The 72,089-nt window shown below is 48.0% G+C and overlaps 1 protein-coding gene across 1 annotated transcript; it reads right to left on the reverse strand.

Annotated features, from left to right (window-relative positions):
- Positions 1–9,246: 9,246 nt before the first annotated feature.
- ZAP70 (zeta chain of T cell receptor associated protein kinase 70) lies at positions 9,247–29,602 on the reverse strand. Its single transcript, XM_065891620.1, has 12 exons — positions 29,201–29,602; positions 28,316–28,476; positions 15,860–15,998; positions 15,679–15,760; positions 15,554–15,600; positions 15,265–15,316; positions 14,058–14,250; positions 13,340–13,546; positions 11,114–11,306; positions 10,882–11,022; positions 10,668–10,780; positions 9,247–9,355 (listed from the first exon to the last, which is right to left on the reverse strand). Exons 1-12 carry the CDS (start codon positions 29,600–29,602, stop codon positions 9,247–9,249), a joined length of 1,839 nt encoding a protein of 612 aa, XP_065747692.1.
- Between the last annotated feature and the right edge of the window lie 42,487 nt (positions 29,603–72,089).

The raw sequence follows: 72,089 nt of genomic DNA on the forward strand, positions 1-72,089 counted from the left end.
CAGCAAAAGTAGTTCTAAGAGGGAAGTTTATAGCTATACAAGCCTACCTCAAGAAACAAGAAAAATCTCAAATAAACAATCTAACCTTACACCTAAAGGAATTAGAGAAAGAAGAACAAACAAAACCCAAAGTTAGCAGAAGGAAAGAATTCATAATGACCAGAGCAGAAATAAATGAAATAGAAACAAAGAAAACAATAGCAAAGATCAATAAAGCTAAAAGCTGGTTCTTTGAGAAGATAAACAAAATTGATAAACCATTAGCCAGATTCATCAAGAAAAAGAGGGAGAGGACTCAAATCAATAAAATTAGAAATGAAAAAGGAGAAGTTATAACAGACACCACAGAAATACCAAGCATCCTAAGAGACAAGCAACTCTATGCCAATAAAATCGACAACCTGGAAGAAATGCACAAATTCTCAGAAAGGTATAACCTTCCAAGACTGAAGCAGGAAGAAATAGAAAATATGAACAGACCAATCAAGTAATGAAATTCAAACTGTGATTAAAAATCTTCCAACAAACAAAAGTCCAGGACCAGATGGCTTCACAGGTGAACTCTATCAAACATTTACAGAAGAGCTAACACAAATCCTTCTCAAACTCTTCCAAAAATTGCAGAGGAAGGAACACTCCCAGACTCATTCTATGAGGCCACCGTCACCCTGATACCAAAACCAGACAAAGATACTACAAGAAAAGAAAATTACAGACCAATATCCCTGATGAATATAGATGCAAAAATCCTCAACAAAATACTAGCAAACAGAATCCAACAACACATTAAAAGGATCATACACCATGATCAAGTGGGATTTATCCCAGGGATGCAAGGATTCTTCAATATACACAAATCAATCAATGTGATACACCATATTAACAAATTGAAGAATAAAAACCATATGATCATCTCAATAGTTGTAGAAAAAGCTCTTGACAAAATTCAACACCATTTGTGATAAAAACTCTCCAGAATGTGGGCACAGAGGGAACCTACCTCAACATAATAAAGGCTGTATACAACAAACCCACAGCAAACATCATTCTCAATGGTGAAAAACTGAAAACGTTTCCACTAAGGTCAGGAACAAGACAAGGATGTCCACTCTCACCACTCTCATTTAACATAGTTTTGGAAGTCCTAGCCACGGCAATCAGAAAATAAAAAGAAATAAGAGGAATATAAATTGGAAAAGAAGAAGTAAAACTGTCACTGTTTGCAGATGACATGATACTATACGTAGAAAACCCTAAAGATGCCACCAGAAAACTACTAGAGCTAATCAATGAATTTGGTAAAGTTGCAGGATACAAAATTAATGCACAGAAAACTTTTCCATTCCTACACACTAATGATGAAAAATCTGAAAGAGAAATGAAGGAAACACTCCCATTTACCATGGCAATAAAAGAATAAAATACCTAGGAATAAATCTACCTAGGGAGACAAAAGACCTGTATGCAGAAAACTATAAGACACTGATGAAAGAAATTAAAGATGATACCAACAGATGGAGAGATATACCATGTTCTTGGACTGGAAGAATCAATATTGTGAAAATGACTATACTACCCAAAGCAATCTACAGATTTAATGCAATTCCTATCAAATTACCAATGGCATTTTTTATGGAGCTAGAACAAAAAATCTTAATATTTGTATGGAGACACAAAAGACCCTGAATAGCCAAAGCAGTCTTGAGGGGAAAAAACGGAGATGGAGGAATCACACTCCCTGACGTCAGACTATACTACAAAGCTACAGTAATCAAAACAATATGGTACTGGCACAAAAACAGAAATATAGACCAATGGAACAGGATATAAAGCCCAGAGATAAACCCACGCAGCTATGGTCAACTAATCTATGACAAAGGAGGCAAGGATATACAATGGCGAAAAGACAGTCTCTTCAATAAGTGGTGCTGCGGAAACTGGACAGCTACATGGAGAAGAATGAAATCAGAACACTCCCTAACACCATACACAAAAATAAACTCAAAATGGATTAGAGACCTAAATGTAAAACCGGACACTATAAAACTCTTAGAGGAAAACATAGGAAGAACACTCTTTGACATAAATCACAGCAAGATTTTTTTGATCCACCTCCTAGAGTAATGGAAATTAAACCAAAAAAAACAAATGGGACCTAATGAAACTTAAAAGCTTTTGCACAGCAAAGGAAACCATAAACAAGACGAAAAGATAACCCTCAAAATGGGAGAAAATATTTGCAAATCAATCAATGGCAAAGGATTAATCTCCAAAATATACAAACAGCTCATGCAGCTCAATATTAAAAAAAACCAAACAACCCAATCCAAAAATGGGCAGATGACCTAAATAGACAGTTCTCCAAAGAAGACATACAGATGGCCAAGAGGCGCGTGAAAAGCTGCCCGACATCTCTAATTATTAGAGAAATGCAAATGAAAACTACAATGAAGTATCACCTCACAGTAGTTAGAATGGGCATCATCAGAAAATCTACAAACAACAAATGCTGGAGAGGGTGAGGAGAAAAGGGAACCCTCTTGCACTGTTGGTGGGAATGTAAATTGATACAGCCACTATGGAGAACAGTCTGGAGGTTCCTTAAGAAATTAAAAATAGAATTACCATATGACCCAGCAATCCCACTGCTGGGCATATACCCAGAGAAAACCATAATTCAAAGAAGACACACGCACTCCTGTGTTCATTGCAGCACTATTTACAATAGCCAGGTCATGGAAGCAACCTAAATGCCCATTGACAGACCAATGGATAAAGAATATGTGGTACATATATACAATGGAATATTACTCAGCCATAAAAAGGAAAGAAATTGGGTCATTTGTTGAGACGTGGATGAATGTAGAGACTTTTATACAGAGTGAAGTCATTCAGAAAGAGAAAAACAAATATTGTATGTTAACGCATATACGTGGAACCTAAAGAAACGGTACAGATGAACCGGTTTGCAGGGCAGAAATAGAGACACAGATGTAGAGGACAAACGTATGGACACCAAGCGGGGAAAGTGGTGGTGTGTGTGTGTGATGAATTGGGCGATTGGGATGGACATGGATACACTGATGTGTATAAAATTGATGACTAATAAGAACCTGCTGTATAAAAAAATATAAAATAAAATTCAAAAAAAAAGCTACAGTGATATATTGTACAATGCAGGGAATATAGCCACTATTTTATAAATGGAGGATAACCTTTAAAAGTTGTGAATCACTATGTTGTACACCTGTAACTTATAAACGATTGTACAGCAACTACACTTCAATTTTAAAGAAGAGGAAAAAGTTATAAAACCCACGTTAGGAAGGCTGCAGCCATGGGAGGGTGGGGGAATAAGTTGCTTCCTTGTAGAGCAACCAGGAAATACAAAAGAAAAGGCCACTTGTCTCCCACAGGGTCACTGCTCCGGGGTTCCTGTTATCCCTCTGCTGGCCTCAGCAGCACCCCGCAAACACAGCGCTCCAGCCACTCAAAACCTCTTGGTTTCCAAAAGGATGTTCTCCCTCCTCCATATGTTGCTGCTTGTGCCTGGAATACTCTCCTCAGCGCTTCCATGGCCAAATCTCACTCATCCTACAGGGGACTCAGCTTAGACGTTACTTCCGACAGGAAGTCCACCAGATTGACCCCCTCTCAGGTCAGGAGCCACTTCTGGACCACCGGGGCCCCATGGCCTTCCACCATCACCGCAGCAATTACTCGGGGTCTGTGTACCCAGGACACACATCTCCAGAACAGGCACATGATAAATATTGGAGGAGTGAAATACGTGGAGAAAGAGGTGAGTTCTGGGTGGCCTCGGGACCATGAAGAGAGGGGTGGAGGTCCAGGTTGTGGTCAGCATTTGAAAGAACATTCTAAGAATTCTAGTTCACGAACCAGCCTGGGCTGCCTTGGTAGGTAATGAGCTGCTCATCACAGGAAGTTATGCGAGAAGATGTCAGAAACTGCTTCCCTCAGCCCCTGTGCTTCATACCTAGGGAGCCTAGGCCAAAGCCAGTCCTCCTTCCAGGCCTTTGTCCAGTGCCCTCTGCCCCAAGCTACTCCTTGTGCCTTGTATTCTCTCCTCTTGCTCGGAAGGCTGCCCAGGGGAGATTGGCGGCGGGGGGTGGGGGGCGGCGGGGGTGCACAGGGGCTGTTCCCACAGCTTTGGGTAGCCCAGTCCATTCCTCAGAAGCCCTCGGGGGCCGTGACTCTCACTCTGAGAAGGCTCCTGGTACATGAAAGCCTTAGAATGAGTCCCACCTGGGCTCAACCAACACTACATCCACCATGACATTAGGCATCACGCAGGGACCATGTGTGGAGCCTGGGCTAGTCTGTGCTCAGAGCCTTGTGTGTGCCCAGCCCCAGAGGTTCACACCTCACTTGGACTGAAGCCAAAACCCTGCACACTCTGCCCCCACCCCTCCCGCCTGACCCTTGCTCAGCCTGCCCAGCTTCACTGGCCTCCTCGTCGTGCCTCAGGGCCTTTGCACAAGCTCTTCCTGCCGCCTGGAACACTCTCCCCACCAGGTATCAGCATGGCTGTTTTCTCTCCTGATGCCCACAACTCTTCCGTCCCTAGGGGAAAGTCCCTGCACCTGCCCAAAGTCTGTGGCTGAGACCCCCCTGACCCCACAAATCCAAGGCCTGTCCAAGCCCCCTCAGACTGGGGCTTACAGTTCAAGGGAAAGAGCCTGATCAAGGGGCCTCTGACACAGCATCCAGCCCTTTTGCCCCACTTGAACCAACGATTCCAGCCCCAGGGCCAGTCTTCAGGGGAGGGGGTCCCACCTCTTCCTCGGGAGCAGGGCCCAGAGCCCCCAGAGACCTGCTACAACTGATACACACATACAGTAAGTGCTCAACACGTGTGAGTGGAAGTGAGAAGTGCAGATGGAGAGAACAGAGAGATGTGGACAGAGAACAAAAAACACAGGAAGAAGGAAAGATGCGGGGAGCCGATCTCCACTAACTACACCCCCAAGACACGCCCCACACAACACCCAGACTCCAGCAGACAACTGCCCGAGGTCTGTCAGCACTGACCACCTGCAACACATACTCACCACTAAGTCAGCAGCTGGAACTCCCCAGCAGCCGGCCCAGACCTCAGCTGTCAACTGTGCGGAACAAGGCACCCCAGCAGCCAGCCTCCCCAAGCCAAGGACAACCACTGACCCCCAACAGCCCAGCTCAGGAACAACACATGGCACCAGGGCATGGAACACCCCACACAGACCCAGCAGCCTGAGCCTTGTACCAGCGCAGCTACCCCAGATCTTTACAACAACTGCTTACCCACGACAGTCAGACCCCCACGGCAAAGCAGGACTCCCCGGTAATAAGCCTCATTCACCTCTACCGCCAAGCCCAAGAACACCTACCCCTAGAGCCACACAGTGGCTGGACACTCCCTGGCCCCCGAAGCGCTGTCTTCCGAGTCCCCAAGCGCACCCCCTGCCCAGCCAACAATAATATAAGGACCAAAGATAACAGAGCCTTTGCGGAGGTGCACGTGGCCTAGGACTGGCACTCAGTCAGCATCAAGTAGGCCGTGGCTGGTGAACAACAGGCAGCCCCAGCCCCAGCATGTAGGCAAGCCGGGCCATGGGCCAGAGGACTGGCGGGGGGGGCGGTGACACCCACAGAAGAAACAAAGAAACAGGAAGGAGGTCAGAGTCTGGTGATGAGAAAGGGCAAGAAGGGAAGAGGTGGCCCATGGGGAGAAGGTGGCCAGGAGGACCAGATGGTTGTGAGAAAGACCCTTCCAAAATGGAGCTCAGCACTGGGGTCTGATGCTCCATGGGGCAGCTGTGCTGGGCACCTGGCCCTGGCCTGTCCCCTGTCCCTTCCCTGGGCAGCAGCCTCCTTCTCCCTCTCGGGGCACCGGGGTCAGAAGCAGCAGAACCTAGGGAGGAGGAGAGGGGAGGGACCCTCAGGGTTGAGAAGCCCAAGGATGGGGTCAAAAGGGGCAACAGAGACAACAGTGGATAGAGAGATAGGGGCAGAGACAAGGAGACAGAGACACAGAAAGAGGCAGAGGGGAGAAGGCTCTTTCTTCTTAAGGGACTTAAGACTATCACAGAGAAATAGAGATAGAGCAGAGAGGGAGACAGAGTGGGGAGGACAGAGCTGGGAAGAGAGGCTGAAACGGGGTGGGGGGGGATGTAATGCTGGACGCCACCCCAAGGAGCCCCGCAGCCCCCTGAAGGCCAGTGGGCTGAGCCAGGTCCCTACCTGCACACAAGGCTTCCCTCCTGGCTGTGTCGCAGTGAGTCCCGTGAGCCTCATGCAGCCTCCAAGCTCCTCAGTGTGGGAGGGAGTCACCAGCACTTCCATAAAGGTGACACCCAGGCCCCACCTGCAGCTCATAGCTTGCCGGTGGGAACTGACCCCCCGACACACACACCTGGTGTCTTCTCAGGGACCAGAGGCTGGCTCAGGGGGTCAGCAGGGTGCAAACAGCCCCACCAGGGAGGGCACGGAGAGCAGAAGACCCTCTCGTCCAGCCACTGGGGACCCATCAAGGAGGCTTGGGTTGGCCAAAGCCAGAGCCCCCTACCCCTGGAGGGCAGGAGGAAGGGGAGGCCTTTCTCTCCTTACATCCCAGGACACTCCGCTGCAGGTTTTCTAACTCCTTGACCTGGATTTACCTTCTCTTTCTGGCCAAACCACCCAAAGAAACTGAGGCACAGAGGGATTAAGAAACTTCCCCCGGTAACTTACTCATACTTTAAGGATAAGTTTTCCTTGTGGACATTAGTAAAGTGGGGATGAAAATAATTCCAGGCAGAGGGGACAGTAGATGCAAAAGCCCAGAGGTGAGGGTCAGCATGAATGTTTCGGGAACCCTGGAAGAGGATGGAGGGAATTGGTCAGAGCTGCTAGCAGAAAAGACCCTTCAAGCGGTTCTGGGGTGAACGGATTGCAGGGGACGGGACTAGGGGCCTGTGAGACCAGGGAGGAGCCTGGAGTCCTGCTCCAGGAAGAAGAAGATGACCAAAGTGGGGCCGGAGGCGAGAGCCGGGTTTGAGCAGCTGAGCGGTCTTGGCTTGGGGAACACTGCCACCTGGTGGTATATACGTGGAACTACACCCTCTTTCTTTGGTTCGTTCAACAGTCATTTATTGCGAGCACAGAGCGTTCTCAATGTATTTGACCCCCAGAACGGATCCCTTTTAACACCTCCTCCCCATAAAATAATGTTATCTTCAGCAATAATCATAACACGAAACAAATAATGATGACCACAAAAGAAATGCAGACAACGAAAATGTATTTCCCTTCTGACACAATACTTGATGTAACAACGTAAATAATTATCCAGTAACTAACACGTGGATTTAATAAAACTGAAATATCTGCAAACAGTACCATTTCAGAAGCCACGAAATTGTACCATTGATGTAATTTTTCTTTATTTGTTCATTAGTTTTAAAACAATTAGTTAAAAAACAATTTTTGCATTTTAATAGTGCTATTCAAAATCAGTAATACAGTTAGCTTATGAACTAATATGTGCATTTACCAACTAAAAATATATCGCATGGCTTGCAAACTTCACTGTTTTACATTTTAAACACAAAACCTTCAAGCGGCTGCAGAGAATGACAAAATGGAAGGAACTGAGCTTGTGTCTCAATCTTTACAATCTCTGTGCTCTGCTCATCTGTTTCGAATCTAAATGCAGGAAGATATCGTCCGGCAGGGCTTGGAGACCCTCAAACAATTGCAAACCATTACAGATTTAGTCTCCAAACAAACACAGAGCTGAGAGTCTTCGTGTGTCTGGAGTTGACTCTATAACTGGGGGCTCTCTGAGCTACTTTCCAGGTAGAATACAAAGTTCATTAAAGGATACGCTAACATGAAGCTTACCCATGAATTAGTAAAACTCCGTGAGCGGTAAAATCAGAGCAAGGTCCGTACCTAAGTTAATAACCCCAACGTCAATTTCCTGGTTTCGACAACGCACTCACATCACCAAGGTTCTGGGGTCTCCTCTCGGGCGTCACCAGCCTGGGCCTCAAGCCCCAGTCCCCACACCCCACCCCACAGTGCCACAAAACAGCCCCAGGCTTTCTAGAGCTCCACAAACAAAAAGAAAGACAATCTACCTTCTCAGAAGCCGCAGAAAATCTCCTTGCCTCTCTCCCTGGCGCTGAGTGGGTTGCATGGCCGCCCTGGAGCCCGTGGCTCTTTGGGGCCAGGCCAAGAGGAGGAGGTATTGCAGGGCATGGGGGCCAACTGCTGCCGAGCAAGTCCGGAAAAGAAATGCAGGGGCCTGGCTCCACTTCACCCGACCTGTCGGGTTCTGTGCTCCAACACCCCAGTTCATGTGGGGACACTGAAGCAGCACTTGGAGCCGGGTCTTCTCCTGAGCGGGACTGAGCCGGCCCTCAGGGCATCAGGTGATAAGGATCCCCAGCTGTGACTGTCCGGGCCCAGGGAGGAATGGGAGGCAGCTGAGAAGGGGCTGAATGATAGAATCATCTGAAGAGACGTTAAAATGCACGGGCTGGGGCGGGATCAGCGTGTGTTAAACTCTCTCCAGGTGATGATAACACGCCGCGAACACCGGCAGCACCTGTCTCACGCCGTCCGTGAGGCTCGGGGAGCTGAGTGGCCGGCAGGCACGCGGCCCCTAAGTCCCCACGCTCACCTGCTGCAGCCCCTCACGCTGGTAAAGATGTCCCCGGGGCACAAGGGCGGGAAAGCCAGCCCCCAGGCCCACACGAGAAAAGCTGTATCAAATATTGGAATGCCCGTACGTTGCACCATCAGGCACTTCTCATGGACCCCTTCCGATGACCCAGCCCCTTTCCTGGTCCCCCCGCCCTCACCCCAGAAAGATGAGGGATCTCAGACAAGAGAGAAGCTGCGTTTATTCCAATGATTGGGGTCTTGCCACCTGAGAACTCCAGGAGTCTGCCCTTCTGGGCCCAGAGGAAGGAGGGTCCTTGCTGTAAGCAACGCCCCCTCAGCTCAGGGCCTCCCAGTAGATTCCAGCCCAGGACCACCTTGCCTGGGTCTCGGCCTCCTACCCCAGCCAGAGGGGCCAGGTGACCAGGCAGGGAATACTAGACCAGTGTGGGCCGGAGGCCTGAGCTGTCCCCCTTCTCACAGCCCAGCTGGTGCAGGGGAGAGAAACTGAGCTGGGCTCAGCCAGACTGGAGGTCCTGGGAGGGAGCTGAGGACACAGGAGGAAAAGCTGGGGCGTAGGGGCCGGCAGGCAGGAGCTCAGACACACGCAGCCTCGGCCGCAGGGTCCGCGGCCTTGCTTGCCAAGCTGTAGTAGTAGGTGCGCATGCGCTGCTCCACGGTCAGGAAGTCCGGACGGTCCTCCCACCTGTGAGGGGTCGGGGAGATCCAGACTGCTGACCACACCCCCAGAACCCAACTTCAGCTGGTGGGTGGACATGCACGGGGCTCAGGAAGCAGTGGGCCTGGGGTGGGGGGCGGGTATCGGGTAATGGAGGCGTCTCCTGGGTGTGAGAGGACCGCAGTTCCGGGGTTGCCATATCGCCTAGTTGAAGAGCTGACATCCAGGATGCAGGGGAACCATATACTGAGTGTTGACTGGCGAAGACTTAGGGAAGGGAGCTCCCTGAGTGTAGGGGTGACAACTGTTGACCACGGGGAGCTGGGATGTTGAATGTTGATGTACTGAGCATGTGTATTTGGCCAGGGTATTTGGGTGCTGGGTATGGGCTCACACGGATGCAAGTATGCTGCCCGCAAAGGAGAGGAACATTGGCGTATGGAGGATGGGTTCAGCTAGTGGAGAGTCAGGGTATTAATGGTATGCGTGTGGAATATCCGTGTATTGCGTTGGGGTGTTAGATGCTAGCCTCTTTGGGTACTGGGGTGTTGCCGTATTGTTTCTTGATAGAGGCTGAGTTAATACTTGGGGGAGAAGGGATGGGCTGATCATTTCTTATTCATTTATCATAAGTAGGGTGTGTATTTAGTGGAGTGCTTGGGTGTTTGGGTATCAGTGTGGAAGGTGTTGGCCGGTGGAATAATGGATGCTGGGGCAGGAAAGGTATCAAATATTGGAATGCCCGTGCATTGCAGGATTAGTGTAGGGTAATAGCTTGTTTGGGTGCATGTTGCCTGTTGTGTGATGGGAAGGGGAAGTATTGATGGTGTTAGGAGTTGGCGTGTTCAAGCACCGGGCTTCGAGCAGACAGAGGTGGGAGGGCACTGAGTATCTGGGTGCTTTGGTGTTGGCCTGAATGGGTAATTAGGTGGTGAATGTTGGCTGATGGGAAACAGGAATTATATAATGGAGTATCATCCCATGCCCTGAGTATTAGTATCATAGTTTGGGTAACAGTACTGACTTGTCTGAGTGTTGCAGGATCATTTGAGCATTGGCTGGTGGGAGACTGAGGTTTTAGATGCTGGAGCAGTGGGTGTCCGCAGGTAGGGTGCTGGGGTGCTGGGCCAGTGGAGCATTGTAGGGTCAGTCTGTTGGAGAGCTGAGCATACATGCAGGGGGAATAAAGGTACCGAGGGTTGGAAAGGCCATGAATTGGGTGAGTCTCTGGGTGGGATGAGTTAGTCGGACTATTGGTCACCACGACCTCCTGCCCCAGGCCTGGGTGTCAGTTCAGCCAGGTACCCAACCAGGTACCCTCCTGCCCGCTGGCACTCACTTGTAGGTCCAGCAGTCGCTCATGAGCTTGTACATTTCGGGCGGACACTCTGGGGGGCACTCCATCCGCTTGCCCTGCTCGATGAAGGCCATGACCTCGGGGCCCTTCATCTTCTGCTCAAGCCAGAGCCAAGTACGCATGTGAGTAACCAGGGCCCCTCCCCCCCGGCCCCTCTCCCCACCCAGCTGTCCGCCCGCCTCTGCCCCACACCTGCCTTGTAGGGCTTCTGGCCATAGGAGAAGGCTTCCCACATGGTGACCCCGTAGCCCCAGACGTCACTGCGGCTGGAGAACTTGCGGAAGTTGATGCACTCAGGCGCGTACCACTTGAGCGGCCACTTCCCCGCCGAGCGAGCCTGGAGGGTGGGAGATGCTGCCGGGACAGGGCTCGGGGACCCTCCACACCACCGCCTCCTCCACCTGGGCACCCCAGGGCCGGGGGCTCACGGTGTAGTAGCTGTCATCAGCACCCAGTGCCTTGGAGAGACCAAAGTCGCTGATCTTGGCGTAGTGCCGGTTGACCAGAAGGACGTTGCGGGCCGCCAGGTCACGGTGCACAAAGTTCTTCTCCTCCAGGTACTTCATGCCCATGGACACCTGGTGCAGCAGCTCCGCCACATTGCTGACGGGGATCTCCTCCCTGGGGTGCAGGGGAAGGCAGGGGCAAAGCCCACTTCTCTGACCCAGCTGAGCCTCTGTTCAACAGGTGCTTATTGGGCACCTGCTGTGTGCCAGGCATGGGGCGGGGGGACACAGCGTGAGCACAACAGGCACAAACCTCTACCCTCATCCAGGCTCGAGGCCTTAAATTTCATCCACATACTGGGATTCCCAGACTTCACTCATTTACCTGCGTCCTCTGTGTGCCCTCAGGGGTCTCACGGGCATCTCAAAGATAATAAAGACAAAGCCAAGTTCCTGATTGTACAAACACATGCATGCACGCACACACACACTCCTCTCTCTCCATCTTTTCATTTACTCAGAAGCACTGGCCTTGCCCTCAGCTCCTTTTCCTCACACCCAATATCCAATCCATCAGCAAACCCTGGCAGCCCTGACTTCAAAATCCCTCCAGAATCCCCCTACTCCTCTCCACGTCTGCTTCTGCCACCCTGACCCAGCCATCATCATGGCCAGCCTGGACCAGAACAGCCACCTCTGCCCTCACCCGGCACGGTCTGTCCTTCCCACACTGGAGTCAGGTCCTGCCCCTCCTTGGCTCACGGCGTCCAGGGCTCCTACCTCACTCAGGGTAAATGTCCAAGTCCTCCCCACGGCCCACGAGGCCCTGCACCATCTGCCTCATCACCTCCCTGCCCACGTCAGCTCCCCACCCCCCTGCACTCACTCTGCTTCAGCCTCGGGGCCCTACTCACAGTTCCTCTACCACACCAGGCACCTCAGGACCTTTGCACCGGCTGTGCCCTCTGTCTGGACCACTCTTCCCCCAGAGCTGCACTTGGCTGCCTCACCTTCTCACTTCTCACCTCCTACCCTGACACTCCCAACCCCCCTTTCCATAGTACTTACCTTCCAACATACTCTATACTTTATGGTACTATAAAATACAGGGCAAAATACAGGGCAGAGAACTTTGTCTCTTTGTTCGCTGATAATCCCAAGTGCTGGTAATGGTCCCTGTCACAGAGAAATTGCCCAATGAACACCCATGGGATAACTGAGTACATGAACTGGGACCCGTGAAGGCACGCACTCCAGCAAGAGCTCAGGTTCAAGGTCATGTGCCTCGTGTCGTGAGGGTAAGAGTTTGAGGCACGAGGGAACACAAACGAAACCAATTTCTTTGGGTTAGAGATGGGCCAGTTTTTTCTCTACAGGGCCTGAGAGTAAATACTTCAGCCTTTGCTGGACACATATGGTCTCTGCCACATAGTCCTCTTTGTTTTTTCCATAGACCTTTAAAAATGCGAAAGCAGGGCTTCCCTGGTGGCGCAGTGGTTGGGAGTCCGCCTGCCGATGCAGGGGACGCGGGTTCGTGCCCCGGTCCGGGAGGATCCCACGTGCCGCGGAGCGGCTGGGCCCGTGAGCCATGGCCGCTGGGCCTGCGCGTCCGGAGCCTGTGCTCCGCAGCGGGAGAGGCCACAGCAGTGAGAAGCCCGCGTACCGCAAAAAAAAAAAAAAAAAAAAAAAAAAAGTATAAAAAAAAAAAAAAAATGCGAAAGCAGGCTGTACAAGACAAGCCTGGCTGCAGTTTCCCAACCCTGCTTCAGGTTGAAGACCATCAACCGTCGGCAACTTCCCGTGCGTCATGAACTGGCCGACAGAACAGAGGTGGCAGTTGTGACAGAGCTGATACTTACAAAGCTCCTATAAGCAACGCCAGGCACCGTTCTGAGCACTTTCTATGGATAGACATCAACTCATTTGACCCTCACAAGAGCCCCTGGACGTAAATACTGTGCATCCCCGTGGTACAAATGAGGAGACTGAGGCACAGATGAATTAAGAAACCCACCTGGGGTCACACCAGTTAGTGGCAGAGCCGAAAGTCAAACCTGGGGTCAGATCTGTCATGGGCGTGAGTGTGGGCAGCAGCTGTAAGTGTGTCTATAAACGTGGGGAAATGAGTGTGGAACACACCCGTGGGTGGACAGGATCATTCCCGCCCACGCCCCCAGCCCCAAACACCTGGCCGGCCCAGAGGCTCACTTCTTCCCAAGCAGGAACTTGTGCAGTGGCCCGCCGCCCGCCATCTCCATCACCAGCATGAGGGCCTCGGCCTGGCAGACGCCGATGAGCCGCACGATGTAGGGGTTGTCCAGCTGGTGCATGATCTGTGCCTCCCGCATCATCTCATCCTTGTCCGCCTTCTCTGTGTTCTGTTTCAACACCTTGATGGCCACGTCGATCTGCTTCCTGCCGTGACGCACAGAGGGACACGTGTGAGCTGGCCCGGGCTTGACCTGGCCCCCTCATCCCAACCCGACCTGCCTCTCCTCTCCCTGGACTTGTGTAGTAGATGCTGTGGTTTGCCGCCCAGTCCTCCCTGCAGCTCACAGCTCACAGCTCACAGCCAAGCCCCTCCCAGGAACTGCCCCTTGCTGAAAAGAACCGGCTCAAAGTGTCACCCTCCCCAGGGGCAGCCTGTACCAAGTGACCAGCCTATATCGAATGACCAGCCGGTGGAGTGGACGAGGGGGACTCTGTTGCATCTGCAGCTCTGCCCCAGACCTGCCCCTCCCACTCCCTCTCGGGTGCTGCCCTGGGCTCCCCCAGGTAACCCCGCCTAGCAGGCAATTTCCTGTCCCAGCGTCTGTTTCCCAGGCAACCTGAAGTCACATCCTGGCTCCAACCCCCACGGCCTTGGGAGGCAGCGCCCCCTCTGCCCCTCCCACAGCGGTTCCCCAGCCAAGGCTGGGCAGCCTACTTGCGCATGCGGTAGACGCCCTGGCGAACAGAGCCAAAGTTGCCGCAGCCAAGTTCTATGTCAGCCATGAGGAGGTTCTCGCGCTTCAGGAAGAGCTTCTTGTTTTTGAGCTCCTCGGGGTCGCTGTAGGGGCTCTCGTACACGCTGGTGTCCATGGGCATTGGTCGCGGCTTCTCTGAGGACGCTAGGCATGCTGGGCACACACACAGGCGTGTGCTCCCAAGTCAGGAGCAGGGAGAGGGATGGGGACTGAGCAGGCAGGGCAGCCTCGGTGCCCACCAGGCACATGCGCCGCAAGGCACAGGGTGCACCGTCCAGAGCATGCACGGGCACACGTGTGTGTTCATGTGCGTGTGTGCATTTGTGTGCACTCCTGGTCCCATCTGTGGGTGAGCTGGGAAGCCACGTCCAAGAGGACTCGAGTGTGCACACACACGCGTCCTCACGCACGACACCCACGTACACTCTCACCCATGTCTCGGTGTGTGATGGGGGTCCAAAGGCGTGTCTGCACAAGTAACCAATATAGTGCCAGCTGAAGCGTGCACACCTATGGGTGTGCGTGCACTGACACGTGAGCACCCGTGTCACGCCTGCCCAGGTCTGCGTAGGCACCACGCAGCCATGTGTACAAGGGCTGCAGCTGAGCCTCTCTGTGCACAGGCAGCCGTGTATGTTCTCTGCACACACGTGCACAGGCTTACATCCACACACGAGACACACGAGCATCTGCCACAGTGCCTTTTAGGGACCTGGGCTCTGGAGCCTGACTCCACCACCGCCTAGCTGCGGGACATGACTGTTCCCGGCCCTCCTTTCTCTTCTGTAAAATGAGAATAATTACCATGACCGCCTCATGTGGCTTGTCGGGAGGATTCAGCAAAGCTCATACACTCAGTGAGCTTGGGGCACGACTGGCAGATAGTAGGTGCTAAACAGATGTGTGTCTGTACCCGGGCTGGCCCAGGCACGGCCAGGTCTACTCCCCTGCATGTCAGCATGCCCCCCGGGTACATGCTCACAGGCGGGCATGATGCATGTGCCCACGTGGACACCTGCAGGCACAGTGCATGCACAGGGCAACCAGGCCCACCGCCCCAGGTCAGGGCTGGCACATGTCCCTCCCCTGACACACCCCAGGGCCCAGCCAGGACCCTGCTCTTGGTCTGACACGAACCCCTACACGCCTCCATCTCTGCCGACTCACCTGGTTCAGGGGTGTATCCATCTGAGTTGAGCGTGTCGATCCGTCTCTGAGGCTAAAGGTCATGGGGTCAGCAAGGGTCAGCAGGGCCAGAGCTGGGGGCATCCAGCCCCTCTCATGAGACCCACATCGTCTGAGGACTCCCAGAGATGGTGCTGGGGGTACCCTCTTCTGTTCCACGGCAGCCCCACTCTCCCCCCATCTCCTGCCCGGAGCCCCACCCTGGGAACAGGACCCATTGCCCACCCAGCTCCATCCCCAAGGCCCCAAGTCTACGGGGCTGCTGACTCACCTGGGTGAATGTGGATGGGTGGGCGGGGAGTGTGGGAGCAGCGGCCTCTGGGGGAGCAGAAGGGACAGTGAGGGGGTGGGGGCCGGGGTCTCCCGCTCACCCCTGTGCCCCGCTGCCCCGCTCACCTGAGCTGGCGCTGTTGTTGGGACAGGCCTCCTTTAGGCAGTAGATGAGCCCGTCAGCCTTCAGCTTCAGGTACTCCACCAGCTGCAGGAAGGAGCGTCAGGGCCGGGGCTCCCCTCCTCCCCAGGAGCCTGATCACCCCGCCACAGCCTCTCCCCACAACAGGGTGTGTGGGCGGCCTACCTGCCAGAGCGTGTCAAACTTGGTCCCCTCGGGAATACAGTATTTGCCCGCCTTGTCCTGGCTGATGAGGTAGTGGTACACAGTCTTCCCATAGATCAGAGACAGTGCATAGGTGCCCTGCTCCTTCCGGGGTCTCAGCCTGGCGGGGGATGGAGGGGGTGTCACCCCTACAACCACACGGGCCCCCTCCCCCGTGGTGCCCTCCTACTTAGGCCCCAGTTCCCACACACACGCCCTATGGGCTCTGCACCCCAGAGCCTCATGGAGAAGTGGCAGGGGCTGCGGGAGCTGAGGTCAGGCCCCACTCAACCTCCAGACCTACTGGTAACAGGCCGTGCGTGGGGCTGGCGGAGGGGGTGCCGGGGTGAGCAGAGAGGTGAATGGCCATGTTCACAGTCATCCAAGGGCAGGTATGTGGCCATCCACAGGGGAATACTGGGCCACCCATGGTGGACATTCAGCCCTGCAGGGCCTGATACTCAGGCACCCACAGCTGCACACTTGGCCATTCAGGGGGGAACACTTAGCCATACGCTGGGCGGCACCTGGTCCTCCATGGCTGAATACCAGACCACCCATGGTTGGACACTTGGCCACAGGTGTGGGGCGGGGAGGCACTTGGTGATTCCTGGAGGGATATTTTTTCATCTATGGTGGACACAGAGCCACTCACGGGGGACACACAGACTTAAGACCATTCTCTTGGGGAGACAAAGCTGTTTCTATACATAGAATGATAAAGGCAAGTGCAAGTCCATGGCTAGATCACAGGGCACCTTCGTACACATCAGGACAAGTCACCTTGCCATCACAGGAGACCCACCAGTTATCATAACAGATGACCTTTAACAGAATGAAACCCTTGATTGTCCTCTTCTGGAAATTTGCCAAAACAAATAAATCTTCCATGTCTATCGATCAGAATTAAGCCCCTAAAAGATGGTGCCTTCATGCAGTAAGAACCTGTCCAACCACACACACACATGCACACACACACACACACACACAGACCAATTTAGGGCCACCTGCACCCTCCCATCCTATTGTAAAACTAGTCAGCATCTCCCACAAAATAGTTTTGTCTTGAGTTCCCAGCACAAGTTTCTATTCCAGGGTTAAGTGTAGATTTCTAATGGACGAGGGAGGGGCAGCTATTTCTGGAGGTGGTCTCAGGCTCTGTGGACACTGTAGACAACAGACCAATAATCTAGGGGATTGAACTAAGTTACACAAGAGCTGGCTGGGAGCGCACAGCAGGAAATAGCCATGGGATGACCCACAGGTGGGCACCATCAGAGTGTAAACTCTCAGGGCTTGGGCCCTGCCCATGGATATTAATTCACTGGACAAATATTTACTAAGTGTTGACCACATGCCAGGCATTATTCTAAAGGCAGGAGTACAGTGGTGAACAAGACAGACACGAGCCCACCTTGCAACCCTTCCTTAGGCCAAAGAGACAGAGAAATGTCCCTTAAATCTCCATGGCAAAACATGAGTGAGGGATGGAGGGGTGGCTGTGAATATCCCATTCACTGCCGGACAGCAAGTTCCCCAAAGAACAATGCAGTGAAGGCTGACATAGTGACCAGGGCAGCCTACCTGGACATGTGGAGAGATAGGAAACAGGGTGGGGAGCAATGGGGGAGCACCAAAGGCAAGGAAGAGAATCCCACAACAAACTAAGAAATGCAAATGTCCCACAGAAAGGAAGGAGCTTCCATAACTAGACTGGTGGGCTGGTCTGGAGGTGATTGTCTCTAACTACTAGTTCTCTTCTTTTGAGAAGTGAAAATACTTCATAAGGTCAAAACCTTAAGTTTTGAACTGACAACAAAAACTCAATGCCCAGAGGGCAGAGAGCAGAAGCAAGAAGAACTACAATTCTGCGGCCTGTGGAATGAAAACCACATTCAAAGAAAGACAGACAAGATGAAAAGGCAGAGGACTATGTACCAGATGAAGGAACAAGATAAAACCCCAAAAAACAACTAAATGAAGTGGAGAAGACAGGCAACCTTCCAGAAAAAGAATTCAGAATAATGATAGTGAAGATGATCCAGAACCTCAAAAAAAGAATGGAGGCAAAGATCGCGAAGATGCAAGAAATGTTTAACAAAGATCTAGAAGAATTAAAGAACAAACAAACAGAGATGAACAATACAATAACTGAAATGAAAAATACACTAGACGGAATCAATAGCAGAATAACTGAGACAGAAGAATGGATAAGTGACCTGGAAGACAGAATGGTGGAATTCACTGCCACAAAACAGAATAAAGAAAAAAGAATGAAAAGAAATAAAGATAGCCTAAGAGACCTCTGGGACAACATTAAATGCAACAACATTTGCATTATAGGGGTCCCACAAGGAGAAGAGAGAGAGAAAGGACCCGAGAAAATATTTGAAGAGATTATAGTCGAAAACTTCCCTAACGTGGGAAACGAAATAGCCACCTAAGTCCAGGAAGCGCAGAGAGTCCCAGGCAGGATAAACCCAAGGAGAAACATGCTGAGACAGATAGCAATCAAACTGACAAAAATTAAAGACAAAGAAAAATTATTGAAAGCAGCAAGGGAAAAATGACAAATAACATACAAGGGAACTCCCATAAGGTTAACAGCTGATTTCTCAGCAGAAACTCTACAAGCCAGAAGGGAGTGGCATTATATATTTAAAGTGATGAAAGGCAAGAACCTGTTACAGCCAAGATTACTCTACCCAGCAAGGATCTCATTCAGATTCGACAGAGAAATCAAAAGCTTTACAGGCAAGCAAAAACTAAGAGAATTAGGCACCACCAAACCAGCTCCACAACAAATTCTAAAGGAACTTCTCTAAGTGGGAAACACAAGAGAAGAAAAGGACCTACAAAAACAAACCCGAAACAATTAAGAAAATGGTAACAGGAACATACATATCAATAATTACCTTAAAGGTGAATGGATTAAATGCTTCAACCAAAAGACACAGGCTCACTGAATGGATACAAAAGACAAGACCCATATATATGCTGTCTACAAGTGACCCACTTCAGACCCAGGAACACATACAGACTGAAAGTGAGGGGATGGAAAAAGATATTCCATGCAAACAGAAATCAAAAGAAAGCTGGAGTACCAATCCTCATATCAGATAAAATAACCTTTAACATAAAGAATGTTATAAGAGACAAGGCAAGACACTACATAATGAAGGCATCAATCCAAGAAGAAGATATAACAATTATAAATACATACGCACCCAACATAGGAGCACCTCAATACATAAGGCAATTGCTAACAGCTATAAAAGAGGAAATCAACAGTAACATAATAATAGTGGGGGACTTTAACACCTCACTTACACCAATGGACAGATCATCCAGACAGAAAATTAATAAGGAAACACAAGCTTTAAATGACACAATAGACCAGATAGATTTAATTGATATTTATAGGACACTCCATCCAAAAACAGCTGATTACACTTTCTTCCTAAGTGCACATAGAACATTCTCCAGGATAGATCACATCTTGGGTCACAAACCAAGCCTCAGTAAATTTAAGAAAATTGAAATCACATCAAGCATCTTTTCTGACCACAACACTATGAGATTAGAAATCAATTACAGGGGAAAAAACGTAAAAAATACAAACACATAGAGGCTAAACAATACGTTACTAAATAACCAGAGATCACTGAAGAAATCAAAGAGGAAATAAAAAAATACCTAGAGACAAATGACAATGAAAACACGATGATCCAACACCTATGGGATGCAGCAAAAGCAATTCTAAGAGGGAAGTTTATAGCAATACAAGCCTACCTCAAGAAACAAGAACAATCTCAAATAAACAATCTAACCTTACACCTAAAGGAACTAGAGAAAGAAGAACAAACAAAACCCAAAGTTAGCAGAAGGAAAGAAATCATAAGGATCAGAGCTGAAATAAGTGAAATAGAATCAAAAAAACAATAGCAAAGATCAATAAAACTAAAAGCTGGTTCTTTGAGAAGATAAACAAAATTGATAAACCTTTAGCCAGACTCATCAAGAAAAAGAGGGAGGGCCTCCCTGGTGGCGCAGTGGTTGAGTCCGCCTGCCGATGCGGGGGACACGGGTTTGTGCCCCAGTCCGGGAGGATCCCACATGCCGGGGAGCGGCTGGGCCCGTGGGCCATGGCCACTGGGCCTGCGTGTTCGGGGCCTGTGCTCCGCAACGGGAGAGGCTGCAGCAGTGGGAGGCCCATGTACCGCAAAAAAAAAAAGAAAAAAGAAAAAGAGGGAGAGGACTCAAATCAATAAAGTTAGAAATGAAAAAGGAGAAGTTACAACAGACACTGCAGAAATACAAAGCATCCTAAGAGACTACTACAAGCAACTCTATGCCAATAAAATGGACAACCTGGAAGAAATGGACAAATTCTTAGAAAGGTATAACCTTCCAAGACTGAAGCAGGAAGAAATAGAAAATATGAACAGACCAATCAAGTAATGAAATTCAAACTGTGATTAAAAATCTTCCAACAAACGAAAGTCCAGGACCAGATGGCTTCACAGGTGAACTCTATCAAACATTTACAGAAGAGCTAACACAAATCCTTCTCAAACTCTTCCAAAAACTGCAGAGGAAGGAACACTCCCAGACTCATTCTATGAGGTCACCATCACCCTGATACCAAAACCAGACGAAGATAGTACAAAAAAAGAAAATTAAAGACCAATATCACTGATGAATACAGATACAAAAATCCTGAACAAAATACTAGCAAACAGAATGCAAAAACACATTAAAAGAATCATATACCATGATCAAGTGGGATTTATCCCAGGGACTCAAGGATTCTTCAATATATGCAAATCAATCAATGTGATAGACCATATTAACCAACTGAAGGATAAAAACCATATGATCATCTCAATAGATGCAGAAAAAGCTTTTGACAAAATTCAACTCCCATTTATGATAAAAACTCTCCAGAAAGTGGGCACAGAGGTAACCTACCTCAACATAATGAAGGCCATATATGACAAACCCACAGCAAACATCATTCTCAATGGTGAAAAACTGAAAGCATTTCCTCTAAGATCAGGAACAAGGCAAGGATGTCCACTCTCACCGCTATTATTCAACATAGTTTTGGAAGTCCTAGCCACAGTAATCAGAGAAGAAAAAGAAATAAAAGGAATACAAATTGGAAACGAAGAAGTAAAACTGTCACTGTTTGCAGATGACATGATACTATACATAGAGAATCCTAAAGGTGCCACCAGCAAACTACTAGAGCTAAACAATGAATTTGCTAAGGCTGCAGGATACAAAATTAATGCACAGAAATCATTTGCATTCCTATACACTAACAACGAAAGATCAGAAAGAGAAATTAAGGGAACAATCGCATTCATCATTGCAACAAAAAGAATAAAATACCTAGGAATAAACCTACCTAAGGAGGTTAAAGACCTGTACTCAGAAAACTATAAGACACTGATGAAAGAAATCAAAGATGACACAAACAGATGGAGAGATATACCATGTTCTTGGATTGGAAGAATCAATATTGTGAAAATGACTATACTACCCAAAGCAATCTACAGATTCAATGCAATCCCTATCAAATTCCCAGTGGCATTTTTTACAGAACTAGAATAAAAAATATTAAAATTTGTATGGAGACACAAAAGACCCTGAATAGCCAAAGCAGCCTTGAGGGGAAAAAAATGGGGCTGGAGGAATCAGACTCCCTGACTTCCGACTATATTACAAAGCTACAGTAATCAAGACAATATGGTACTGGCACAAAACTGGAAATATAGATCAATGGAACAGGATAGAAAGCCCAGAGATAAACCCACGCACCTATTGTCAACTAGTCTATGACAAAGGAGGCAAGGATATACAATGGCAAAAAGACAGTCTCTTCAATAAGTGGTGCTGGGAAAACTGGACAGCTACATGGAAAAGAATGAAATTAGAACACTCCCTAACACCATACACAAAAATAAACTCAAAATGGATTGGAGACCCAAATGTAAGACTGGACACTATAAAACTCTTAGAGGAAAACATAGGAAGAACGCTCTTTGACATAAATCACAGCAAGATTTTTTTTGATCCACCTCCTAGAGTAATAGAAATAAAAACAAAAATAAACAAATGGGACCTAATGAAGCTTAAAAGCTTTTTCAAGTCAAAGGAAACTACAAACAAGATGAAAAGACAACCTTCAGAATGGGAGAAAATATTTGCAAACGAATCAATAGCAAAGGATTAATCTCCAAAATATATAAACAGCTCATGCAGCTCAATATTAAAAAACAAACAACCCAATCAAAAAATGGTCAGAAGACCTAAATAGACACTTCTCCAAAGAAGATATACAGATGGCCAAAAAGCACATGAAAAGCTGCTCAACATCACTAATTATTAGAGAAATGCAAATCAAACTACAATGAGGTAACACCTCACACCAGTTAGAATGGGCATCATCAGAAAAGTTACAAACAACAAATGCTGGAGAGGGTGTGGAGAAAAGGGAACCCTCTTGCACTGTTGGTGGGAATGTAAACTGATACAGTCACTATGGAGAACAGTATGGAGGTTCCTTAAAACACTAAAAATAGAATTACCGTATGACCCAGCAATCCCACTACTGGGCATATACCCAGAGAAAACCATAATTCAAAAAGACACATACTCCCTAATGTTCATTGCAGCACTATTTACAATAGCCAGGTCACGGAAGCAACCTAAATGCCTATCGACAGAAGAATGGATAAGGAAGATGTGGTACATATATACAATGGAATATTACTCAGCCATAAAAAGGAACAAAAGTGGGCCATTTGTAGAGACGTGGATGGACCCAGAGACTGTCATACAGAGTGAAGTAAGTCAGAAAGAGAAGAACAAATATCGTATATTAACACATATACGTGGAACCTAGAAAAATAGTACAGATGAACCGGTTTGCAAGGCAGAAATAGAGACACAGATGTAGAGAACAAACGTATGGACACCAAGGGGGGAAAGTGGGGGAGGGGGTGGGATGAACTGGGAGATTGGGATTGACATGTATACACTAATATGTATAAAATAGATAACTAATAAGAACCTGCTGTATAAAAAATAAATAAAATAAAATTCAAAAAAATAAAAAAACTCAATGCTCAGCCACTCATCAGCAAACGTGTGTGGAATATCGAAAAAAAACAGCACAATATTAGACCTTCCTTCCCATCAATAAGTGGAATCTAGTTCTGTATCTCCTGAGTCAGGGATTGAACATGTGACTTGCTTTGGTCAATAAGACATTAGCAAACAGGACACAAGGAGAGGCTGGAAAAGTGGTTGACACTGGGGTTTGCCTGCCCTTTCTCGCTTCTCCTGGCAGCCCTGCAACGACCATGGAAGTGAGTCCACACTAGCCTGCTGGAGAAGCCGTATGAAGGAGAATCAAGGCATCCCAGGCTGCCATCTGCCAGACATGTGAGTGAGGCCATCCCAGACCATCAAGGCCCAGTCAATCCTTCAGCTGACTGCGGCCACACAACTGAGCTCAAAAGAAACCAGCTGAATAACCACCCAGCTGAACTAAGCCCAAATAGCCAACCCATTGAATCAAGGCTGAATAAATGAATGTTATTTTAAGCTACAACAGTTTAGGGTGGTTTGTTACAGCAAAGGCTAACTGATACACTGTCTTTGGAAAGAGACATGTGAGTTCACAAAAGAGCAGCCACCAATCCCACGTAGGCAAAGACTACTATACTGGTGTGGTCACCATATATATTTCAGTGTCACAAATTCTAATTTATTTACCAAAAAAACCACCAGGTCGTGGCAGTTCTTCATCCTTGTAGTTCAAGCCTGAACTTAAACTAGAGGTACAGGCTAAGAAATCAACTTGTATCTCCACTTTTTTTTTTTTTTTTTTGGCTATGCCATGAGACTTGTGGGATCTTAATTCCCCAACCAGGGATTAAACCTGCGACCCCTGCAATGGAAGCATGCAGTCCTAACCACTGGACTGCCAGGGAATTCCCTCCACTTTAAAAATAATATATAGAACCTGACAACAGTGAAAAAAATAAGAGCTACCATTTATTAAGATGCTCGTTCTAAATTCTTCACACATTTGTCATTTAATCTTCGCAGCATCCTCCACAAGATACCTACCTTGTCCTATTATTATCCACATTTTGCAGAGGAGGAAGCTGAGGCTCAAGAACACTACACCTCTTGCTTAAACTGCATAGTTGATTAGGGGTAGAGCCAGGATGCCAATCCATTTCTGACTCTCCAATTAATTGCTACATGGGACTGACACCCAGCCCAGCCACAGCAAGTTGCTTCTTCTCCGTGTGCCTCAGTTTCCTCACATGTAAAATGAAAACACAGAACTAACCCAGACTTTAGGGCTCCAAAGATGAGGTTCAGTATCAACCATGATCTCATATAACTGTAGGCATAATCTTTGGGGTAAATATGTTTTGGGGATTGTGAGAAGGGTTCAGCTTCACTAAAATTCCCAAAGGGGTCAGTGATCCATTAGGAAACAATTAACAATATGTTCTTGAAGGCCCTTTCCAGGGTTCAAGTGTCTTTTCAAGTTGAATCAACCAGTCCCACAGATGCTGCAATTATGCAGAAAGGAAGCGAGCTTTGACAGCAAACAGCATTAGGTATAATTCCAACCATTCATCAGCAGCTCTGAACGGTGGTCACTGGTAAGCATTCCAGGCCACAGTGGTGTGTCTTTCTATCACACCCACACCCTTGCCACAGAACCAGACCAGTCCTGGGCTTGTCCCAAGCATCGTGATGCATCAGGGATGTTCCTTCACCCCTGCCTCATGAGAGGTTCTGCGCCTACAGCTTTGACCTTCAGCCCCTAGCTACCCACATACAGAGAAAGCAGTTATTGACAACAGGAACCACAAGAAAAATCTACAGTGCTTCTGTCAGAAGCATGCCCTGCCTAATTTTCCAGGAGTCTGGTTCATGGTGGTGGCTTCTGGTCTCTTGACACTTCCCTGCATGAGCCACTGTCCCTCATAATGTCACTGCTCCAACTGCTTCTGAACCCCAGCATCAGCCCCAGTCTCTATACTGTACCCAGATCCTAGCTCCCTCAGTCTCAGCCTGCTGTGGCCAATGCTGGTCCTACCCACCTCTGAGACTTCAAGCCACCTCGATATCCAAAGCACCTACAGCCGCTGGCCCTGGTTCTCCAGAGACTCCTCTTATCCCAACAGACTGGTTAACTCCAAGCCTGTTATAAACTCTGCTGTGTTAATGGAGAAAGTTTGCAAACTTTTCCTTTGGGCAGTGGAATTGTTTGTCAAGCAACATCTTCCATAGAAACTTAAGATATGAAACACGTCAAAGCTGAGCTGGGGGGACTTCCCTGGTGGCGCAGTGATTAAGAATCCTCTTGCCAACGCAGGGGACACAGGTTCGAGCCCTGGTCCAGGAAGATCCCACATGCCGCAGAGCAACTAAGCCCGTGCTCCACAACTCCTGAGCCTGCGCTATAGAGCCCCCAAGCCACAACTACTGGAGCCTGCGTGCCACAACTACTGAAGCCCACGCACCTAGAGCCCATGCTCCACAACCAGAGAAGCCACCACAATGAGAAGCCCGTGCACCACAAGGAAGAGTAGCCCCTGCTCACCACCACTAGAGAAAGCCCGCACGCAGCAATGAAGACCCAGCACAGCCAAAAATTAATTAATTTTTTAAAAAGAAGCTGAGTTGGGATGGGGCTCAGAATCCCCCCCTACTCCACCCTCTACTCACTTCTTCCACCCCTTCCCCCCAGAATCTTTTGATATTGTCGGGGGCCTTAGGGAATCTGGGAGAAAGTTTTAAACCATTGGAATGGTGGAATCATTATCTCTATGAGTACGTGTGTTTGTGTGAGGTAGGAAGGAGAGATGGGGAAGGGAGGGGTGGGGAGGAAAGAAAAAGAAAGAAAAACCGAGACAAAAGAGAGGCAAAGACTGTGAGGTGATGAAAGGCTGAACTGGGGACATGAGATGAAACCAGAGAAGGGAACCTAGATTGTAAAAAGAAAGAAAAATGAAATTACATGTTACAAAGGAGAAAGCAGCTACAAGGAGAAAGAATTGGCTGCACCAACAGGAAAGGTGGAGAACCCCCCTTCGTTGTGTCCGGCTTGGAGAGAGCCCCTGGACACTCAGGTACCTGGGGTAACTTGTGCAAGAGCAAGTGAGATGTGAACGTGGGGAGATGTGTGACCAATGGCCGAGAAGGTCTTAGTGAGCATCATGCTTGAGGGGGGGAGCGTGTAGCATCCTGATGAAGCAGGTGACAAGCATCTGGACAAGTACCGGCCATCACTAGGTACTAGAAGGTGGAGCCCTCTAGAAGGACCAGATGCAGGCTCTGCCTTCCAGTTCATAGTCCAAAAGGAAAGATGCCCCAAATGCCCACGTTTGAGACGCCCATCACCCTCATTATGGCCTCCTTGTTCTAATCCTCTGATAGACTGTTTGCAAAACTGGCTGCCTTAATTATTCTCCCTTGGGTAGTCCCTTCCCCACAGTGACTCTGGTCTGAGCCAAGTGGCTTGCTTTGGCCAAGAGGACATCAGTTACATTACACAAGCAGAGGCTTGAAAAGTGCTTGTGTATTGTAACTTGCCTTCTCTGACTGTTCTTGGGAACCCTGCAACCACCACCATGTGAACAAGTCCAGGCTAGCCTGCTCGATGATGACAGCACTGCAGCCTACTCATCCCTATCGCCCAGGTGACACTGAGCCAATAGCCAGAGCCATGGTCATCCCAACCTATTCAGTCCCAGCCCAGCTGACCTAAAGCAGAAGGACTACTCAGCTGACTCACAGAATCATGAGAAGTAATAAACTGTTGTTTTGAGTCAGTAAGTCTTGGGACAGCTTGTTACACAGCAAAAGCTAACTGATACAAATGCAAAGTTGAGTTTCCCTCTTAGAGAAAACAGACCTATCTTAATTTGTTCACAAGCCATCCTTGCAGCTGAGTATTATCTGTAACATGCAATTACAGCCTAAATTTACAGCCTAAATCTGTTAGGCAGGGTGAAAAAAAAATTATTTTATCAGCTGACAGTAGAGTCTTGTAGAGGGACCTGCATCTTGTGGGAGACCTGCAGGTAATCTGGTACACATGCTCAAACCTCACATGGGTGGGGGAGATCAAGGGAAAGGGGTCAGTTCCTCCAAGTGGGATGGCCCCAGGAGAGGGAACAGCCCAGCAGGGAGGTGGGTGAGAGCAAGGATTCAGCCAGGCAGGATGTCAGGCCAAGAAGCAACCATGAGAACAGAGACCCTTGAGAATTAACATCTCAAGGGGAGGATGCTAGACTTCCTGAGGTCACAGGAAAGAGACAGGCACCAAGTTTCTCCATATCTCAAGGCCTGAGTGGCCTCAGCTGACATCTGGATAACATCTGCTATACAACGAACCCATGTCCAGACCAGAAAGCAGCAGCCCCAGCAGGGGGCTTTAGACAGACTCTTTCATAATAACAAACTCACGAACAGCCACGTGGTTCAGCTGTGGCTCATGCTCAGGCAGAGATACGCACATTCACCCACTTGAAATAACCCTTAGTGCATTTTTAGTATATGCCAGATACTATACTATTGCTTTACACATATTAATTCCTGCGATCCCATAAGAGACCCTTGGGTAGGTACTACCATCATCCACTGTGCAGTTAGAGGAAGTTGCTTCAACGCTCTCCCAGCGCTCCTACCTCACTCAGGGTCAAAGCCAAAGTCACCTCCCTGCCTTCTCCCCCTCCCACTCCAGTCCTCACTTACTAAGCTCCAAGCACACTGGCCTCCTTGCTGATTCTGGAACATGCCAAGAACCTCCTCCTGGTCTGTGTTCTTGCCAGGAACACCTTCTCCCAGAGCACTCACAGCCCACTTCTCACCTCCTTCGGTTCTTTACGCAGAAGCCACCCGATTGGAGAGGCCTTTTCTGGCCACCTAAGCTCAACTTGGAGCCCCCCTCCCCAGCTCCATATATAGCACTTGCCACCATCTGACATACTCTATGTTTTAGCGATTCATCCTTCTTTGTCTACCTGCTCCACAAGGACGGGGATTTGTGTCTGTCCTGTGCACTGCCACGTCCTCAATGCCCGAAACAGTGCATGTGGTAACTGTTCAACAAATATTTGGTGAATGCAGGAGAGGAAATCCAAGTAGGCAGCTCCGATTGCTGCCCAGCGTTCCCAGATGGTAAGTAGCAGACGCTGGATTCCAACCCAAGCCGCCCAACTCTGAAGTCCTCACCACTGCTGCCCCTCTCGCATATCACGTCCCTGCGCACATTCAGAAAAGCACTACCCACTCACACTTGTGAGCGCAGGCACACCCCTCCCCGCCCACCTGCACACTGAGGTCTGCCCCAGCCTCACCACCCCACAGCCCCAGGCTCTAAGCCCCACATACAGGAACTTGCCGTCCGTCTGTGAGCCTGAGTAGAGTTTGCGCTCCGCCTCCTCGCGCGTCAGGCTTTTGTGGTACCAGGGCATCCGCTCGTGAGCCGTCGTGGCAATGAGCTTCTCCACCTGAGGGGCCTGGCTGATGATGGCCTGCTCCAGGGCCTCGCCCTAGGGAAGAACGGGAGGGTGGAGAAGACTTGTGTCTCCAAGTAGGCGGCCACAGGACACCTCTTCCATCTCCTGGACCCTCCCAATTGTCTCTTTCACATGAGACAGCCCACCCACCCAGGCGCACCTAGGGGGTGAGTCATTTAGGCTGTTAATGAAAGCCAAGCCCCCTCATCTCTATGGTCCCGCCCCAAGCCATCCAGGCCCTGCCCATCCAGGGCCACGGCCCAGGCCCCGCCTTCTAGCCGGCCCCAAGCTCCCCTCCAGCTTGAAGATCTGACACTGGTAATCGCGCCCCATGGTGCACTGCATGTTGTCGAAGACCACAACCCACCGCCCCTGCCGGCCAACCTACCCCAGAGCACCGCCCCCACCATCCTCTCAGGCCCCTCTCCCAGCCCAAGCTTCGCCTCCTCCGGACTCAGCGTGACCTCCACCTACCCCGACCTCCACTTTGCCATCTGCCTCTGACAAGCACCATGGCATCGCTCAGGCCCCTGACTCCGAGGCATCCTCCCAGGCCCGCCCCCAGTCAGGCCCCAACCCTCCAGCATCTAAAACGGGCGCAGCACAGCATAATACAGGCTAGCGAAGACCACCACTCTCCCCCAGTTCCATTGCTCCCTCGGCCCCAAGGGCCCGCCCTTCCCGGCCCCGCCTTCCCAAGGCCCGCCCCTCCGGCCACGCCCTCCCAAGACCCGCCCCTTCGGCCCCGCGCTCTCACCTCTAGTTTCCAAGTCTGGCGCACGTAGTCGCGCACCATGGCATCTCGTAGGCTGTCGAAGACCCCGGGCTGCGGCTCGAGCCCCGACGGCCGGTTGCACGGCTTGCGCAGGTTGCAGGGCAGCCCGTCTGGGTCGCGCGAATAGAACTCGCAGAGCTCAGCGGGGCCGCAGTGCGCTTTTCCGCCCGCAATAGCGTAGGTGCCGTTGAGCTGGCGCTCGATGGGGAAGTGGTGGAAGCGCACGTCGTGCACGAGCGAGAGCACATAGCCGCCCAGAGAGCGCAGGCAGTGGCGCAGCAGGAAGAGCCCGTCGGCCATGCCCGCCAGCTTCAGGTGCTCCTCGGCCTCGGCGCGCGAGATGCTGCCGTAGAAGAAGGGCAGGTGCGCCGCGGGGTCCGGCATCGCCGCCGCTGCCCTGAGCAGGGTACGGGCCCCTGCGCCTCTTCAGACTCTGTGAGTTCAGAGCGGGATTGGGGGCACGTCAGGGCCTCGGTTTCCCTTCCTGAACCCGTCCATTGTACCCAGAGATAGTAGGAGAGAGCCCGCATTAAAGGGCATCCGTGCGGCACACCTGAGCGTGCCGATCGTGCAGAGCCTGATTTGTGCCGGAGTCGACTTGGAAAGGGGGCCCAGCCTACGGGACTCAGACTGGGGAGTCCCAAACCAGCCTTTGACTTTTCAGACCTAGTACGGAGCGCCCCACTGGCCACGACACAACAGCACCTGGAACCTTCATCCACCTCCCAAACACGTGTTGAATTCTTACTGTGTTTCAGGATGGAGATATGGGTGAATAAGAGACATGATCCCTGCCCTCCTGAAGATAACAGTCTGAGGGAGAGGGGATGCAATAAACAAGGAGAGACAAAAATAATTACAGATTGAGGTCAGTGTTCTAAAGGAAATAAATAGAGTGAGATCAAGAGGGAAGAAGCCACTGTAGCTGGGATGGTCACATTCTTTGGGGAGGTAGCATTTGAGCTGAGATCCGGAGGAAAAGGAGGAGCCCACTTCTCAAAAAGCATGGAGGGGAGCACATCAGGCAGAAGGAACAGCAAGTGCCAGGGCCCGGAAGCTGGAACAACTTTGCTCATCAAAGGACCTTGACTCCATTAGCCTTCCCGACTCTTTCCTCTGACCCTTTCCCAGTAACCTTAGAAATTCCCCTTAGCCCTGCCCCCTCTGCCTTCATGAACGAGTGTCTAGAAAGCATAAGCTAATCTGAATACCCGTTAATAGGGGATTGGTTAAATACATTAGGATTTAACTCCAGTGTGAACTGCGATACAGTCATTAAACAAAATGAGGTTTGGAAAGTATGACCCTATATGGGGAGGAGGAAGTAAGGACATATAGATAAATAGATACCTGGTGAGGAAGATATCTAACCTGAAATTATCCACCTTCAACTTTCTAGGGTGATGGTGATGTCCATCACCCTAGAAGCATTGTGTTACACAGGTGTCTGAATTGCTCAAAATTCAGAGAGAACGTAAAATTAAATTAATGTGAAAACGAAAAAAAAATTCAGAAAATGTACCAACTTGAGTTGTTCATTTTATTGTATTTGGGCCCCTCAGTAAAAAAGGAACCATAAAATATTGAACCCTGGTCAGTGATCTGCGTGCAGAAATATCTAGGTGTGATGGGTAGTGATGACTGTAATTTACTTTGAAAGGCATCCAAAAAATAACGTTGATGGATGGATGGATAAGCAGATTGATAAAGGTGAGTCTTGCTATTCGCAGTATTTCTATAAAGTATTGGATTAGGAAGTACTGAGCCATTGCTTCTAGAAGAAATCCAGTGTCAGGTTCCTTGAAGCCTCTGGTCACAATATTTTCATCAACCGATCAGTACATAACCTTGTTTTATGTACTTCTGTTTAAAGACAACTTACATAATTATATTGTTGATTCATTAACATTGAGCTCTTGACCAGCAGCCCCGTAACTGTAAGCTTGCCCAACACATACTTTTTCTGTGAGGCACAGCCCAGCCTTCTTGCACTTAGGAACACTAGACAGCACCTCAGCACTGTCCTTGGGGGCCATTTAAACAGTGAAATCACCGACGTAAAGCACAAAAATGTGGCACTAAATAGACTGTGAGAAAGAGACTTGTTTACAGTATGAGCTGAATCGAGAAGGCAAAGCATCCCCTTGCTCAACCTCAAAGAACCAGCACATCGGTTGACTCAAATTTCACACCACTCTGCACACGCCCTCCAATGACCGTGAAAGCGCAGCGAGCATTGGTTTTGGTGGTTACAAAGAAATTTTAGCAAGTAGGCGAACTGGCAGATATGGAATCCAATACTAATGAGGATTAACCGTATGTGATAAAGCAAATATAGCAAAATGTCCATTGTAGAATCGAGGGGGTGGATAATTTGTACAACTAATTGTTCCTGTTTTCTGTGTATTTGTAAGTTTTTAGATAATGTTGAAAAAAATTATTTCCCCTTAACAGTTTCTGGTCGTTTCTCTACTGAGATGGGCCCACTTAAGGCCACCCAGGCATAGTTTTGCATTCAAGGAAGGCTCCTTGGGTACCCTTCTTACTTAAGCAATTGTAAGCAGGGGGTGCAAAGCAAGCTTTTGTGGATTGAGAAAGGCTGCCTTTCCCTGGGCGTTCAGGAACATGCAAGGATGGGCACTGGAGCCAAGAGGAAGATACTAGAGCGGGAATCGGGTGAGGTCTGAATCGGCGCAGCTGGAGGAGGGGCCGGAATCTGCGTTCTAACCAGATAGCGTCTAACGCTGGGGTTGGGAGAGCCAGGGCTGTGGGGGTCTTGGATGTCCCGATAGTTACAGGCAGGTGATTAATCGGGGACCTGGAGATGCAGGTCACCATCCCAGAAGAGTGTTTTAAAAGAGTCAGAAGGGCTCCTAGGTATTCATCCTAGAGAAATGGAAACTTACGTTCACACAAACACCTGCACAGGAATGTTTATAGCAGCTCTATTCACGACTGCCAAAATGTAGGAACAACTCAAATGTTTCCCAACAGATGAATAGATAAAGTGTGGTATATCCCTGCAGTGGGATACTACTCAGCCTGAAATGGAAGGAAATGCTGATACACACATGAATGAATCTCAAAGGCATCAGGTTAAGTGAAAGGGGCCAGACTCAGAAGGCTACAAACCATATGATTCCATTCAAAACTGTAGAACAGGGTGTGGAGAAAAGGGAACCCTCTTGCACTGTTGGTGGGAATGTAAATTGATACAGCCACTATGGAGAACAGTATGGAGGTTCCTTTAAAAAATGAAAAACAGAACTACCATATGACCCAGCAATCCCACTCCTGGGCGTATACCCAGAGAAAACCACAATTCAAAAAGACACATGCACCCCAATGTTCATTGCAGCACTATTTACAATAGCCAGGTCATGGAAGCAACCTAAATGCCCATCGACAGACAAATGGATAAAGAAGATGCAATGGAATATTACTCAGCCATAAAAAGGAAAAAAATTGGGTCATTTGTAGAGATGTGGACGGACCTAGAGACTGTCATACGGAGTGAAGTAAGTCAGAAAGAGAAAAGCAAATACCGTATATTAACACATATATGTGGAATCTAGAAAAATGGTACAGATGAACCAGTTTGCAGGGCAAAAATTGAGACACAGATGTAGAGAACAAACGTATGGACACCAAGGGGGGAAAGCGGGGGAGGGGGCAGTGCTGGTGGGATGAACTGGGAGATTGGGATTGACATGTATACACTAATATGTATACAATAGATAACTAATAAGAACCTGCTGTATACATAAATAAATAAATAACATAAAAGGAATAAAAACAAAACGAAACAAAAAACTGCAGGGCCACGCAGTGGCTGCCAGAGGCAGCAGGCCCAGTGGGGAGCAGGGGTGATGGGATGTGGATGGACTGCAAAGGGGTATGAGGGAATTCAGGGCAATAGCCTGTACCTTGACTGAGATCGCAGTTTCTCAGCTGTATGCATGTGTCAAATCTCACAGAATTTTTCACTAAAAGGGGTGAATTTTACTGTATGTAAATGATACCTTAATTTTTTTTTTAATTAAAAGGGGAGAAAGGGAGCTGGAAGGTATAGACACACCAGGCACTACAAATATTAACTGAAATAGGAAAGAGAGAGCTGTCTACACTCCTGCCTCACTTCCTTGATTCCCTCTGTCTCATCCGGCCTCACAGTCTGCTCCCCTCACCTCTACCAGGCTGCTCTCCAGCTGCAGGGAGCAAGATATCAGCACCTGATGGGCACCAGACAAGAACTTCGTGCCCTCTTCCAGGCTGGGTCCCCTGCGTGATGGACACTGTGACCCCCACACACACACTCTTGGGTCCTTCGCCAACCCCCTGGCTTGCCGCCTTCCTCTCTGACGGTTCCTGCTCTCTCTCTCCTTCTCCAACCCCCATCCCCTACTTGGGCCATCCCGTCTGTGGCTACCCACGCTGCCACTCCCACTTGTCTCATCCAGATCTCTCCCCTGAGGTCGGTTTGTGCCGCCATCACCTCCTTTGATCTCCACCTGCTGTGTCTATTAATAAAACCTGAGATCCAGATCGAACTCACACGGTGACTGTGGTCGGCTGAACCCCACAGTCTGTTTCCCGCATGAGCTGAAGCTCCGGGATCTGCAAGTTGCTTTTAGGCGATTCTTCCCCAAGGCCTCCGTTGCTCAAGAACCTACTGTGGCTCCCTCCTGCCTACATCATTGAATCAGACTAAATTCCTCGGCCCTCCCTCTGCTCCAGCCAGGCTGCACTGTGAACATTCCTTCAAATGCACTTCCGTGCAGTGTGCTCCACCGGATATACCCTCCCCACTTCTCTCCACTCCCCCAGGCCAGCCAGCCCTGCCTGGCAGACTCACAGCCCTGCTCCCCACAGGGTATCAGGACCTAAGGCAAGGCAGCGAAGAGAGGGTTCGTCCAGGGACCATGGGGAGGGGTGGGGGTAGTGAAGCTGGTCTCTGGGGCAGGAAGCTGTGGCAGGAAACTGTCAACAACACAGTTTGAGAAGCTCCACCCTGTGGTGGCCACAGGTGCAGCCTGGGTAGCCGGAGGCGGATTAGTGCAGAAGCAGGAGTGGGGAGAGGCTGCCTCTTGAGACCCAGTCCAGGGCCAGAAGCCATGATTGGCCATCTCGGACCTGAGTCCAAGGTGTCCCAGAGGCAGAAGCCTTCCCCGTGCATTCTCAGCTTTATCCCCACTTCCCTGTCCCTTTGCCAATAACAACGACAACAGTAATAACAACAGCTTTCAGAGGAGCCTGGCCGGTCTGCAGCCTCCTGGAGGATCAGATGTTTCTGTCCTGAGCCATGTCCCTGCAGGCTGCACGGCTTTCCTCAGAGACATGCCCACCATGAGACTTCCCCACCCCACTCCTGCCTGGGCTGACCCCCTCCATCCTCCCCTTGAGCTTGCGAGGTCCTTGTGAGTTCAGAGATGCTCATTTGGCCTTCCCATTGTTTGCAGCTCCACAGAGAGACCACGGGACCCCAGCCTCGTTCTCATAGCCCAGGTCCTGGGGAAAGGGGAGGAAAGTTTGATCCTTGGCTAGAGGGATCTGCCTGAAATCCCACCCTTCAAGCATCCTTTTTGGGGACAGGCAGGGTTAAATTATACCTGTTCCAGACACACAGGATGCCCCAAACATACTTTGAAGGAAATACAGGTCAAGAGATCAACTATATTTACAAAAGCTGTGGAAAGCATATTTGCATATTAAAGGCTCTGAGAAGACCTGCCAGGAAAGGACGACGCTTTTTAGCTTTGTTTAATCCTCACACCGAAGTAGCAGGGCCTGGAAGTGCTGCTGTTCCACAGAACAGACTCAGTATCCAAAGCCCCAGTTAAATGTCTACCATGAGACACCAGAGGGAAGACTGAGGGCAATGATCCCACTGGACTTGGCAGGTCTGGAGGCCCCAGGTGCCACCCACAGCCAGACATCAAGTGTCCCCACCCAAGGAATGGGGGTGCAGCCCCTCACTGCCCATGCCTCCTCTCAAGACCCCAAGTCCCCCCTAAAGCCACCCTTCCTGCTCCCCAGTCCGCAGGCCACCAACAGAGGCAGCACAGACATTTGTCAGCTAACAAAATGCAAAATGCCATCTTGGTTACGTTCCAAGTCACAGAGACAGCAGTTAGCACAGTGCCCTGGATGGCAACAGGCTCCTTATCTTTCCCCTGACACCAGGGCATCAGATCTGATCATGGAATCATGGATCTACTGGGTAGTAGAAGTGTGGTCCTGGGCAGGGAGTCATGCTCGCCAGACCCACCTGGAACACAGCGCCAGTGAAGGTGCCCAGCGCTGCGGGGCTGCGGGGATTCCGTGAGAGAAGGCTCACCAAGCACTGAGCATGGGGCCTGGCCCGCCCTTGTCCTGGCCCATCCTTTTCTGCTCACAGCCCTCCAGGACTCCCACGTCACTCAAGGTTAAAGCCCAGGTTCTTACAGCGGCCTTGCCCAATCTGCCCCATCACCTCCTGGCCTTCAGTTACTCCCCACCAGCCACACGGGCCTCCTTATGTTACTTGTTCAGAGCACTGGAACAAATCAGGCCTGGTCCAACCTCAGGGCCTTTGCACTGGCTGTTCCCTTTGCCTGAACACACTTCCCCCAACACCCCTCACTTCATTCGGGTCTCTGTGTAAATGTCACCTCCTCCTCCAAGAGGTCTTCCCTGACCTCCCTCTCTAAAATCGCCTCCCCTTCTCTCTCTATCCCTGACCCAGCGTTACTGCTCTTCACCACTGAAAATATGATGTACTGTCAACTTGTTGCCACAGGATCTTTGTCCCCTGCTAGAATGTAAGCACGGTGAGAGTGGACATGGTCTCCTTCCCCTGCCTATACCAGCCAGGCACATCGTAGGTGCCCCATAAATGTTCGTGGTGGGCAGAGGCTACTGATACTGGGGTACCTGGGAAGGTATGCAGCCCGCTGTGGTGGGTGGAGACCCCTCTGCAGGTCCTTGGAATTTGGCAGCCTGATGAGGGATGAGGGGCTGTGGGGGCCTCCCTAGGAGAGAATAGTGAACGGAGGACCTAGCGGCTTCCTCCACTAACCAGTGGTGGGAGAGGAGAGGACCAATCGGAGGAGATTTCACACAGGCTGTTCCCTCTGCCTGGAACAGTGCCCACACCCTTCTCCAGGCCACCCTCAGCTGTCCCTTCCACCCAGAAGTGTTCCATGATTTCCCCCCTCCCTCCCCAGCTGAGTCAGGCACCTCCTCTGTTCTCCCAGGGCCCCGTCCTCCCGCATCACAGCCCTGGTGGCCACGTATGATCAGTCTGTTTGCTCCACCGTCTCTGACCAGCACGAGCTCCCCAAGGCAGAGCCTATGCCTGTCTTGTTTTCATGATAGCCCCTGCTTCCTCCCAACAAATATTTGTCAAGCGGGCAACAATAACAATAGCCTCTGTACTGAAGACTTTACGACACCTCTTCTGAGCCTTATCCATTTAATCTAATCCTCACCGCAATTCCATCAAACGGGAACTGTTATCCCCATTCCTCAGCTAAAGAAACTGAGGCTCAGAGAGGTTAATGTCATGTTCAGAATCATGTAGCCTGTGAGTGGCAGTCAGGATTTGAACTCAGGTCTCTCTGACCAGCAGCCAGCACTAGCCACTCTAGTGCATGGCCATTAGGAGAATGCAATCCACGGCTCTGACCTGGGTCCCCAGGGGCTCCCATGCCTGCCTGGCCCAGGTGTCGCTGCACTTTGAGCTGCCTTCAACTGTCAGGGCAAAGAGTGCTGGCCTGTTGGGGGCTGGAAGCAGGTCCTCAGGCCTCAAACAGACTCTATCTGTTGACCAACTGACTGAATAATGCCACGAGATCAGTCCCCACTGCCACCACTCCCCAGCGATTTCAACCTCTGCTGCTGGCGTTCTAAGGGTTGTGTAACCTCTGCAAGGAGCTATCCCTCTCTGGGTGCCAGGCTCTGTGTAAAAGGAGATGGGAAAAGACTTAGGGGACAGAAAAGGTGGGATGAGGCAGGAGGACAGAGCCTGACAGTGGGGACCGCATGGTGCTGTCCGTGCATTGTAGGGTGTTTAGCAGCATCCCTGGCCTCTGTCTTACTAGAGACCAGTAACACCCCCTGTGTCACAAGCAAAAATGTCTCCAGATGGCACTGAATGTCCCCAGCAGGCACGGGGGAGGCAAAACTGGCTCCAGTTAAGAAGCACTTCCTTAACGCTATGCTTTGGGGTGCGGCGGGGAGCAGCCAGCATGGAGAGGTCTGGTTGCTGCAGCCCCCAGGAGAGTCTCCAGGAGCTATGAGGCCGCCCAGAGCTAGTGATCAGAATTAGGACTTTAGCAATATGCTTATACAGCACTATTGTGTGCCAGGCACTCTAGAGAAATTCACTCGCCTAATCCTCGAGAGAATGCTGTGTGTAGAGGATTTGTGGACTTGGCACCTGAAGACACAGAGAAGGAGGAAATTGCCCAAGGTCACACGGCACACACAGTAGGTGGCAGAGCCAGGCCTCAAATCGGCCTCCTGGCTCCAGGGTGTACATGAAACACCATCCAGCCGGGCCGCCTGCCTGCCCAGCGTCCCTGCCAGGGCTGTGTGGCAAGGCTGGAGGACAGGCGACAACAGGAAAAAGCAGCTCTGCACTAGCAGGGGAAGAGCCCTCGCAGGTGACACCCAAGGACCTTCCAGCACAGGAGTCCCCAACCCTAATCTCTCAGCAAAGCTTTATTAAGCACCTACTGTGAGCTTGCTGCCGTGGCTAAGACAAGAGTGACAAAGCTCATCTTGAGCCGTTCACCACTTGAACCCCTGTTCCTTCCTGCCAAGACCCTTTCCTGCTTGGGACACCTTTCCCAACCTCTCACCCAACAGTCAGGAGCCAAGCACCTACTAGTTGCCAACATTTGCATCTGCATTTAACAAATGGGCAAAGTGAGGTTCAGAGAGGCCAAGAAACTTGCCAAGGACACACAGCGGTTGAGCAGGATTCGAGCTGTTTCCTTCTTCACATCTCTGTTTCCCCTTTAACCTGAGCTCCCCTACAAATGGCTGGAGCCTGTCCTGGGTCCCCTCATGGGAATCATCCGGCATTTTGATGTTCAAGTTCACAGCCCTGTTGAGCCACCCTCATATTCACGGCCCTGGCGGACAGAGCACACGTTTGCTTTCTCTGGAGTTTTCTCTGCTTCCTGAAGTCAAGGTTGCTGCACTGATGGGGCCCTGCAGGAGGCTAGGGACTGAGCAGGCACCTCTGTGGCCCCTGGATATAGGCATCCACTACCACTCGGCGGGCCCGCTGGAGTGAGACCTCCTTCCCTCAGGGTGGCCACAGGTCGTGTCTGCTTCCTTTCCCAGCTGGGTGTCACCCACCTCGGTCCTACAGCCCTTCTGGTACCACAGTGTCCTCCTGACTCTGTCCTCCTTCACCAGACCCAGGCCACCCCTGGAGATGGCAGCTGGGTGCTGCCCCATCTGGGATGACTTACCTGGGGACGTGCTGACGGGTGTGGAGGCACAGGCCACCTGCAAGGTCTCTGCTCCCAAAGCCAACAGACAGCTGGTTCTAGATGAAAAACTGGGGTCCGAGAAACCAACTTGGGCTTATCTGCAGCCCGAGCCCCCAGCCTGAAGCCACCACCGGCTAACCACCCACTCATACACCCTGGCAAGGGGTAAGGAGGTCATACCCCACCAGGGTTTCTCACTCCGGGTGGAGGGGGTGGGGAATCTGAGTCACCCTCTGCTGGCTGCCCCGGAAGCCCCTGCGGTGGCTGTGCTGGCAAGAAAGAGGCAGAAGGCCGGAGGCCAGCCACTCACCTGGACACCCCAGTGGAGCACGGCAGCCAAGCTAGGGAGGGACTGGCCCGGAAGGCCTGATGTGCTCTTGGAAGCGCCTTTCTCTGAAACTCAGCCTGTTTCCTTGATGCGAAGACAGGAAAGGGGGCTGTGTTTGAAGTTTACGTCAAAGTCACAAAGTGCTGTGTTCAAGGAAAATCGCAAGCCATGTGCTCCAGGGAGGGCAGAGGGCACTTCCGGGGCCAAGCAGAGCCTGCCCAGCAGTGGGGGAAATGAGGCGAGCTGCAGACAGGGGTTATGCTAGAATGATGATCCCAACAGCATCCCCCAAACCTGGAGAGGGTAAGGGAGGGGAGCTGTGTGCCGGAATGGGGGTGGGGTAGTGGCAGTGGGAGGGGGATCCCCAGGACTCACTGGAAACGGGAATGCCCCCACTTTCCCTTCCCAAGGGGACATGGACCCGGGGCCTGTCCCTGGCTGAATTGCTCATATGAGTGATTTATTTATTCCACAGACAGGTTAAAGCCGGAGAGACCATAAACCTCCCAAGTAGGTCCACACCGCAAAGGTCAGAGCACCTCCTGTGTGCCAGCCATCAGGTCAACAACGACAGCCCTGTCCCTGCCCTCAGATGGTTCACAGTCTAGGCGCGGGGCCAGCTGGGTCACCAGGGAGCCCAGGGCTGGGAAGGCAGAAGCCTGGACACTGTATACACAGAGGAGCCCGACGCAGCCTGGGGGTGTCAGGGATGGCTTCTAAGAAGGATCGGTCATGTCGTCAAGACACGGAGATGGTGTGTCCCCCAGCACGCACCCGATCCCAGCCCAGCCCCGTGCACTGCACCTGACCACCTCCTGCGCTGCTCACAACCTCTTCTCCTCCTCACTCACCCACCCTCTGACCACTTGACCACATCTCACATCTGCTCCCTCGGCGGCCCACGGAGCTGTCGGGCTGCAAGGCCGGGCCTGTCCTGGAATCCACTCTGCCCCATCTACCCCCACTGTCCTGAGGCTTTGGGGGCTCTCTCACCTCTTCAGTGGCTCGTCACCCGTGGGGCCTTGGGGACCTACATGGGCTGTCCTAGGCCCACCATTGAGACCAAAAAAATCTTTCTTCTCTTGCACCTGCGCCCTGGGGAAAGTAGGTTCAGCTCCCCATCTGGCCTGGCATTTCCTTCATGCTTTACCCCAGGGCTCCTTTCCTGGGACCCTCTCCCCCAGCCTCTACTACCCCCCAGTTCCCTAAATCCCCCCTCCTGCTCAGGAAATCTTTTTTCTAAGCTTCAGGCTGGGTACTTTCCCCCTACATAGATTTCTCCCAAAACTGTTTTCGTTAGAAGAGCTCCCTTTCCCCACAGGCATCGTGAAATTCAGGATGCAGAATAAAATCTTTGTTTCCACACTGGATGCTCCTTTCCTGGGGTAATGAGAGAAGAATGCCCCAGCATACTGAAGAGGAGAGAAATCACAGCATCAGAACCACATAATCTACAATTATAATAGCAGCACTTACTGAGCACTTACTACGTGCCACACAATGTTGTAAGTGGTTTACAGTTTAACCCACTGAATCCATTTTCCAGATAAGGTAAGTGAAGCCCAGAGAGGTTAAACAACCGACTCCAAGTGGCCAGGCATGATGGGAGCAGGGCAGTCTGGCCCCATAGCCCAGGCCATGGTGGACATGGGAGGAGGAAAGCTTGATTGCAAAATAGCTCCCTGTGGGGCCGGCCTCCCGGAGAGCTGGAAGCTGAGCAGCCTGCCTGTGGGGTGCCCGAGGGGCAGCAGCATTTGGGGCTTGCTGTCTCTGGGGTCTTCAGGCCTGAGAAAGGGGCTCCCAGCCTCTGCAAGGCACTGGCTCAGCAACCCTCTAACCCACTTCCATCTCAGAGACCACGTCCTGAGGGGCCCAGGCCAGCTGGGTGCTCAGACAGTTCTGAGATTGGCCTGCAGATAACGCCACGTGTTTTGCCAAAGTGGAGGATGGTGGATGTGTTTTTTGAATGTACAGACGAAAGAGCGGATGGAACAGTGGGCTGGAAAAGTTGAGGTGCGTTTGCCCAGCGTGGATCTGGGTAAATATTCGCTCTAGACATGCAAAGAGCCTCAGAAGAATTTGACCACTCACACTCACACCCACCCCCACCCCGGGCCCTTGCCCAGCTGGTCCCCGTCTGAACTCTCTTTCCCCACCTCTTCTCCTCCATTTAACTCTTCCTTCTCCTCCAGGTCTCTGATTAAATGCAGCTTCCTCCAGGAAGCCTTCCCCATCCTCAGACTGGGTGGGGTGGGACTCTGTGCTGGTTTCACCTGCCCTTGAGCCGGCCAGATTTGGTTTCACAGCCAAAAAGACGCCAGGCCACTGCAGGGGTAACACCCGGAAGGTGGGCCCTGGGGTGGAAGTTTCAGGCTGCCAGAGAAGACTCACATCTCAGCACAGTGATGCCCCCAGGGCCCCTACTGAATGCCCTCCCACCTGGGTGTCTTCAACCGTGCAGCACCCGCCTTTCCTCTGGGTGGTCAGATGATGTGACATTTACCTCCTTGCTGTTCTTGTCTGGTTCTTCCACTTAGAGCTGAGGGACCTTGAGCAAGTTACTTGACCTCTCTGTGCCTTAGTTTCCTCATTCAGGAAATGAGGATGATAATGGTACCCACCTCATGAGCATTAAAGCAGATGCTCCATTATCACCATCATCATCACCACCACCATCATCTCTCCATTTCCCCAATTTCGATAGTGTGCTACTGACTGCACGTCCAAGGGCAGGAACAGGATTTCCTTGTGCCCTCCAGGGCGTAGCTCTTGAGTACAGCATCCTTCCAAGAGCAATTTAGGATTCTAAAGGTTGAAAGTGATACCCCCCCCTCAAAAAAAAAGAAAATTAATCCAACCTGGCTTAAGTCAGAAGAGAATCAATTTGCTATAGCAGCCACATGCTGTGCCCTCCTCTGGGGGTCATCAAATGGACCGCTCTTCCTAAACGTCCAAACCGCAATGACAATGTCATCTCTTCAGATAGGCCTTCGGGGGCTCCCTATTCATTCAACACTGCGTACCTACTCTATGCCACACTCTGTTCTAGGCGCTGTGGAGCTGCTGTCAACGACACAGATGAAAATCCCTTCTCTTGTGGAGCTGACATTCTAGTGGGGGAGACAGAGAAGTAACAAAATAATCAAGTATTCCATGGAGTATACCAGGTGGCTCCAAGTACTAAGGAGTGAAATAAATCAGGAAAGGGAAGAAGAGGTTCATAGGTGTGTGAATTTGAACAGAGGGGTCAGGGCAGGCCTCACTGAGGGGATAACCTGTGAGTCGAGACTTGAAGGAGGTACAGGAGAGAGCCATGGAGATATTGGGGGAACAGCATTTCAAGCAGAGGGATCAGCAGGTGCAAAGGCCCTGGGGCAAGACTGGACCTCTGTGAGGTGGGGATTATCTTGTTCCTGGCTGCATCCCCAGCAACTAGAGTCGCAGTTGGCACATAATGGAGTTTAACAAATATAGCATGATAGATGAAAAGCTCGGGTATGGGCTTCGGGAACAACTTACTCAAGGCTCAAATGATGGCCTCAGGGTTGTTACCTCCTCTATCTGTTGACTTTATTCTCAGATAACTTTTTCTCCCCGGGGTCCAAGATAACAACTCAGCTTCAAATCCCACTCAGGAGAAAACATCTATTTCTCAGTATTCCCAGCAAAAGCTCCATCACAGCTCACTGGCTGAGTGGATCACATGTCCATCCCTTACCAAGTCCCTGAAACCAGCGGATTGGATGTGAGAGTGGCTTAGGACCCAGTCACAAAGCCCATCCACACCACACTGAGACCGAGGAGAAGAACCCAAAGGGAAGCTGGAGGCTACGGCTGGAAGGATGCTGGACAGGTAAAAAGCCACAGTTTTGCAGAACAATCATAAGAGCTAAGATTTATTTATTCATTTATATTGAGCACTCCTGTGTGTTGACCCCAGCTAAGGTGCATTTAATGCTCACAACAGCCACAAGAAGCAGGTTAGCCCCGTTTTACAGATACAGAAACTGAGGCCAAGAGGAAACCGAAGCTTGAGATTTCACAGCTAGTAAATGGCAGAGCCTGAGGTCTGCTGGCTGAAACGGAGCCCAGAGCCTCCACAAGGCTCAGCCCTGAAATCTCCTGTGCTGTGTGGTGGCCACCCTTCACCACGCCAGGGCCAGGCTGGCTGGACCAACCACTGAGCTGGAGGTGGAAGCCCTGAGCAAACTGGGAACACAAAGGAAACCACCTCTTTGATAGAGAAAGAGGGAGAGACCGCTCAGGGCAGGCTCCCAGTGGGCCCACGGGGCTGGGGAGGCTGCTGGTGGAGGCTAGAGGCACATGACCCCAACTTGTTTCTCAAATGGAAGCTGACGTAGGGGTAGGAGGCCAGTGGGAGGGTGGCCTGCCTCTCAGGTCTGGGGTCCTGAGAGGTCTGGATGAGGATGGAATGAGGACAGGCGTACAACCTGTCGGGAGCTCAAGGAAGAATCTGGTATTTATGGTGTGCCTGCTGTATACCCGAGCCCTGACAGCCACATCTCCTTCCAAGCTCAGGAGGACACCAGCAGCCTGCTGTCGGGAAGCTGATCCACGTGCTGTCCTTGGCATCCCCAGCACCCAGCCCAGCACAGCGCCTGGCACACAGCGAGGGCTCAAAAAATGTTTGCTGAATGAACCACCCAACAGCCCCGTAAAGGAGGTAAATTCTTACCCCCGTTGCCAAGATGAGGAAACTGAGGCTCAGAGAAGTATTGGGGTCCAGCTGGGCCCAGCTTCCCTGGGGAGCATGCCTGGGAAATGCCGTGGCAGTGAAGTCTGGAGCAGATGGACCTCAGGTGGAAATGGCTGGCCAGGCACTCAGAGACCTATGGGGCAGCTGCCCCCCTGGGGGAACCAGGGCCCTGCTTTCACAGAACTTTTGCTCTTCCCCTCTCTAGCCTCAGTTTCCTTGTCTATGAAATGGGAATGATCGTGCCCACCCCATGACTGAAGTGGGTAGATCACAGAGGCCAAGGGCAGGGCCATGCTATCTCCCAGCAGAGCTCTGGGAGGGCGTGTGAGTCGGGATGTACTTGCCCCCAGGGCACCGTGTCTGGCACAGGGAGGTGCCCACTAAATGCTTGCTTGAGTGGGGACCAGCACTCACTACGTAACACTGTTCTTGATGCTGCTGATGCTGACGAGGGAGGGCCCCTCCCCCACCCCTCTGCCACATTCGCCAAGTCTCCCCATCTTCTTCCCCAGCCCCCTCCTTCTTTATTCCTTCCCCCCTCCTTGCTCCCACCCCCTCCTCCATCCAAGTCTTCCCCCTCCATCACCCCATTTCTCTACTCTCCCACCTACACCCGCTTATTGCTTTTTCCTCCCCCACCCGCCCCCCCTCTTTATTTTTTCTCCCCTTCCCCACACTCCTGCTTTATTCTTCCCGAGCCCTCCTCTTCCTCAACACATTTTGTCAGCCCCCCCTTCCTCCCTCATCCCTGCCCTCCACTTTATTCCACCCCTTCCCCCTCCCGCACCTTATTCTCTCACCCCCTCCCACCCAATGCTTCTCCTCTCCACCCCCAACCCCACCCCCTGCGCTAGGCCTGGCTGGCAGGGGGTTTTTACAGAAGGCTCTCAGGAAGTGCCTTCCCCTCACCTCCTTCCATGGTCCCTCCCTCCCTGGTGGTGAGGGCTTCTGGGCAGCTGCTGAGTGATGCTGCCCAGACCAGCATAAGACGGGCCCAGGGATCCAGGGGTTCCAGGGCTCCCCACCAGCTGTCCCCAGGAAACTGCAAACCTGCCAGCCACAAACCACAGGGTCTGCCCCACCACTGTGCACTTCCCTTGATGCCCTAAACACAATCCCCCTCTCTTCACCGCCTCAATCCCCAGCGTCCCTCCAGCTGAATCCTACGTGCCCTCAAGACTCAAGTATCAGAGACAGTTCATATGGCCATGTATTTGTTTCCTAGGACTGCCACAATAAATTATCACCAACTGGGTGGTTTAAAACAACAAAAATTTACCATCACATTCTGGAGGCCACACGTCTGAAATCAAGGTGTCATCAGGGCCCCAGTAGGTCTGGAGGCTCTAGGGGAGAAACACTTTACCTCTTCCAGCTTCTGGGGGCTGTCAGCAATCCTTGGCTTCCTCAGCTGTGCCCACATGACTCCAATCTCTACCTCTGTCTTCTCTGCGTGTCTATTCCTCTTCTGTCTCTTGTGACACTTGTCCTTGGATTTAGGACCCACCCAGGTGATCCAGATTATCTCATTTTAAGATCCTTAATAACACCTGTAAAGACCCTTTTTCCAAAGAAGGTAACAGGGTCTAGGGATTTGGATGTGGACTATCTTTTCAGGGGCCACCATTCAAATGTACTCAGGCTATGTCCAAGCTAGAGCTATGTTAACTCAAAGGGAGATAGAGCAGCTATTAAAATTTCAGTTCAAAAGATACAGAGAACAAACTAATGTTTATCAATGGGAAGAGGGGGGAGGGGCAATATAGAGGTGTGGGTGTGGCACATACAGTGGGCACTGAACTACATTGAATTCAGTCTTTCTTTTCTTTCTTTCTTTTTCCAGAAGAAACATCTTCCATCCCTAAAAGCAAAGGGGGAAATGATTTACTCTCTGTAAATTGGTTGATATATGTAAAGTGCTGGGCCTAGTGTCTGATTCACAGAGATGTAGTCATTATTACCCAGCGACAGGGCATTTTATGCAAGTCATTTCATGTTGACTCTGTTACTTGCCCTTTACAACTCTGCAATGTAGGCAAGGCAAACCTTAGGCTGCCCATCCTGTAGAAGAGGAAACTGAGGCCCACAGAGGGGAGATGAGTTGAGGTCTCCCAAGAGCGGCCCAAGGTTCATCCAGTTACATTACAATGCCTCTCTGTGGAGAGGAAGCCCAAGGCAGGGCTGGGATAAGACAGACCTTTGAAAGAGGTGTCACAAGTGGGATCTGGGGGTAGACTAGCTTTTTAGAAATGCTAGGCAAAACATTCTCTGACGTAAATCATACCAATGTTTTCTTAGGTCAGTCTCCAAAAGCAATAGAAATAAAAACAAAATGAACAAATAGGACCTAATCAAATTTACAAGCTTTTGCACAGCAAAGGAAACCATAAACACAATGAAAAGACAACCTACAGGATGGGAGAAAATATTTGCAAACAATGTGATCGACAAGGGCTTAATTTCCAAAATATATAAGCAGCTCATACAACTCAACAACAAAAAAAACCAAACAATCCAATCAAAAAATAGGCAGAAGACCTAAATAGACATTTCTCCAAGAAATACAGGTGGCCAACAGGCACATGAAAAGATGCTCAACGTTGCTGATTATTGGAGAAATGCAAATCAAAACTATAATGAGGTACCACCTCACACCAGTCAGAATGGCCATCATGAAAAAGTCTACAAATAACAAATTCTGGAATGAGTGTGGAGTAAAGGGAACCCTCCTACACTGTTGGTGGGAATGTAAGTTGGTGTAGCCACTGTGGAAAACAGTATGGAGGTTCCTCAGAAAACTAAAAATAGAATTACCATATGATCTAGTAATCCCACTCCTGGGCATATAACCAGACAAAACTACGATTCAAAATGATACATGTACCCCTATGCTCATAGCAGCACTATTCACAATAGCCAAGACATGGAAACAACCTAAATGTCCATCGACAGATAAATGGATAAAGAAGATGTGGTACATATATACGATGGAATACTGCTAAGCCATAAAAAAGAACAAAATAATGCCATTTGCAGCAACATGGATGGACCTAGAGATGATCATACTAAGTGAAGTAAGTCAGAAAGAGAAAGACAAATACCATATGATGTCACTTATATGTGGAATCTAAAATATGACACAAGTGAACATATCCATGAAACAGAAATAGAATTATGGACATAGAGAACAGTCTGGTGGTTGCCAAGGGGGAGGGTGTTGGGGGAGGGATGCAATGGGAGGCTGGGGTTAGCAGATGTAAGCTTTTATATATAGAATGGATAAACAACAAGGTTCTACTGTAGAGCACAGAGAACTATATTCAATATCCTATGATAAACCATAATGGAAAAGAATATTAAAAAAGAATATACATATGTATAACTGAATGACTTTGCTGTACAGCAGAAATTAACATAACATTGTAAATTAACTATACTTCAATATGGATAGAGAGTTTACACACATAACAGGGTCTCAGTAAGTGTAGCTTATTAAGGTGGAGGATGGGTCCCAGGCTGAAGCCAGGAAGGTGACCCAAGAGACTTGTTGAGACCCAGGAAAGGAGTGTGGAGGCTGGCAGCTAGCAGGAGGCCTGGGTCCTCTCCAGCCAGGGGGAGTACGAGCCTGGGCGGGTGTCTTGGCCTGCAAGAGGTCTACCCCTGGGGAAACCGCAGATGTTTCCTACAACAAGAGCAGCCAACAACATCCCTGCGCCAGAGGACATTCTCCCCCAGGGAGGGGTGAACACCAGCCATGCCCTTACGTCCCGGCCATGCCTCTGGTCCCTGGACCATGCCCTCCCTGACGCACCCCTCCCGGGTTCTCCACCTGCGCTCCAGTCTACCCGTTGTTGGCAGGTCCAGCACGGTGTGCCCTCGGCCCTCGCGAGGCCACCTCCTCCCTAGAGCCCCGTTCCCTCCCCGGCTAACACGGCCCACCCCAAACCCCTTCAAGTCAAGCCCTCGCTTGGGCCCTCAGGCCATGCCCCTCACGGGTGTCTTCGGCCAGGTTCCCCCACCCCTTGATTCGGACCCTTGGCTTAGGCCACACCCCTTCTTTCCATCTCTGACCTCAGATCTCGCTCCCGTCCTCGCCCTTCCTAGTGCGGCTGAGACACCCCCGCCAGCGTGCTCGTGGCTGGGCTCCCCCACTGCCCCTTCTGCATCCCCTGACTGGCACCACAAGACAGTGTGCATCCTCTTCAGGTCGAGGCGAGAAGGCATGAATCAGACCTGGAGCACGTGGACCTGAGGGGCCGCTGTGGCCGCACGTGTGGCGGAACACATCCTCCCCCAGCCTCAGGACCCTCCCTTCCGGGGGGGGGGGCGGGGGGCGGGGCAGCGTCCTTCTCTCTGGACCCTGCTTTCCAGTGTAGGGGCGAGAGTTGCCTGAGCTGCAATGGCTGCTCTCTTGAGCCTGCAACACCAACTTGAGTCCCCCGCTTCTCACCTTTCTCCTCTGGACCCCAGCCCTCAGACCCCTGGCCCCTTTGGCCATGGGGACAGAGAGGCATAGACCGACTACCAAAGGGCCTCAGCCAGCTGCCTGCCATGTCCTCAGAAACCCGCGAGGGCCATGCCTGCTGATTCGAGTATCTTTGGTTGCCTCATGTATTTTGATATTGTCTGTATATGGGGTGTTCAATTCATATCTGTTCAATGAACGGCTGAGAAAATGAAGCACTGCTTTAATAAATGAATCCATTGTGTGTCAGGTCAGTCTTTGGGGAAATGCGCTAAGTCTCCTGTACTAGTCATTAACGCCATTACCATTATGAGCATTCTGTGGTCAAAATTTTCTTGGTCCATTCAAAGTTGAGAGGAAAAGGTAAACATTTTGCAGGGTGCACCTCACAGCCAGAAATCCAACTGCCTCTCCACGGAGTCCGGATGGAGAATCACCTCGCATCACGGCTTTGGGTGCTGGTTGGCTGGCCCCATCACCTGGCTTAGACACTGGAATGTAACTTCAACTGTTCCTGTTTTCCTCCATGTTTTCTGGTCTTCTTTTCTTGAGACTTTTGCTACCAAGTCTTTCCATTCATTATAAAAATATTGTAGGTCATGTTTGCTGGAGGAGATCTAAAACAAAACACACAGGAACTGTACTGCTAAATGTGTAGCAATTCCTACCGGCTACTCCGTGGGGGGAAATAGAGGCTGATGTTTCTGAGGGGTGAGGACTCTATGTACTTCCCATCAGGAAGGCTTGTCGTGTGTGAACCTCGGGGCACCACAGAGTCTCTGGGAAAATCCTTTCCCACCACGTTCTCATAACTAACGCAGGCTCTCCGCAGCTTTGATTCATCTCTGTGGGATGGAGCCAGTCTTCACCACTTCACCCCGCCCCGCTGCACCACGCAGCTTGCAGGATCTTAGTTCCCTGACCAGGGATCGAACCCGGGCCCTCCGCAGTGAGAGCGCAGAGTCCTAACCACTGGACTGCCAGGGAATTCCCCTTCACCACTTCTTCTGATACCTCTGAGAGACACGGAAGGGAAATGGTGAATCCGATGGATAAGCCCCAGTCAGAACCGTGAAGCCGATCAAACTTATTTCCAAGAGGGCTTTAAATCTTCTCTAACTTCTGCCGTATTCAGGATTCCCCTTTTGCTTCAGGGGACCCACTGCTCTCTCTCTGCTCTCCCAGAAAGCTGGGTGGGAGGCGATGGTGGCTGGCCGGAATGGGTTACCCGTCCCGGGAGCCTGGCATTTTCAAGGACACTTAGGGAAAGCAATGCAACTCTTGTGGGGAAATTTAAATACTGCAGAGTTTGGCAGGGATGCGATGGGGGGTGGACACTTCACCCCTCATCACACACCACGGCGTCCTTTCTCTGTCGACAGGCTGAGGACCCAGCACAGTGCTGGGCAGGATGTGAGGGGCCTTGGAGAGCTGCTTTTCCCCGTGATCAGGAATGTGGGTCCCAAGGGATACAGACCAAGGCACATAATTTCGAGGTGCAATTACTGCAAATGCATAATCTTGTAAACCCTTTGCTTTCTAGTGCCTGCTCCTGGTTAGAGCCACTGTGCTTGAGCCCTCTCATCAGGGGGACAGTTGAAGTACTTAACAAGTGGTACAGACATACACCGACTATTGAAAATGGCCAGTGATGGAGCAGAGCCCTGGAGGCCCTCTCACCGCACCCCTCCGCCCCCCCGCACCAGCCATTAACCCTTCACTTGCTGGGTCACGGGGAAGACTGGGAAGTGTGGGGAGGTCCTGGGAAGGGGCTGTTTACCAACCAACAGAGGCGTCTTTCAATATTCTAACCATCAGCACGGCTGCAGCAGTGTGAACGAGCCGAACGTCAGCCTCCTCTCCTCTCCTCCTCAGCCTCATCCGTCCCCACACACCTAGAGCTATACTTTGCCTTTCTTTTCTACATCCATATTCCTGTTTTCCAATCTTCCAGCCAGAGGCTGCACCATCTCGTCTTTCAGTGGCCCTCAGTATGGGAAGAGGTGCGGCCTCACCTCCGGTGGCCTTCAGAGGAGAGGATGGCCCAAACCAGGAAACCCCGCACCCAGCTGTGCATCAGAACCACAAGGCAGGGTCTGAAGACCAATGGCCTGGGTGACCTGCACGTCTAGGAGGCACGTCAGCGATGCTGACGTACAACCAGGCTCAGAGGTCCCCACTGTCCTCCTGAATCCAGGGTCAGAGGAAATTCTGGGGCAACGTCGGTACAAAAATCTGAGTTCTTGGAAGGAAGGCGGGCGCTAAGAGCTACTCACAATGGTTGTTTCTTCCTGATGTACGTGACCAACGCCAGCAGCAGCGACACTGTGGCCGTGAGGATTCCTGCCACCGAGACAGCGGCGATGCTGATGTCCCTCTGCAGAAAGTGCAGAAGCTGTGCGCGTGGCATACTCCTGCTTGGAACATCTAAGTGAGAAGACACACGGCCGAGTAAGCAGAGAGCGACGACCCTGTACGCCTTTGTAGGGACACCTGGTTGGTTCTACTTGGAGCCAGAATGAAAACCTTAGCATCTTAGCTGCTGGTTCCACAAGTCCTCTTGGGGAATAAACTGGCTGTGTTTAGGAAAAGACATTCCTAACCTTTGATGGTGGAGGTGAGATGCTGAGGGTATGAGCTGGCAAACAGCAAAGCAACCAGTTTGGAGGAGGTGAGGAGAGGAATAGAGGAGAGTGAAGATGGAGGGAGGAGACAGGGCCACTACGGGAGGTGAAAAGTCCCACTACAATGGCTTTTAAGAAAAATGGAATCACCAAACACAGCCATAAATAAATCTAAAAAAAAGAAAAACGGAGTCAACAGCCATAAAAAAGAGTGAACTAATGCCATTTGCAGCAACACAGATGGACCTAGAGATTGTCATACTGAGTGAAGTAGGTCAGACCAAGACAAATATCATATGATATCGCTTATATGTGGAATCTAAAACAACGATGCAAATGAACTTATTTACAAAACAGAAACAGACTCACATAGAAAACACATTTACGGTTACCAAAGGGGAAGGCGGGGAAGGGAAAAATCAGGAGTTTGGAATTAGCAGATATAAACTACCATATATAAAACAGATAAACAACAAGGTCCTACTGTATAGCACAGGGAACTATATTCAATATCCTGTAATAAACCATAATGAAAAAGAATCTGAAAAAGAATATATATGTATATGTGTGCGTGTGTGTGTGTGTGTGTGTGTGTGTGTTGTGTGTGTATATATGTATAGGTATATTCTGAATCACTTTACTGTATACCAGAAACTAACAATATTGTAAATCAACTATGCTTCAAAAAAAAAAAAATGGAGTCAAGTATTCAGTCTGAAGCTTTCACAGGGCAGTGATACAACCTCTTCTCTGCTGTCCCTCATCCCTCCTCCCCCACCCCCAGCTCCAGGTAATTCTGCCATATACATTATCTGCCTCGGGTGTGTAGCTCTGGGGGAATTTCAAGACATAAGGCAAACATGATGCCAAGATGATCCCAAGCTTTTTCAACCCTTTAGGGACTCGTAGAAACCTTGAGGGTAGATTTGGAATGCCACTGCATATGGGCTTGGGAATACTGTACAAGGCAATCTTAGCTAGATCTCAAAGGAAGGAGTCCTCAGCTGCCACTGGGGACTCAGAGCTTCTGTTACCCCATTTGTAATGTGACCCCAAAAAGATAAAGGAATCAGGGAAATGGGGCACAGAGGTACAATGATAGGAATCAGATGTGGAGAGCTGCTGAGGGGAGCCTAGTGACGCAGGCGGGACATACTGGCCAAGGGCCTTCTTGGGTTATGGGGAGAAAACTGAGGCACGTCCAACTTCCCACCTGCATCGATGCTATGTCAAGAGGCAGCGGCATCAAGCAGCTTTAAGGGCTCTGTTGGAATAATTCAGCATTTAATTTCTTAGAGTTAGGAAGTGACAACCAGGTATAATTCTGTTAGTGGGTAGCTACATGGAGGGAGCGTCCTGGACTTGGTACCAGCACGTTGCCATGATGGCAAGTTTCTACTCACTCTGAATGGGCCCAGCCTCAAGTAATCCAAGGATGAAGATCAAGGACTAAGTTAACCTTTGGCATTTAATCCCTCCTGTTTGGTAGAGAGCATCAGTGCTCAGTAGTGTCAAGGACTGTGATTATGATGCCCATGTTATGGATGACCCTGGCTTGTAGAAACAACATCAAAGCAGCATCTTTGGACTTCCCTGGTAGTGCATGGTTGAGAGTCCGCCTGCCGATGCAGGGGACACGGGTTCGTGCCCCCGTCTGGGAAGATCCCACATGCCGCGAAGCGGCTGGGCCTGTGAGCCATGGCCGCTGAGCCTGCGCGTCCGGAGCCTGTGCTCCGCAATGGGAGAGGCCACAACGGTGAGAGGCCCGCGTACCGCAAAAAAAAAAAAAAAAAAAAAAAAGCAGCATATTTTTGAAAGGGTGGGTGCCAAATTCCTAGAGTTAGTTTAATGCATATTTTAAACTGTAGATCATATGCTTTCATAGGTAAATTAAAGGTGTGCTGACATCTAGTCCATTAAAACACCGTGAAAGGCAAACAGTTGCATTCTGAAGTCATCCATATGTAGGCACCTTATTTAGCTCACACTCTATAGATTATTACCTGGACTGATTGCTTCTGGAAGTGTTCCTTTATTTATGATTGTTAACTGCTCATCACTTACATCCCTGTTGAATAGAGAGGATTCTTTATCCCTCTTCTCCTCTGCAATGGGACCTACAAAAGACAAAAGACAAAATGGGTTCATCTAAAAGCACCCAGCAGCTGTGATTAGTTCTGTTTTCATGATGAAAGTAACTGCCTCTAGAGTCAAAGTGAGGAGTTAGGATTTTGGAGAAAGGTCCAAACGGACATCACTGTTTTGTTTTCGTTTATTTTTTTAACCTAACAAATTCCTGGGTAGACTGAGGTGTGGTTCTCACCCTGGAGTGTGCTTCAGAATCACCAGGAGGCCTTGTTAAAACACAGATCGCTGGGCTCCACCCCAGAGTTTCTGATTCAGGAAGTCTAGGGAGTGGGGGCTGAGAACGCGCATTTCTCACATTTCATCACTCACAGCAGAGTGACGCTGCTGCTGCTGGTCAGGGAGCACCCTTACAGGGCTCAGCCAGAACCTTTCAAATAGCTGCTGAGCCTCTCTGACCCCAGTCTCAACTAGTATAAAATAGAAATAATAAGACCTACCTCACTGATAACATAATGTTCGTGAAAACAATTCAGAAACCACAAAATACTATAAAAGTTTCTTGAGGTATGTGGCCAAGATGGCAGAGTGGGAAGACCCTGAGCTGATCTCCTTCCAGGGGCACACCAAAGTCACGACTGTTTCCAGAAGAACTGTCTATGAGAATGACCTGGAGACTAGTAGAAAAGACTTCCCACAACTAAAGCTATAAAGAAGGAACCACAGTGAGACAGGGTATAGTCAGTACCCACTCCCCAGGCAAGGTGACCCACAAACAGGAGGATAATCACAACGGTAGAGGTTCTCCCCAAGGAGCAAGGGGTCCAAACCCCACATCGGGATCCCCAGCCCCAGGCTCCTGCACTGGGAGGATGAGCCACCAGAATGCCTGGCTTTGAAGGCCAGCGGGGTTTGCCTACGGAAGAGCTGAAGAGCTGTAGGAAACAGAGTCTCTTCTTAAAGGACACATGCAAAATCTCACACACTCTGAGCCCCAGCACAGAGGCAGTAATTTGAAAGGACACTGGTTATACCCACTTGCTGATCTTGGAGAGGCTCCCAGAGAGGAAGGAGGCAACTGGGAACATAGATGCTGGCAGCAGCCATTTTGGGGATCTTGTTCTACCACAGTGACTCTGGGGCTGGCAAGCACCATTTTGGAGTCCTCCCTCTAGTCTGTTAGCGCCGGAGGCCTGCCTGCCCACCAATGGGCTGGCAGCAGTCCCAGGACCCCCCCAGGCTGTGCAGCCAGCCACACCAGGCCCCAGCCCCCCAACACCAGCAAGCACAAGGCAGGGCCCGGCAGCCAACCAAGTCAGGGGCCAGCTTCATCTACCAGCACATCCACAGTAGCCAGCCCTGCCACAACAAAAGAGCCCACCTGAGCACATAGCTCAAGTGACCAGAGAGGACTGTGCTGCTGGGCCCCATGGGAAGTCTCATACACAAGGCCACGTCTCTAAGATGGGGAAACATAACTGACTTACTTAATACTTAGAAATAAACACAGAGAATTAGGTGGAACGCAGAAACAAATGAGTATGTTCCAAATGAAGGAATAAGACAAAACCCCCAAAGAAGAACTAACTGAAGTATAGATAAGCAATCTACCTCATAAAGAGTTAAGGTAATGATCATAAAGATGCTCAGCAGGGCTTCCCTGGTGGCGCAGTGGTTGAGAGTCCGCCTGCCGATGCCCGTGAGCCATGGCCGCTGAGCCTGCGCGTCCAGAGCCTGTGCTCCACAACGGGAGAGGCCACAACGGTGAGAGGCCCGCATACCGCAAAAAAAAAAAAAAAAAAAGATGCTCAACAAACTCAGGAGAAAATTGGAGGAATACAATGAGAAGTTTAAGAAAGAGTTTAAAAATATAAAGAAGAACCAAACAGAGCTGAAGAATGCAAAAACAAATAAAAAATACACTAGAAGGAATCAACAGTAAATTAGGTGATACACAGGAATAGATCCACAAACTGGAAGACAGAGGAGTGGAAATCACCCAAGCTGAACATAAAAGAGGAAAAAGAATTTTTTTAAATGAGGATAGTTTAAGAGACCTCTGGGACAACATCAAGCATACTAACATTCACATTGCAGAGGTCTCAGAAAGAGAAGAGTGAAATAAAGGGTCAGAGAACTTATCTGAAGAAATAATAGTTGAAACTTCACTAACCTGGGAAAGGAAACAGACATCCAGATACAGAAAGTACAGAGTCCCAAACAAGATGAACCCAGAAAGGTCTCCACCGAGACATAATTAAAATGGCAAAAATTAAAGATAAAGACTATACTCCAGGGACTTCCCTGGTGGTCCAGTGGTTAAGAATCTGCCTCCCAATGCAGGGGATGTGGGTTCAATCCCTGGTCAGGGAACTAAGATCCCTCATGCCACGGGGCAACTAAGCCCGTGCGCCATAACTACTGAGCACATGGGCCACAACTAGAGAGCCCGTGCACCGCAACTCCTGAGCTCATGTGCTTTGGAGCCTGCACGCTCTGGAGCCTGCACACTGCAACTAAAGAGAAGCTCACCTGGCGCAGTGAGGAGCCCACATGCCGCAATGGAAGATCCCGTATGCTGCAACTAAGACCCGATGCAGCCCAAAATAAAATTTAAATAAATAAATAAATATTTTTTAAAAAGACTATACTCCAATAAAAATTTAAAGAAAAAGAAAAAAATAATAAAGATCAGAAGAGGATCCTAAAAGCAGCAAGTGAAAAGCAACTTGCTATGTACAAGGAAACTCTCATAAGGCTATCAGCTGACATTTCAGCAGAAACTTTGCAGACCAGAAGGGAGTGGGCATGATATGTTCAAAGTGGTGAAAGGAAAAAACCTACAACTATGAATACTCTACTCCACAAAGCTATCATTCAGATTTGAGGGAAAGAAAAAGAGTTTAACAGACATGGAAAAACTAAAAGAGTTACCACTGAACAAGCTTTACAAGAAAATTTAAAAGGACATCTCTAAGTGGAAAAAAAAAGACCACAACTGGAAATATGAAAATCACAGAAGGAAAAAGCTCATTGGTAAAAGCAAATATACAGTAAGGTAGTGGACCAAAAGACAAAAGTAGTAAAATCATCTACCTCCACAATAAGTAGTTGAGGGATACACAAAACAAAAAGATATAAAAGATGATGTTAACAACATTAAATATGGTGGGGGTGCAGGAGTGGAAATGCAGGATTATCAGAATGCATTCGAACTTAAGAGACCATCAACTTAAAATAATCATATATAGGGAATTCCCTGGAGGTCCAGTGGTTAGGACTCAGTGTTTCCACTGCAGGGGGCACAGGTTTGATCCCTGGTCGGGGAACTAAGGTCTCACAAGCCACAGAGCATGGCCAAAAAAAATCATATATATATTATATAATATATGTTACAATAAATTTAAGAAGATTGAAATCATATCAAACATCTTTTCTGGCCATAATCATAGGAAAAATCAACTACAAGAAAAAAACTGCCAAAAACATAAACATAAAAATTGCCAAAAATACACCCAACATGCACATAAACAACAAATAAGTCACTGAAGAAATTAAAGAGGAAATCAAAAAATACCCAGAGACAAATGAAAATGGAAACACAATGATCCAAAATCAATGGGATGCAGCAAAAGCAGTTCTAAGAGGGAAGTTTATAGCAACATTAGCCTACCTCAGGAAACAAGAAAAATCTCAAATAAACAATCTAACCTTACTCCTAAGGAATTAGAAAAAGAAAAAAAATACCTAAAGTTAGTAGAATAAAAAATAATAAAGATCAGAACAGAAATAAATGAAATAGAGACTTAAAAAGCAATAAAAAACGATTAATGAAATTAAGAGCTCATTCTTTGAAAACATAAACAAAATCGATAAACCATTAGCCAGACTCATCAAGAGGAAAAGAGAGGGCCCAAATAAATAAAATCAGAAGCGAATTAGAAGTTACACTTGACACCACAGAAACACAAAGGATTACAAGAGATTACTATAAATAATTATATGCCAATAAAATGGACAACCTAGAAGAAATGGATAAATTCCTAAAAACATATAATCCCCCAAGACTGAATCAGGAAGAAGAAAATCTGAACAGAACAGTTACCAGTAATAAAATTGAATCAGTAATTTAAAAAAAAACAAAAAAACCCCTCCCAACAAGCAAAAGTTCAGGACCAGATGGCTTCACAGGTGAATTTGACCAAATATTTCAAGAAGAGCTAAGCCTATCCTTCTCAAATTTTTCCAGAAAATTGCAGAGGAAGGAATGCTTCTGAACCCATCTATGATGCCAGCATCACCCTGATATGAAAACCAGATAGAGACATCACAAAAAAGGAAATTTATAGGCAAATATCAGTGATGAACATAGATGCGAAAATCCTCAATAAAATTAGCAAACTGAATACAACAATATATTAAATGGATCATACACCATGATCAAGTGGGATTTGTTCCAGAGATACAACAATGGTTCAATATCTGCATAAATCAATCAATGTGATACAGCACATTAACAAATTGAAGAATAAATACCATATGATCATCTCAATAGATGCAGAAATATCTTTTGACAAAATTCAACATCTCAACAAAGTGGGTGTAGAGGGAACATACCTCAACTTAATAAAGGCCATATATGACAAGCCCACAGTTAACATAATACTCAATGGTGAAAAGCTGAAAGAATTTCCTCAAAGATCAGGAACAAGACAAGGATGCCTACTCTGTCCATTTTTATTCAACACAGTATTGGAAGTCCTAGCCAGAGAAATCAGACAAGAAAAAGAAATAAGAGGAATTCAAATTGGAAAGGAAGAAGTAAAACTGTCACTGTTTGCAGATGACATGATACTATATATAGAAAATCCTACACACACACCCCCAAAACTATTAAAACTAATAAATGAATTCAATAAAGTTGTAGAATACAAAATTAATATAGAGAAATCTGTTGCATTTTGTACAGTAGCAAAGAACTATCAGAAAGTGAATTACGAAAACAATCTCATTTACAAATGCTTTAAAAAGAATAAAATACCTAGAAACAAATCTTACCAAGGAAGTAAAAGACTATACTTGGACAACTACAAGACTTTGATGAAAGAAATTGAAGACAACATAAACAAATGGAAAGATGTACCATGCAGTCTACAGATTCACTGCAATCCCTATCAAAAGACCAATGGCATTTTTCACAGAACTAGAACAAATAATTCTAAAATTTATATGGAAAAAAATGAAATATTGCCATTTGCAGCAAATGGATGGACCTAGAGATTATCATAATCAATGAAGTAAGCCAGACAGAGAAAGACAAATATTATATCACTTAGATGTGGAATCGAAAAAACAATACAAATGAGCTTATTTACAAAACAGAAACAGACTCACAGACATAGAAAACAAACTTATGGTTACCAAAAGGGAAAAAGGTGGAGGAGGGATAAATTAGGAGCATGGGATTAATAGATACACACTACTATATGTAAAATAGATAAACAACAAGGATTTACTGTATAGTACAGGGAACTATATTCAATACCTTGTAATAACCTATAATGTAAAAGAACCAGGAAAAAAAAGTATATATATATATATATATATATATAACTGAATCACTTTGCTGTACACCTGAAACTAATACAATATTGTAAATCAACTATACTTCAATCAATCAATCAATGAAATGAGGAAAAATTAAAATAAAACTTGGGCTTCCCTGGTGGCGCAGTGGTTGGGAGTCCGCCTGCCGATGCAGGGGACACGGGCTCGTGCCCCGGTCCGAGAGGATCCCACATGCCGCGGAGTGGCTGGGCCCGTGAGCCATGGCCGCTGAGCCTGCAGGTCCGGAGCCTGTGCTCCGCAACGGGAGAGGCCACAAGAGTGAGAGGCCCATGTACTGCAAAAAAATAAAATAAAATAAAATAAAAATTGTATGAAAACACAAAAGACCCTGAACAGCCAAAACAATCTTGAGAAAGAAGCTCAAAGCTGGAGTATCATGCTCCCTCATTTCAAACTGTACTACAAAGCTACAGTACTGACATAAACACAGACACAAAGACAAATGCAACAGAACAGAGAACCCCTAAATAAACCCACTCATTTATGGTCAATCTATGACAAAGGAGGCAAAAATAGACAATGGAGAAAAGACAGCCTCTTTTTTGTTTTTAAATAAATTCATTTATTTTATTTATTTTTGGCTGCTTTGGGTCTTCATTGCTGTGCACAGGCTTTCTCTAGTTGTGGTGAGCGGGGGCTACTCTTCATTGCGGTGCAGGGGCTTCTCCTTGCAGTGCTTCTCTTGTTGCAGAGCATGGGCTCTAGGAGCACGGGCTTCAGTAGTTGTGGCATGCGGGCTCAGTAGTTGTGGCTTGCGGGCTCTAGAGTGCAGGCTCAGTAGTTGTGGTGCATGGGCTTAGTTGCTCCGCGGCATGTGGGATCTTCCCAGACCAGGGCTCGAACCCGTGTCCCCTGCATTGGCAGGCGGATTCTTAACCACTGCGCCACCAGGGAAGCCCAAGACAGCCTCTTTAATAAATGGTGTTGGAAAAACTGGACAGTGACACATGCAAAAGAATCAAACTGGACTAGTTTCTCACTCCATGAACAAAAATAAACTCAAAACAGATTAAAGACTTAAATATAAGACCTAAAACCATAAAACTCCTAGGAGAAAAAATAGGCAGTTAGCTCTTTGACACCAGTCTCAGCTATATGCCTCCTCAGGCAAGGGAAACAAAAGCAAAAGCAAACAAATGAGACCTAATCAAACTAAAAAGCTTTTGCAGGGCTTCCCTCGTGGCACAGTGGTTGAGAGTCCGCCTGCCAATGCAGGGGACATGGGTTCGTGCCCCGGTCCGGAAAGATCCCACATGCCGCGGAGCGGCTGGGCCCGTGAGCCATGGCCGCTGAGCCTGCACGTCTGGAGCCTGTGCTCCGCAGCAGGAGAGGCCACAGCAGTGGGAGGCTATCCACAAAATGAAAAAGCCACTTACTGAATGGGAGAAGACATTTGCAAATAACATATCTGATAAGGGGTTAATATACAAAGAACAAATACACCTCAATATCAAATAAACAACCTGATTTTAAAATAAGCAGAAGACCTGGATAAACATTTTTTCCAAAGAGGACAGGCAGATGGCCAACAGACACAAGAAAGGATCCTCAACAGCACTGAACGTCAGGGAAATGAAAATCAAAGCTATGATATCACCTCACATCTGTCAGAATGGCTATTACCAAAAAGACAAGAGATAACAACTGTTGGCAGGGCTGTGGAGAAAAGGGAACCCTTGAACACTGTTGGTGGAAATGTAAATTGGTGCAGCCACTATGGAAACAGTATGGAGGTTCCTCAAAAAATTTAAAGTGGAACGATCATATGATACAGCAATTCCACTTCTGGATATTTCTCCAAAGAAAAGAGCAACACTAATTTGAAAAGATATATGCACCCCTATGTTCACTGCAGCATTATTTACAATAACCAAGATATGGAAGCAACAGAAATGTCCATCAATAGAGGAATGGGACTTCCCTGGTGGTCCAGTGATTAAGACTCTGCGCTTCCAATGCAGGAGGTGCAGGTTTGGTCCCTGGTCGGAGAACTAAGATCCCACATGCTGTGGTGTGTGGCCAAAATAAAAAATAAGAACAAAATAGAGGAATGGATAAAGAAGATGTCATACATATATTTTATACACAGACACAGACACACACACACACACACACACACACACACACACACACACACAAAATGGAGTCTTACTCAGCCATAAAAAAGAATGAAATCTTGCCATTTTTGATTATATGGATGGACCTAGAGAGTATTAGGCTAAGTGAAATAAGTCAGACAGAGAAAGACAAATACTGTATGATTTTACTTACATGTGGAATCTAAAAAATGAAGCAAATGAAGAAACATAACAAAACAGAAACAGACTCATAAATACAGAGAACAAATTGGTGGTTGCCTGAGGGGAGGAGGCATGGGAGGATGAGTGAAATAGATGAGGAAGATTAAGAGGAACAAACTTCCAGTTATAAAATAAATATGTCACGGGTATGTAATGTACCACATAGGGAATATAGTCAATAATATTGTAATAACTTTGTATGGCGACAGTAACTAAACTTACTATGGTGATCATTTTGTAATGTATAAAAATATCGAACCACTAGGTTGTACACCTGAAACTAATATCATATTTTAAGTCAATTATACTTCAATTTAAAAAAGAATGTTTCTTGAATTTCAAGGGCAATACAGAAGATTAAATACACTGAAAATTCATTTATTGGTAGAGGGACCACAGAATGGCTTAGTAGAAACAGACAGGGTGGAAAATCTGCAGCTAATTCTGTAGCTTTGGGGTGAATCTGTCTAGGAAGTATGTGATAACAGCCTCACATTTCTGGAAAAAGAAATAAATTTATTTTTTATTCAACTTGTCTTAAAAAAAGAGAGAAAACTCTCAGCTTAAAATGACTCATAATTACTTGACTTTGGAAGTGCCAGCTTGTCAAATCAGCGTCAAGGAATTAACAAGCACAGACAGAAAACCCTGGATAACATAGAGTTAATCTACTAAGGGGTTGTGTTTGCCTTGCTCTTTCATAGAGTTTTTTAAAAAAGATAGACTTGCCACTTGAACGCAAATTTTTACATTCCTTGTCTCTGTAGCACAAAAACAAAAACTAGAATCAGGAGTCACTATGTATACTTATCATCAATATGGTCATAAGTTCTCATTTACCTAAAGATCTTTGGAGCGTTTGGAAGATGTTTTTCACATGTGGTGGGTTGTGATTTTGGTCATTTGTTGGATTATTTTCTGTGGGAAAAAAATAAGCACAATTACCAAGTTTTGCCAAATACCGTCAGTTTCCAAGCTTTATTTCAACTTTAGAAAGCCACTAACTACGAGAAAGTAGCAGTCCATAACAAGAGCAAGTACAAGAAGCAAATCCCCCACGCATTTCCATGATGTGGACTCAATACAAGCTGCCAACCAGTAACACCCTGGGCCTGGTAAAGTCGTCTTCAATGAGCCCAGAACCACGAAATTTTGGCTTTGTGCTCAAGGAGAAGTCGAAGTTTTACATCTTCATAATTTCTTTGGGTGTTGTTTGTTTGTTCTGCTCTCAGGAGACGCTAGCATTGAAATGCACCTTTGGTTGTATGTTAACAGCACTTTATTGCTACACTGTTAACTGAGGACTAGATTCCCTTCAGTGGAGCTATGATCGTTATGACCTTGAACTCTCCGCAGGCCTGGGCACCCTTTTCCCAAGACACTTCACTTCTAAAGAGGATAATTTCCTCGCCCCTCTTCCTAGCCGGCCCTCTGCCTTTCTTACCATTAATTCTGGTTTTTTGAAAGGTCACTACTGCTAAGGAAGAGGTACAGACAGGGTGGTCTGGGATTTCCTGGTCCCCACAGAGTAGCCTCAGAGCAGCTCCTGGTATCTGAAGAGGGGCCTGGTCGGCCTCCTTTTCTTGTGGGGTGTCACCTTCACCACTGTATGCAGGGCCTCCTCAGGCCTCTTCTTTGTTCACCTTCTCAAAACACCTTATCAAGCAGACCTGCCTCTCTTTTAATCTCCCAAAGCTCCGTGCAAGTATAACCTAAAGCACTTTTAACATACTTTCAATTTTAGCATGTTTATGTCCAATGATTATTAATGAGACTGACTCTCTTACTAGCTGTGAGCTCTTGGAAGACAAGAATGCCCCATTTAGCTCTCCAGTTCCTGGCACAGTGCCTACCACAGGGAAGGAGAGCGACAGCTGGTCTTGAGTAAGAGAAGGAATCTTCAAGAATCTTGACTGCAACCTCATGAAAGACTCTGAGCCAGAACCACCAGCTAGGCCTGTCTGGTTGGCCAAGATTGCAGTAGTTTGAAGGCTGAAAGGCATTGGAGGATCTGCTTCCTAGATGGCTCACAAGCTGTTGGCAGAAGGCCTCACCTCCTCATTGGCTGTAGGCAGGAGGGCTCAGTTCCCCATTACAGGGGCCTCCCCTTAGGACTGCTGGAGTGTCCTCACATGGCAGCTGACTTTCCCCTGAGTGAGCAATTAACCAAAGAGACAGCCAGCCGGAAACCATAAGGTCTTGTACGACCTAATCTATGAAGTGGCACGTCATCACTTCTGCCACATTCTATTCATTAGAGGCAAATTACCAAGTCCAGCCCACAGTCAAGGGGACAGGGATGAAGCTCCATCTTTCAAAGGGAGGGGTATCAAAGAATTTGTGGAGATATTTTAAAACCACAGTAGGAATAAAATTCCAAGGAAGACAGTTGAACGAAAAGGAAACATTCACTTGTGTCCACGTGAACATGAGGACTTTAATCAGCTACCTCTGCTTTGGTGCAAGAATTGTGGATGGAGAGAAGGGATACCCTTACAGAGGCATCTACGATCTGCAGGAAGCCTGGACCTGGGTATGCGACCTGTACCATTAAGCAGAGACCCCTGAAGGACTTCCCAGATATTAAGTTTAGCCACATGAAATTGGAGATCTTTGACCATTTTTGACCTACAAAAACAGTAAGATCAAATGAGTCAACCTAACAGTATAGTCCCAAGGGAGGATTTCTAGTCTACATATTTCTTCTAATTTGGAGGCTCCTAGAAACCCAACATCATGGATTATCAAGATAAGTGTGATGATCAATTTGTAATGTGATCCTTTGTTAACAAAGAAAATATGGAATTGGCTTCAAGCCAAATTTAGATCGATCACTGCATACCTTGGGGATCTGGGAAGACAGAGGAAAATAAATCCATTTTGTGCTTAGGAAGTGGTCAAGCATCGAGTATAGCTCCGAGAAGGGAGAAAAAGCAATAAGGCTGATGACCGAAGGACACTTTTCGAGAAGGTGATGTCATTTTGGGGAACATGCAAAAGTCCAAGAGAAATCTACCAACATGGCCAGTTGGGACATGCCACAAAGTCTGTGAGGAAATGGTATACTTTTTCCAGGGGACCAAGGAGGGGGACAGGAATGCTCACCGCCAGCATCTGTATTTGACAGTTCTTTCATATAGCAACTACTTGAAAGGAAAATGCTACCCTCCCTGTTCTCCACTGGCAACGTTTCGAGCACATCAGCAGCACTGGTGGAACCCACTCAGCAGAAGACAGAAGGAGGTCTTGCCCTGGGCACACTGGGCATCTGGTCTAGTGAGAAAATCTAAGGACCAGTCATAAGAACTGCAAATTATGGTGTCTGTGAAACTCTTTCTGCCTAAAAGTTCTTCCAGGTGTCCTTAAAAGGGATACAAATCATGCAAGTGTAACTGGTGTGTCTTACAGGCATTCAAACAGCGGCACTGTCTCCTACTAGCTGCTTGACCTCCGGCAAGTTACTTAACTTCAGTATCTACATGTGGAAAATGGGGGCATAATAATAGTGATGCTACACACATAGGACTGCTGTGGGCATTAAATAGTGTAGTTGAAAACTCCTTTGGTACTCAGTGCTCACTGTACATTAATTTCATCATTATAACAGTGATTATTATTTTTTCAGAATGTACCATTCACTCATTCATTCACACATTTATTCCTTTAGCAAATCTTATTAAGCTCCTACCTTATATCAGACCCTTAACTCCTCAGCCCTGGGGAAAGACAGTCTAGTGAATGCAACAGTTATTGTTATGATTTGTCTTATGGTCATTTCAGCATATGTACTAGAAGGATGATTACCAGTAAATTTAAAGGGGGAAATAGACAGTCCTAAATACAATAAGGCATTAAGTAGAATATAATGTATGCAAAGAAAAGATGGAGGTTATAAATTAATTCTGATGTTAAAAGAACAAACATTTTGTCCTGGTTCCTATGAAGGAAAATAGCAGTTCCTTATTTGAAAGCAATTAACAGAAGGAATTGCTTTACAAATCAAAAGACCAAGCTAGAGAGTAAGCTGTGTGTCCCCCAAGTAGATCATTTAATTACATTTAAACAATGAACAATTGTGTTTATTATTCAGGGTGTCCTAGTACTATAACGTGCACTCCTGGACAGGCCACACCTAACATTTGCAGGGACTAGCGCAAGAGTACAGATGGAGACACACCCATCATATGTATCAATATTTAAAAGTTCTAAATTGTGACTTGGTCTGCATTCCCACACAAGGACTTGCAGCCCACTGTTTCCTTGGTGGCTAAAGGAACCCCACTTCCCAGGATACACTGAAGCAGGACAGAAGCTGGAACCAGGCCCAGGACTCCTGAATAGTGACTGGACACACCAAATCTCCCTATGATCAAGTGGGATTTATTCTAGGAATGCAAGGTTTGTTCAATATTAGGAAATCCATTAATATCATATACAATACTAGTAGACTTAAGGGAAAAATTAAATCATATGAATAGTTACAAAGATCCTGACAAAATTCAACACCCATACCTGTTTTTAAAAACACACAAGCAGGGCTTCCCTGGTGGCGCAGTGGTTGAGAGTCCGCCTGCCGATGCAGGGGACGCGGGTTCGTGCCCCGGTCTGGGAGGATCCCACATGCCGCGGAGCAGCTGGGCCCGTGGGCCATGGCCGCTGAGCCTGCGCGTCCGGAGCCTGTCCTCCGCAACGGGAGAGGCCACAACGGTGAGAGGCCCGCGTAACGCATAAAAAAAAAAAAAAAAAAAAAAAAACACACAAGCAGGGTTTCCCCGGTGGCACAGTGGTTAAGAATCCGCCTGCCAACGCAGGGGACACGGGTTTGAGCCCTAGTCCAGGAAGATCCCACATGCCACATAGCAGCTAAGTCCGTGCACCACAACTACTGAGCCTGGGCTCTAGAGCCCGTGAGCCACAACTACTGAGCCCATGTGCCACAACTACTGAAGCCCGCACACCTAGAGCCTGTACCCCACAACAAGAGAAGCCACCGCAATGAGAAGCCTGTGCACCACAACAAAGAGTAGCCCCCGCTCGCCACAACTAGAGAAAGCCCACGTGCAGCAACGAACACCCAACGCAGCCAAAAATAAATTAATTAAATAATTTTTTTTTAAAAATGCAAGCAAAGAGAAATTGACAGATACATTCTCAATGTGAATATATGTACACATATGTATATATGTATGTATGTATGCATTTATGTGTGTGTATATGTATGTACCTTAGTCATCTTAGTTCTATAACCAGCGTCTAAATCAGGAAACACTAAAGGCATTTCCTCTAAGAGCAGGAACAAGGCAGGATGCCCACTGCATCTCCACTAGTACTCAAGATTGTCCTAGAGGTATTAGCATAGACGATTAGACATGATAAAGAAATCAGCAGCACAATAATTGGTAAAGTAAAACTATTTCCAGTTTCAGATGATATAACGGCATAACCTAGAATTGCATAAGGTGGTCGAATATACAGGGCTTCCCTGGTGGCGCAGTGGTTGAGAATCCGCCTGCCAATGCAGGGGACACGGGTTCGAGCCCTGGTCTGGGAAGATCCCACATGCCGCGGAGTAACAAAGTCTGTGCGCCACAACTACTGAGCCTGCACGTCTGGAGCCTGTGCTCTGCAACAAGAGAGGCTGCGACAGTGAGAGGCCCGCGTACCACGATGAAGAGTGGCCCCCACTCGCTGCAACTAGAGAAAGCCCTTGCACAGAAACGAAGACCCAACACAGCCAAAAATAATAAATAAATAAATAAATAATTTAAAATAAATAAATAAAAAATAAAATTAATATACAGAAGTCAATTGCCTTTCTACACCAAAACACTAATTAGGTAGAGGATATAATGGTAGGGAAACCCCCCTTTACAATGACACAGAAGATTAAATTACTTAGGAATAAACTTAAGGTATGTGCAAAATCTACATGAGGAAAACTTTAACACACACTGAAAGAGCTCAAAGTAAACTTAAAGAAATTGGAAAGACCTCCCCTTTTCTAGGATAGGTTTGACTTACTACCCATTTCCCCAAAGTGAAATTGCATTATAAATTGAAAGCAGTGCCAATAAAAACACCAACAGGCTTCTAATCAAGTTAGACAAGTCAATACTAAAGTTCACGGGGAAAACAAACATGCAAAAATAACGAGGAAAACACTGAAAAAACAAAAACTGCCCAAAGGGGACTAGTCCCGCAAGACATGAAAGCATACTGTCTCAGCCTCTGTAATGAAAACAGTGTAGTACTGTCGTGTTCAGAGACCAATAGACCAGTGTTTAGACTGGAAAGCCCAGGAAAAGACCCAGTACTTATGGGAATTCAGTATACGACAAACGGGGCTTCTCGGGTCACTGGAGCAAAGATGGACTTTTTAATAAATGGTGTTGGGACAAATGGGTAGCCATTTCACAGAAAAATGGGATGATGTGGACTGTGTTGATGAAGCCATTCTAGCCCATGTGTGGTCCTCAGCACAAAAGCATCCTCTCACTTCTCCCAGCGGAGACCCAGGCACCAAAGAGATGCCCAACTACATTTAATTTATGATTTCATGAAATTTACAGAAGGGAATGTGTACTGTAAACTCAGGGATACTAGAAGCATTCATTTTAAAGAGACTTCTGTGGTAAATTGATCTCCGAAAACCATCTCAGCCAGTGGTTCCAAACACCAGGGGCTGGTATCTGGCCAACCGTATCCAAGTCACTCAGAGGATATGCAAAGATGTGCAGAACCTGGACTCCGCTTCTAGAGATTCTTGGTGGGTTCCAAGAATACGGATTTTTAATAAGCTCATTCCATTCCACATCCTCTTCCCCGTGGCTGATGCACAGTTGGGCTTGGGAACCACTGACCTAGTTCCTATTCCTGCACCCAGGAAAGACCACATATTCACCAACTCAGACAGTGACATATTTGGCCTTTTTGTTTTGTTTTGGTTTTTGGCCACACTGCATGGCTTTCAGGATCTTAGTACCCCGACCAGGGATCAAACTCATGCCCCTTGCAGTGGAAGCACTGAGTCCTAACCACTGGAAGGCCAGGGAATTCCCTATTTTTCTTTTTAAATTTTTACATCTGTCTAGGGAAGAAATGATGCGTGGGATTCTAGTTCCTCATCTTGAGGAACTAGTTCCTCTTCAGAGCCCATTTGCTTCCATCATAATCGGATCTGAGATGAGCCTTTGCTTTGATGGAGAGAGCGCCTCTGGGGTACCACTTCCAGAAAGTGCTCAGCCCCTCACTAGCCCCGTCCCCCAGGGGTTGGGGAGAGACTTCACTGTTCAGTTTGGGAGAGGGATTCAGGTGCCTGTTACTGGCTACCTTTTTCCTTGCCTCTGTCTCTCTGTCTCTATCCCTCTGCACAGAGCAAACGTTTTGATCTGCTCCTCTATGCTGTGAATTTTACAAAAGCAAACTCTCTCACGGAGGGGGTTTGGAGAAGGCAAGGGTATCCTAAACCTCACCAGTGACTGGAGCACTCTTCCTAGTTCCAGGTGAAGCACCCACATTAGCCCACCAAGTATTCCTGGAGAGAATGGTCTGAGCTCCATCTGCTGGACCCTCAGCCTAGTCTCACATTTGGTTCTGAACTCAGGCAAGAGGAAGAAGAGGTATCACTTATTGACCCCTAACTCCAATTTTATCTATTTGCATTTACTATTATTGGAAATTCTGTCCATGCTGCCAAGGAAAAATTCTGATTCAGAATTCCCATCAACATTGGCTCCTGTGATGATAAAACATATGAAAACAAATTGAAAAATTTTTATCAGTACACCCTTACAAGCCCCCTGGGCCCATATTCTCAGTGTTTTTTAAATTCTTTTTCTTTATGGTTTATCACAGGGTATTGAATATAGTTCCCTGTGCTATACAGTAGGACCTCGTTGTTTATCCATCCTATATATACTAGTTTGCATCTGCTAATCCCAAACTCCTAATCCAGTGTTGAAATGCTAACATAGAATTCAACTTGTACTTGGAAACGTGTGTTTGAAAGTTTATATGTTATTGTAGAGTGAAGCACCAGCTGATTGCTGATTGCAGAGGCTGGAGCCCAGGCAGATGCTGTGGGAAAGGAACCTCAGGAGTTGGAATTCACATCTGTATGCAATATTCCAGCAAGTTCTCACTCCTCTGCTACCCAGGCACTAATGTGCACTGCTGACAATTTCTGATTCCCACTTCTACCCTTATGACCTGTGATCGAATACCTGCCTTAATTCTCAAAGTGTTACTTAAAACATAATAATGATATGAAGCTGCTTTAAAGGGAAGAGTGTGTTCATCACTTTTGTTATTTCTACGGCTGGGCCTAGGGCAAGTGATTTTTTTTGTCCTTGGTCTTATCCGTGGAATGAGGTACGAAAGACTGCACCAGCTCTCACCCAGGGCTGAGATTAGCCTCAAACCAGGTCACGCACGTGGAAGTATAAAGCGTGTTTGGCGGAAAGTTCTTACACCACTCAGGTCTCCCGGTGTAAGAAACGGTACAAACACCATTTGCAATTCCAGTCCCTGTCCTCTGAATAGCCTCCAGAGAGTAAGAACCTGTCGGACACATGAAGTTGAGGGATTTCCCCAAAATAGAAGGATAGTTACACTTTCATCTTGGAGGTTATAGAGAGGATATCAGACAATTCTTTCCTTCATATCTCTATTTGTCTTTGCTACACGAGTAGCTGTTTTAAAGAACGGTAAAATGATAACTTAGTACCTATAATACAGTACATAGGCCTATAGAAAAATGTGCTCTTAAAGAGTTTTAAAGACATATACTTGCTTTCTTTTGTGTCTCTCTTTGTAATTGATTTGCCTGCTGTTCTTCTTGTTTCTTCCAGAATTTCATCTCAAGTGAAGTAAATAAAGGCATATTAATACCAGCAGTGGAGACCTGATATTTTTCCCTGTAAAGCAGTCTATAAATACAGTGAATAAATAATACAAACTCAACGAATATGTGAAATTACACTCTAAAATTCCTTCTCTTGGGAAGGGAAATTCCAATAACATAAATCATTTCTGAAAAATTTTGATTCCACTAGATGTCCGGGGCAGTAAACATTGCCCACTAAAGATATGTAGCTAGAAACTTTGTCCCAAATCTCACGATATGTAGTGTCATAATTTTCCTTCTTATTCGTGCTGTCATTCTGACCCATCTCTGAGACTTTCCCCAGGATGGCCCATAAATATGGGTGAAGGCCGGAGGGTAAAAATAAAGCAAAACAGAGTTCTAGTCAGAAAGCTCCTTGTTTATAAACTGTTCCTAATTTTTCATGATTACATTTTTGGAACTATATTAATTTCTCCTTCCCTTTCAAAGTTTTCAGTCTTCTACCATTCCCTGGGGACAGCAGTTTTGTTTGTCCTTCTCCGTTTACTTTGAAAAGCAACAGAAAATAATCACCACAAATTCCATTCATTTTGTGTATATTCTGAGTCCTTTTTCAAAGGTTGTTGGTATATTGGTGGGTGGTCCACTCATCTGATGGAATAAATGCTGACAATAAGGACACAAAAAGTTTAACCATTACTTCACTCATTCAAGATGGTGAGTTCTCACATCCCCTTCCTTGATGAATGCACTGACCTACAAGTTCCTGAACTGTTGCTCAGAGAGAACTTGGCAAGTTTATCAGTGGCCCACCAATGCCAAGGCCAACACTGGCCTGGCACTGGGTGGGTCAGTAGGCCTAGGGGGGTGATGGGATCCTTCTAAACCCTGCACCAGCCACCCAACTTCAGATGCAGCCACTCCCCTTCCACACATGTGGGCTGGATTCAGGGACACAGAGCACCTGCCAAGAAGAGAAAAGTGTTCTCATTCCTAGATGGGAATTCCTGAAAGCGTGGATAGTGGGACTGCAAGAGCTATGTGCATCCATTCATTCATTCAGTTATGGTCACTGACCACCAATCAATCAGCCAGACAGTTAGTACCGATCTCTTTTTTTTTTTTTTTTCAGTACGCGGGCCTCTCACTGCTGTGGCCTCTCCCGTTGCGGAGCACAGGCTCCGGACACACAGGCTCAGCGGCCATGGCTCACAGGCCCAGCCGCTCTGCAGCATGTGGGATCCTCTCGGACCGGGGCACGAACCCGTGTCCCCTGCATCGGCAGGCGGACTCTCAACCACTGCGCCACCAGGGAAGCCCTTGAAGCCTCTTTAACAGCACACATGGAAGAAGGGCAAACCCAGAATTCCTGAAATGCTTTTTCTGCATCAGTTGACATGATCATGTGGTTTTGTATTTCATTCTGTTAATGTAGTCTATTACATTGATTGATGTTCCTATGTTGAACGATGCTTGCATTCCAGGAATAAATCCCACTTGGTCTGGTGTATAATCGTTTTAATACGATGTTGGGTTCGGTTTTCTAGCATTTTGTTGGGGAATTTTGCATTTATATGTACAACTGATGTTGCTCTGTAGTTTTCTTAAAACGTCTTTGTCTGGCTTTGGTATCAGGGTATACTGGCCTCTTAGAACTAGTTAGGAAGTGCTTCCTCCTCTTCAATTTTTTGGAAGAGTTAGAGAAGCATTAGTGTTAGCTCATTTATATGTCTGGTAGCATTCACCGGTGAAGCAACTTGAATCTGGGCTCTTCCTTGTTAGGAGGTTTTGATTACTGATTCAGTCTCTTTGTTTATTACAAGTCTATTCCAATTTTCTATTTCTTCTGAATCAGTTTTGGTAGCTTGCGTGTTCCTAGCAGTGTGCTCATTTCTTCTAAGTTATCCAGTTTTTTGGCATATGATTTTTCATAGTATTCTCTTATAAGCCTTTTTATTTCTGTGATTATAGTAATGTCCCCACAATTCTTAACTAATAATTGAGGCTTCTCTCTTTTTTTCTCATTCAATCTAGCTAAAGATTTGTTAGTTTTTTTATCTTTTTAAGGAACCAAGCTTTGGTTTCATTGATTTTCTCTATTGTTTTTCTATTCTCTGTTTCATGTATTTCCATTCTATTCCTTATTATCTTCTTCATTCTTCTAGCTTTGAATTTAGTTTGCTATTGTTTTTCTTATTTCTCAGAGTATACAGATACGTTATTTGTTTGAGATCTTTCTTATTTTTAATGTATGCATTTATAGTTATAAATTTCCCTCTTAGCATTGTTTTTGCTGCATAAGTTTTGGTATATCATATTTGATTTTCATTCATCTCAAGGTAATTTCTAATTTCTTTATTAGAAGAGTTATTTAAGAGTCTGTTGCTTTATTGC

Source organism: Phocoena phocoena, chromosome 14 (genome assembly GCF_963924675.1).
Source record: "Phocoena phocoena chromosome 14, mPhoPho1.1, whole genome shotgun sequence".
Classification (NCBI taxonomy): domain Eukaryota; kingdom Metazoa; phylum Chordata; class Mammalia; order Artiodactyla; family Phocoenidae; genus Phocoena; species Phocoena phocoena.

Coding starts and splice junctions, on each gene's coding strand:
- ZAP70 (XM_065891620.1), bottom strand. CDS start 29,602: ATGCCGGACCCCGCGGCGCACCTGCCCTTCTTCTACGGCAGCATCTCG. Junction 15,761..15,859: donor AGTTTGACACGCTCTGGCAG/GTAGGCCGCCCA, acceptor TCCTTCCTGCAG/CTGGTGGAGTACCTGAAGCT. Junction 15,317..15,553: donor ACCCATCCACATTCACCCAG/GTGAGTCAGCAG, acceptor CATGACCTTTAG/CCTCAGAGACGGATCGACAC.